Source organism: Oncorhynchus nerka, linkage group LG2 (assembly GCF_034236695.1).
Source record: "Oncorhynchus nerka isolate Pitt River linkage group LG2, Oner_Uvic_2.0, whole genome shotgun sequence".
NCBI classification, from domain to species: Eukaryota; Metazoa; Chordata; class Actinopteri; order Salmoniformes; family Salmonidae; genus Oncorhynchus; species Oncorhynchus nerka.
In genome coordinates, this window is record NC_088397.1 from 47,029,111 (window position 1) to 47,082,768 (window position 53,658).

At 43.8% G+C, this 53,658-nt stretch overlaps 1 protein-coding gene across 4 annotated transcripts; it reads left to right on the forward strand.

Annotated features, from left to right (window-relative positions):
* The first annotated feature begins 6,909 nt into the window (after nt 1-6,909).
* LOC115136172 (caM kinase-like vesicle-associated protein) lies at nt 6,910-49,915 on the forward strand. 4 transcript variants are annotated; one of them, XM_029671704.2, is made up of 11 exons: nt 6,910-7,132; nt 39,982-40,117; nt 40,272-40,403; nt 45,339-45,413; nt 45,715-45,853; nt 46,494-46,614; nt 46,960-47,035; nt 47,151-47,287; nt 47,460-47,538; nt 47,625-47,712; nt 47,903-49,915. In XM_029671704.2, the coding sequence occupies exons 2-11, from the start codon at nt 40,023-40,025 to the stop codon at nt 48,254-48,256; spliced, it is 1,296 nt and encodes a 431-aa protein (XP_029527564.1). In that variant the 5' UTR covers nt 6,910-7,132; nt 39,982-40,022; the 3' UTR covers nt 48,257-49,915. The 4 variants fall into 4 exon arrangements, with proteins under 4 accessions (XP_029527564.1, XP_029527570.1, XP_029527580.1 ...); XM_029671710.2 differs by lacking the exon at nt 6,910-7,132 and adding an exon at nt 12,033-12,147; XM_029671720.2 differs by lacking the exon at nt 6,910-7,132 and adding an exon at nt 37,824-37,990.
* Nucleotides 49,916-53,658: the final 3,743 nt, after the last annotated feature.

Below are 53,658 nucleotides of genomic sequence, written 5' to 3' on the forward strand. Positions count from 1 at the left end.
CGTCAATGAAAGAAAAACAAGAAAATTGTGCAGTTTGCTAAATATAAGGAATTTGAATGATATTTTAGCAATTCCATTTACTTTTGATACGTTAGTATTTTTTTAAACCAAATACTTCCAGAATTCTAGTCAAGTAGTACTTTACTGGGTGACTTTCATGTTTACCTAAGTCATTTTCTATTTAGGTATCTTTACTTTTACTCAAGTATGACAATTGAATACTGTTTCCACCACTGATATTAGGAAGGTGTTCCTAATGTTTTGCACACTCAGTGTATAATATATATTATTTAAATACAGTTTTTGCTCGTGTGTTGCTGTGCAATAGCCGACTATTTGTATAATATTCTACTGACATTATTTTTACTGTACTATGCCATGCTGGTCATTAATCTCTTGTTACTACATGGTTATTAGGTCATTATTAAATACAGTCCTTGTGGTTCTATCCCATATTCCATTCTATCATACTCAGCGTATATCTATTTAGGCCAGTGTATTTATCTCTTGTGTAGCATATTCATTATCTCTGTTTCTGTCCATTACAGAACTATCCCCATGTACATCTTCATCTTCTCCTGTGGGTGAACAACATTTCCTCTCTCTCTCTTTGTGTGTGTGTGTGTGTGTGTTAACTCTTCAGCTGCCTTACTCTCCTCTAAACGGGGGTGGTGTCAGTGGGTCACAGGTCAGTAAATACAGATTCACCTGACCCAGACATAGCCCTGGGTTCCATGTGGGCTGTCCAGGATTCCCCTGCCCGTGGTGCACCACCTGACCCAGACATAGCCCTGGGTTCCGTGTGGGCTGTCCAGGATTCCCCTGCCCGTGGTGCACCACCTGACCCAGACATAGCCCTGGGTTCCGTGTGGGCTGTCCAGGATTCCCCTGCCCGTGGTGCACCACCTGACCCAGACATAGCCCTGGGTTCCGTGTGGGCTGTCCAGGATTCCCCTGCCCGTGGTGCACCACCTGATGCAGCACTAGTCCTGGATCTGCTGCTGCTGGAATCAACCCACCGCCGTGATGGTGGGGGACACACCAGACCTCACCACCCAGGGAAACTCTCTATTCCTGCTCCTAGGGTTCGAGCTGATCTACCATCTGCCTTGGACCATTATTACCTCCTGATCTGGCCCTGATCTTGGGTCTACCGTTGGGGCCTGCTCCGGGTCCTGCCCTGGGCCCTCTTCTGGTTCCTGCACTGGGGCTTGAATGCCTCAGTTGGTGAATCGCCACCACCGCTGGAGAGCTTATGCACAGTTGGAGAGCTTATTCTGCCAGGCCTTCTCACCTCTGCTGGGGCACAGCCCGCCTCTGTGGGGGAACCACCACCACGCCTACTCTGAATATTTCTACTCAGCCCATTATATTTATCTCATATATAGCATATTCATTATCTCTGTTTCTGTCCATTACAGAACCGTCCCTAAGTACATATCCATGTTCATCTTCTCCTGTGTGTGAATGAAGTTCCCTGTGTGTATTAACTCTTGAGCTGCCTTACTCCCCTCTAAACTGGGGCGGTGTCAGTGGGTCACAGGTCAGAAAATAAGTAGAGCAGGGTTGCTCTCTTTCAAATGTGATAATGGATGGGGTCATTTATGCTGTTCTCCAAATAGTATTTTAGAGTTTTTTAATCCTATAGAAATGCTGTAAATTTGCTTTAACTTTCTTAAAATGTCTTGGGACCTCACTAAAACTCAGACCCTGGCTACAGCCCTGAGGTGAGTATCTGTGAGTAAGGTCCTGTCAATATACAGTGCATTCGGAAAGTATTCAGCCCCCTGGATTTTTTCCACAAATTGTTACGTTACAGCTTTTTTCTAAAATTGATACAAATGGTTTTCTTTTCTCATCCATTTACACACATTACCACATAATGACAAAGCAAAAACAGGTTTTTAGACATTTTTGCAGAGAAACCTTTTTAATACACCTGAAATATCACATTTACATAAGTATTCAGACCCTTTACAGCCTCGAGTCATCTTGGGTACGATGCTACAAGCTTAGCACACCTGTATTTGGGGAGTTTCTCCCATTGTTCTCTGCAGATCCTCTCAAGTTCTGTCAGGTTTGATGGGGAGTGTCGCTGCACAGCTATTTTCAGGTCTCTCCAGAGATGTTCGATTGGGTTCATGTCAGGGTTCTGGCTGGGCCACTCAAAGACATTCAGAGACCTGTCACAAAGTCACTCCTGCGTTGTCTTGGCTGTGTGCTTAGGGTCGTTGTTCTGTTGGAAGGTGAACCTTCACCCCTGTCTGAGGTCCTGAGTGCTCTGGAGCAGGTTTTCATCAAGGATCTTTCTGTACTTTTCTCCGTTCATCTTTCTTCAATCCTGACTAGCATCCCAGTCCCTGCCGCTGAAAAACATCCCCACAGCATGATGCTGCCACCATCATGTTTCACCGTAGGGATGGTGCCAGGTTTCCTCCAGACGTGATGCTTGGCATTCAGGCCACAGAGCGTTCAATCTTGGTTTCATCAGACCAGAGAATCTTGTTTAGGTGGCTTTTGGCAAACTCCAAGTGGGGCTGTCATGTGCCTTTTACTGTAGAGTGGCTTCCGCCTGGCTACTCTACCATAAAGGCCTGATTGGTGGAGTGCTGAAGAGATGGTTTTCCTTCTGGAAGGTTATCCCATCTCCAAAGAGGAACTCTGAAGCTCTGTCAGAGTGACCACTGTGTTCTTGGTCACCTCCCTGACCAATGCCCTTCTCCCCAAATTTTTCAGTTTGGCGGGGTGGCCAGCTCTAGGAAGAATCTTGATGGTTCCAAACTTGTTCCATTTAAGAAAGATGGAGACCACTGTGTTCTTGGTGCCCTTCCCAAGATCTGTGCCTCGACACAGTCCTGTCTCGGAGCTCTACGGACAATTCCTTCGAACTCATGGCTTGTTTTTTTCCCTGACATACACTGTCAACTGTGGGACCTTATTTAGACAAGTGTGTGCACCTTTCCAAATCATGTTCAATCAATTGAATTTACCACAAGTGGACTCCAAGTTGTAGAAACATCTCATGGACAAGTCAAGTGTGATTGTGTGTGTCTCTGCCTGCCTGACTGCATGTCAGTCAGTTGCTACTCAAAGCATCGTCTACCTCGGTCAGTAGAATGTTGCATGGCGATGAACTTGGCTCCTACTTCAGCTGGCAGCCTTCTTCCTGGCCTCAGGGATGGTCAGCAGACTGCACCAAGGGGTGAAGAACAGCAGGAGGATCTGATCGGTGCTGAACTCTTCGGCAGTAGAAGTGTTGCATGCAGAATAAAGCGTCTCTCGTGATGATTGGATGTCAAATAAATCCTTATCAATAGTTGGGAAGAGCTGCTGTTGATAGGCTAGTCCCCGATATGTATGTCCAATCACCCACATCTACTAATCATAGACCGTGGAGTTAATCTAGGGATTAAAAGCTGGTGAGGGCCCAAAAAGGTGACAAAAATGTTTTGCACAGAAACATGAGAAGATGCTGTGTTATGTTAACTGCAAGAATATGTGTTTTTCTGTTGGCTAAACGTATAGTGTTGTATTGAGAATTTTCATGTTGATTTCTTGTTCCCAGGGGACCCTTGTAAATGACACCCTGGTCTCAATGGGTTTCCCCTGGTTAAATAAAGGTTAAATAAATAACTAATAATTTAAAAAATGTATGTGCTCCAGTAAAGTTGCCCTGCAGTGGCCACCACCACTCCTCCAGCCACATCTGGAACTCCTAGACAGGTAGGAACTCCTGGCAGACAGGCTGGCAGACAGGTAGGCAGACAGGCTGGCAGACACCAGTGGCGTGTATTCCTGGATGGCAAGGGAAGCCAGGCTTCCCCCTGAAAATGTACAAAAATGAATTTAAAAAATAAAATAATAATGTGTCTTTCATCTCTAGGTTTTTCATAGTTTTCCTTCAATTCGCAAGAGGCTGAATGTATCTCACAGGAGGAAGCTTTCGAGCGAAACAGCATCTCTCTCTCTCTCTCTCTGATCCAAACAAGTATGACATTCTTTCCGCCCGTAGCATTGAAGGCAAGAGAAGTCAGCGAGCATCTGGCCTCCCTTGACAAAAAAGTATACAAAATGTGCCAATCAGCATTGAGCTAAACTGTGAATGGTCTTGGCGGACCAAAAAAAAGTGTCAACGGAAGCCAGCTTGGATTTGGTGTCTCTCCTATCAAATCCCATTGAGAGCATACATCATTGACAGATAAACATGAATTGTTGCATCTCGTTGTGGTATTGTCCTCCGGTGGCTGGCTAACCAGCTAGCTAAAATTGTCCCTTTCCTAAATTAGACATGGATGGAGATAGGGATTTGGACTTGTGGTTTTACCTAATTCTCCGTACTGGCCAATGATTATAATGGCGATTTTGATCCAACCATTAATTCATACATTGTTGTGCCCCTGGCTTGAGAGCATGGCAGTTCAATATGTAGCTAGTTGTAGAAGGCTAATGTTAACTAGCTAATGTTGCCCATGAATGGAAATTAGACTGGCGAGCAAGCATTTTAGCCAGGTAGCCTATGACAACAAAAAATAAAAGTGTGTACTGTATGACTGTTTCGTCAACATGAAAAAGAGCAGGATGGCATTTGCATTTCTCTACTTGTAGGGTGAGTCAACATGTTTTTCTACTTTTTTCTACACTTACACACACACACACAGTTGTTGAATGTTGAATGGACTAAATTGTTTTTGGGATCATTTAGTTGTCACTGTATTAGACTAAGCAGAGGTGATTTGATGATGATGAAATGTTGAAGTTGAAATGGTGCTGGAATAGTGGAGTCAGCTCTTGTTTTCTTTACGACTTGCAGGGAACTCTCTGTGGTTCGAAATCAATAGTTGTTAAGTGGTCCAAAAATGTTGGAAACATTAACCTGCTTGACCATGCTGTAGGTCATATAACTGTCTGTTGCTCTACATGCAATATGCTTTGTGGCTGTTATCTGGTTTAGTGATAAAACAAAGGTGTGGTTGAATTTATTCTGTGTCTTATTGTCTCGGCCTTTAGTCCTATATATCACGATCGCAAGACATATGAATTAACAGGTTAAGGAGCAAACAACGCAATTATCACAACACATCGGTTGTAATATGGCTTTTCTTGTGTGTGTGTGTGGCTAGGGGGGGGCTTACCCAGTGATTTTACCCACGCACCTCTACTGGCAGAAATACACAGTCAGAGATTTGGGCAAATTAGACAACTGCAAAGCAAATGTTGCCATTCATAGTTTGCACCTCCATTAACTGGTCGCGCCATACCATTGCTATGAACGGAAGGTTCTCAAACCTCCCTCTGTCGGAACAGGAACCAACTTTGCCATAGTGGCCCCAAAAAAATTGTGATAGATGGAGGCTAAAGACTGCTTAATCTAAATGAATCTATGGTGGCCTGGAAACACTATGGCATTGATAAAGTAGGCAATTGTTTCGAAGGAAACAACTTTGCCATCATTATCATTTTGTCAATGTACTTTAGACCGATAGCAATGTTGTCATTAGCTAGCAAAGGTCATCAAAAACAGCTGGCCTCCTTTTGAAATGTATTGCATTTCCAAGCCACTGTAATGCACTTCCGATGAATTCACCGCTCATTGACAATGCACTGAGTAGAATGCTCGATCAGTCATGCTTCTCAGATAGGGTCTTGCTTGTTCTTGATATGAGTATAGCCATAGCTAACAACTATTGTGATCCCCTCGACAGTAAATTCAGTGCATCATTCATATAGTTGGCAGTGCTACAAATTATATAATCATGCTAGCTAATTGTTTCAATTCACCTTCCAGATGTAAAATTACAAGGCTGTTCCTCAATGACCTCTTGGTTGTGAAGGTAAGGTAGCTAGCTAATCTCGTTCCCAGAGACTTCCATCAAAATGCACTGTGTGCAATAGCCTGGGGACGAGATTACCAGCTAGCTAACTTTTTGCGAGGGAATGCAAAATAATTTGCTTTTTCCGTTTCTATGTGTCCCTTCAGGGGTTCCATAACATAGGCTACCATTAGCCGTGATAAATGAATGCTTTCGAGCAGATCACTTTTGTCAAGTGTCACCGCTTTTCAAGGTGTGTTGCATTCTAGGGATACAAATAGTCAGACTTGCGCCAACATGTTGACTGCGTTAACTTTGCAAAAATCATGTGATCAAAGGTCATGAAGTTTTGACTTCAGTCAACTACAAGTTTCTGCAGGTGCTCTTCGCCAACTTCATCCTGCAGCCATGGCCTGCATTGTTGGTGGCTCTATTGTCAACCAATCATTTGGGTGTTTTTGTTTGACCCACACGAACGTGACCAAAGACTTGACTTGAAACAGGAACCAACTTTGACACGATTCTTACCATGGATACAATCAAATGTGATATTTAATAAGGCTCTCTCTCACTAATTCATTATACAATGTACACAAATATGATTTCAGTTTGTGATTGTGCGATATTGGGGTTGGGGACAAGTTTATTTCGACATTATAAAGAAAAACGTTTCTAAACAATGGCAACACCGCCAAGTTGATCTGATCCTTGCTGTTGGAAAACCACATTAGTATCCGACTTTTGGCTGTTGCAGATCCACCTCCCCCGACTTCACTCCTTGACTTTCATCTAGTCAGTTGTGATCGTCAGGGGTCCCATTGTGACAAAGCTACGCGGCTCTCCCCACAATGCCCAACCAACGCGGCTCCGCTACCCGTCCTCGATTCATTTGAATGTGTTGACAGAAAATGTCAAAAGTCTGAAAGCCAACAGTCCAATTTTCTATCACGCTGCTGTGCATACAGGTACACATTTTGGACTATGATAAACACTTTAGCCGGACCCACTCAAATGCGCTCCATATATTTGCACACTCATATGCGCACACTCCACACCTCCCTTGCCTGAATGTTGTTGATGGTATTTAGAGCAGCCTACTATCGATGCGCATCCTTCCTCCTCTGTGTTGCTCTCCTTTAAGAAGCTTTGACTGAGCAGATGAGCGAGGATCTATCTCTTTTATCTCACAGGGAATACATCTCCACTGCTAACCAACCCAGGAAAACCAAGCTCTTACCACGTTCTTTCGATGACAAAGCACGCATAGGCTAAAGAAAGACCTGGAAAAAGAACGGACTCAATTTTTACAGAGCTAATTTAAGGTGAGTGAGCAGCATGCAATTTGCAAATTGGACTTATTAAAACGTGAGATGTAACCTAAGATGTCCCACACATTTTCTGGGGGCCTTCTGTTTTGGAAAATATATAAGACAGATATATAAGATCACTAAATGCAATGGTTGAAAATAAAATGTACTGTAATGTATTGTTATACTTGAGTAAAAGTAAAGATACATTAATAGAAAATGACTCAAGTAAAAGTGTAAGTCAGCCAGTAAAAAGGACATTATTTTCTTTAGGAATGTAGTGAAGTAAAAGTAAAAGTTGTCAAAAATACAAATAGTAAAGTAAAGTACAGTTTCCCCCAAAAACAACTTAAGTAGTACTTGAAAGTATTTTTAATTAAGTACTTTACACCACTGACTATATGTGACTACCTTTCTTAATGGGCAATCTTCACGTTGCAGGTTTCGGAAACTGTGTGCCTGTTGTACCCACCTCGAAGGTTAACTGGCTTTACATTACAAAAATTGTGAATTTCAGAAAGTATTGTAACAATTCCATTTACTGTAAACACCTGATGGCAAACTTTTTTTCATATGGCTTTGCCCAAAATTGTCTGAGATGTTTCCAATCATTGTATAATATAATAAAATAGAATTTTAAAATTAGTCAGGAATTGGTGGGAAATGTACATAATTTCATTAAAATATCGTAAGATTTGATTGCAGATTTACAATTGAAAAATACATGTGATGCTAAATCCCTTAACAATGTATGACAATTAGAAATTACATTGTTTATCATGTTACCATGTTATTTGCATTGTGCACACATTCCTTCCCCGGAGTCAGAGTAGGATGGCAGCTACTACAACCCTCTCACCTTAACTTATGGTGCAGCTCATTACATTGTTCCACTCTCAAGTGATTTTACTGTCTAAAAGGAGTCAGATTGCGTTTGTTATAGCGATACCGCACGTTTGGGTATCAGGCAGCACCCACAGACCCAGGAGGAATAATGATTATTCTGGTAAGTGATATGGGTATCAGGGTAGATTTACACGAGTAAAATATGTATGTTAGTCTGGGTCTTAGCCCAGCGATCATGCCCTGCTCCCTCTGTGTGAAGTTGGGCACGGCCTGCATTCTTTAGGGCTGATAATGGGCCCTGATATGCCTGACAGGCTGTGACAGCTCATGGCCTTGGCAGAGCCTCTCTTGGAGTAACACTCGCACTTTCTAACTAGCACTGAGTAGGCTGATTGTTTGCTGACTGTGGCGTGGATTGGACCATTGCTTATCACTAACCCTGTTTAAAAGAGTTTCTAATATTGCTGCGGCTGTATGCAAAGACCGAAGTGCAGAAACACCTGGCATGTAGGGGAATGGTCTTTTTTTAAATCCAGGTTTACAGACTTCATAACACTGTTTTCTCTGGCCTGTCAGTGGATGATATTTCATGTTTATGTGGCATGTTTTGCGTTGGTTTCCATGACACCTGTGTCGGGGTCGTGGTGTGTTTTTATTTAGCATCCAACCGACATTATGAAACATTACATTTTTAACTGAAGTCTGGAAAGCGTCACGTATCAGACACGAGAGGAGGAGAGAGGCTGTTGTTTTTTCCTAATAAAAATCCAATGTAAAAGCTATATCTCGGAATGTTAACGTACCACCAAAATCTCCAGTAGCAGCCTATAGAGGACATAGGTGTGAATTACCACTGCTCTATCTAATGATGTCGAAACCCCACCTCCGCAATTACCCAGTTGAAAGCAGTGTATGCGTTGTGTGTGTATGCCTTTGATTCGCAAGTTCCAAGGATGGACTCTCGCATCAGCTGTTCACTCTCTTTACATATGTCAGTTATATTTTCAACCTCAAAACATCTACATTTTACACGACACATTCTCTCTCTGCTCAACTGAGTGGAGCCCTGTGTTTGTAAATCATCTTGGGATAACACAATGTCCTAAATTAGGATTAAGGAGAGAAGTAATTTAGGATGCTGTTGGTGGTCCTGCAAGGACACCTGCCTCTCTACTTGAATTGATGGCTGTCAAAGGGTGTAAATATTGTCTGAAACCGAGGACACCGACCGGACAAACGGCCTTCGTGTTGGCTCCCATTCAAATTGACCGTATAGAATGACTGGATGTGGGTTGGCACGTCCTTCTTTGTGACATACGATGGGCAACAGTCTTTGTTCTGAGAGAGGTGGAGCCACATAGGTCTGTCTTATCGGGTAGAGTTAAGGAATGCGTTACCTCAGGTTAAGCGCTCTAGGGGATGCAGATATTTTCAAGAGGGACAGAAATCACAAAATACAGAAGAATTGGTAAACATGTACAGTCTGGACATGTCTTTACAGTCATATAAGCCATTGCTTTTATTTATGAAAGTATTACCAGAAATAAACTGATTTGTATATCCCCGTTAAGATCTGGCCTCCTTCTACGTATTTTTTCTGTTGCATCTCCCATGAGATGGTAGATTAAGTGAATAATTACTTCAGCAGAAAAGCTGCACTTGATGGGGTCAAAGGTGAAGGAAATAGCCCAGCAAATCAGACCATACTAACTATGTCTCCGTTAACTTGCCCAGTGATTTTTATTTTGTCGACATGTAGAAAGTTCACATTGAAAATGGATGTGCCAGTTGCCTGCTATGGTCCGCTTCTACCGAAATGTCTTGTGTCGATAACAACTGCTGGCCATATTGCATATTGCATACTGCAATATGAGGACGACGTGCACGCTGATGAGCTTCCCTGAGATGGTTTCTGACAGTTTGTGCAGAAATGATTTTGTTGTACAAGACCACAGTTTCATCAACTGTCCGAGTGGCTGGTCTCAGATGATACTGCAGGTGAAGAACCCAGATATGGACGTCCTGGGCTGGCATGGTTACACGTGGTCTGCGGTTGTGAGGCTGGTTGAAAGGAATTCTCTATAACAACATTGGAGGCGGCTTATGGTAGAGAAATTAACATGCATTTATCTAACAACAACTCTGGTGGACATTCCTGCAGTCAGCATTCCAATTATACGCTCCCTCAAAACTTGAGACATCTGTGGAATTGTGTTGTGTGACAAAACTGCACATTTTAAAGTGACCTTTTTTATTGTCCCCAGCACAAGGTGTACCTGTGTAATGATCATGCTGTTTAATCAGCTTCTTGATAGGCCACACCTGTCAGGTTGATGGATTATCCTGGCTCAGGAGAAATGCTCACTAACAGGGATGTAAACAAATTTGTTAAAACATTTTAGAGAATAAGCTTTCTGTGCGTATGGAAAATGTCTGGGATATTTTATTTCAGCTTATGAAACATGGGACCAACACTTTACATGTTGTATTTATATTTTTGTTCAATGTAAATAGTTTGTGATTACTGGCTAATGGCCACTGTGATATTTACGGTCAATTTGAGCTGCGGACCAGGAATGTAGCATTGCCAGCCACAACGAAGGGAAAAGCAAGGATGTAGCCTAATGTGAATTACAAAGTAGAAATCTCTTTCGCCCCTCCACTGCTCAGACTTTCCATCTTTCACCGTGGGAATATGGCTTAATTAACAAATAGACAGTCCTCTGACGAAAACCAAGAGAGTGAGGGAAAATATGGTTTCATTTGGGTTTAGTCAGTCTACTAATGCAGCATCTACATACAGCATGTCGCATAGACTCAAGCAGAGAAAATGAAGCAATCCATTTGCTGAATGGCTGTGAGGGAAATTCACATCTCCCCACTGAGTATAATGAAACCACTGCAAAGGTCAGTAAGAACCATATTCCCATGGGTGACAATTACTAAAGCCATGGAAATCATAATGTATTATTTAAGTAATGTAGCCAAACGCTTGTAATAACAACTTCTTCTGGGAAGCATATTTTGGGTTGTGTGTGTGTGTGTGTGTGTGTGTGTGTGTGTGTGTGTGTGTGTGTGTGTGTGTGTGAAAATAATATTTGCTTAGAGGAGATGTCAGTACATTCAAATGTCAGTACATTGTTTTACCCGAGGGAAAATTCGGAGAAACAAGGGATCCGCATGAGGCAATTGGATTAGTTTATAGAAGTCCCATTCACACAGTGAAGAGGCCGGAGAGCACTCAAATACCATTTTGAGAAAATAGGTCATTCGCCAATCAAAGAACACAAGTGTAAAGCCCATTTTTACAAGCAAAAAAAATGTGAGTGAGCACCGCTGTCAAAGAAAATCCTCACATCCTACTGAAAGTGTGGCAGAGATCCGAGTACATGACTGCATCTACAAAAAGCTAAAATTGAAGGAGATCTTTAAATTATAGCATTAATTAATGTTTCACCCCCGCTTGATCCATGATGTAATTTTGCTAGATGCTGTATGTCAATCTTCAACTAGTCATTGATTGGATGACTACAGAGAGATGTGACAGATTATTACAGAAACCTATCAGTTTGCCTTCCATAGAACCTGGTCTGATAAGGTTAAACCACACTAACGAATTGTTGTCCTTGTTGTATACATTGTGCGGTTATTGCGCGTTTACAGTAATGTGAGAGAGAAAAAACAGTCAACAAGAAAAGTGTGAAGTGAGTGAAGAAAGTGGTCACGTCATGCTTCATGTGCATGCAGATGAAAATAATGGGTCGTATACTGGGTTGTAGGCCAACGGGTACTGTTCTTATTACAAACACAGTCTATTTGAAGGTATTAAGATCATTCCGTGAAGCATCTTCTATGTTGATCTTTTGATGCAAGACGAATCATCCGTTTGTTTTGCGTCAAAAACCCCAGTGAGGTGAGCATGACCCTAGCCAACCACTAAATTTAGCTCTGTTCCTGTACAACACCGTGTGGATGGGGAATACGCAGCACTGTACCAATGACGCTCATGTAGGACTTGGTATCCAAGGCAACAAACAACAGAACAGAATGGTCAGATTAGGCAGTGAAGCGTGAAGAAGAAGAAGAATAGGAACAAATGTGTCCGACTCATAACCAATAAAGTCAGAAGCTGGAACACAAGGGACCTACGTCCTTCCTCTTCAGTCAACAGCCAGATCAAACAGGTAAGAAGAGCCCAGCTATCTCAGCTGTTCTCACCAGTGATTTCATGTAGTTTTCCCATTCCCTTGCAGTTCTGTTGTGGAATCTGTTGTCCTAGGTGCTGATGGTAACGATCAGTGTTGGCTGGGAACTGGACCTCACGATATGATATTATCACGATACTTCAGATATTTATTGCGATTCCCACGGTTCTATATGTATTGCGATTCAATACTGGGATTTAATTGCAATTTGATGTTCCAAACATATTACTCACCATATGTCTGCTGCAGAGGGACAAGAGAGAGCTGTGAGAAAATGAGTTTGGATCAGTCATGGAAATAAAAGATCTGGAAACAAATTGGCTCCTTATTTAAAAAGAAGATGGAGAAAAATATGTAAAGGAAAAATACTGGAGTTTTGGTGCAGGTACAGCCAACTACAGGGAAAATAAGATTGCAATATATATCATCAAAAAGAATATCCCGATATTTAACTGTATCGACCCCCCCATTACTAACATTCAGGGGTGAAAGTAAATGTAATTTCTTACCGGTATGGGACTCCCTATGTGTCACATAGATAAAAACAATTATAGAGTGTAGATGTAATCATTGAATTACATGTAGAATCCCTATTCATTTCATATGATCTCTGTGTGCCTAGTAGACCTAGTTAAGATGTGTCATATGACTTCTGGCATGTGTTATCTTTTAATGTGGCATTAACACAACCAGTCGTGATGTTTTCATCTGATTGTCAATCATTTTTAAAAAAGCGCTCCTGTAGGCTACCTGCGCACGTTCGTCCGCTCATCAAATAAATCCAGCATCCAAACAGTGTACTGTGCACCCACAATTTGATGAACGGAAAGAGACGTCTGTTACAAAACACCTAAACGTGTATTGTAATGATACTTGTAGCATGAATTGATGAGTCCACTGCTGTCCGCACGCATTTCGGTATCGGCCACTAATCTCCACGTTGGCAAAATGTAATTGTTCTCATAGAAGCACACTGCAATTTCGCTCATTTTTTTTATGCGGCTGACATGCAGTAAAGTTAGTTTCCTTTCACCCCTGGCAACGATATATGTTTGTGTTTTATACAATATCTAGTCTGTATTGAGGTTGATTTAATCAAATTCCTCAAAGCGGGGATAATACACAGCGATGGTCTTACCGTTCCAAAAGGCAACATCTGTTTCCTAGCCTGAACATCTCCTCCGTCACTAGTGCTCCATAAGCCTTAACCTTCGTGGGCTCCAGGCTCGTGCCAGGGATCAGACATCAGGGCCATGCCTGCGTCAGACGGCAGGTAAACCTAGTGGTTAGAGCGTTGGCCCAGTAACCGAAAGGTTGCAAGTTCGAATCCCCGAGCTGTTGTTCTGCCCCTGAACAAGGCAGTTGACTGGCTGTTCCTTGGCTGTCATTGAAACTAAGAATTTGTTAACTGACTTACCTAGTTAAATAAAATAAAAAAATTTAAAGACCTGGGAGACTGGGGAGAATAATTAACCTGGTTATTGTATGGTACTTACATTATTACGAGAGAGAATGAAATGAGCTACTGACAGCCAGATCACCCAATTGTACAGTTCACGATGCCGTATTACTCCATAACGATATTTGAAGTCTCTGTAGCTCCCAAGCCATTACTCTATGATAAATACTGGTTGTGTCCAAATACCCATACAAACTTAAACTGCGTACTCATCGTCACATATTCTTTAGCACTAACCGTTTAGTAAAAAGTATGCAGTATGCTACGGCCACAACGCAGTAGCAGCTCAGCTCTTGACTGGCTGAGTAGATGGGGCGGGGCCGAGTGCAGGTGGATAATTCCAAATTCAACAGACAAACATCGCATTAACCAGCCTGATAATAGCTCATTTCCAATTCGATGGATTTCTCTGAACTCTGAATTGAATAGGAATGGTGTTATAGGCCTACATAGGCTGTTTAAAGCCAGACTACCACATTCTACCTGTACTGTAGGCCGTGTAATCTACCTATCCTATTACAAAAGTAATAGGTAAGAAATAAACAGATTATTTAGTTTAATTTCAACATATTTAGTGAAACCAAAGTTCTGTAACATGTATAAATGGAATCAAATAGCCAGAAGTGTTCAAATGTTCAAATCAAAAGGCTACAAATCAGAAACGCTGGACAGCAACATAATAAACTAAAGCACTGAAATCCTGGTATCCTGGTATCCTGGTATCCTAGCCTACAAAAGTAAAACAATCCATGTGTTCAAATCAAAAAGCCTGATTAGCATGACATCAATAAAGCAGCCACATTTCGAGTCCCCGGTGCCGACACAATTAGAAATCAAAAGATGGTTTAGTATTTAATTTAAAAGCTCTGACAAAGGGCAAGAGAACAAGAAATACTTGTCAATGAGAAGAAAAAAATATATATATATTTTTAAGACTTCTTCTGCGATGTAGAAGAAAAACGATTTGGCCTACATTTGAATACCACCGCAGAAGCTTAGGCATCTTCCTAATTCAGTAGCCACGTTTTATTGTTTGGCTACCTGAAGAGAACTAGGTTCTATCACTCACAGCCCACCCCTTCCAATCTACTCAAGGAAGAGCCAAAATGAGTATAACATCCTGGCATTTAACCCATACTTGATTTTTTGAAAATGTAAATCCTATAAAACATTGTATTTTCGCATGCGTCATGTCGCAATTGATTTCTATCCCGCTATTCCTATCCCCATATCTAATTGATCAGCTGTTGTCAAAGCCGAAATTAGTGACACATCAGGGCATTTAAAGTATACTCAAAATAATTTGAATCGGATAAAGGAGATTGCATGTAAACCCATGCAAAAAAAAATGATGTGTATGCGTATTGCAAGTTACGTTGATTATTTGAGCCTCGCCAGGGGAAGGAAATCCATGTAAGGCTCAGGGGTGGAGCCAGCGACCTGCAAGATATTACCCCTCAATTACCAATCCCCTCACCTCTCCCTGCTGTCTGCCATACACACACCCAGCTTTGTCCAGGAGGGAGGGCAGTCCAGCTCCCTAGAGCACCTCTCCTGGAGAGGGCATCGGCATTTCCATGGGCTGCACCTGATCTGCTTCTTGGTGAGGGGGCGGGCCAGTCCCGAATCGCCTCCACTGACTCTTTCTCCCATTGGGCCTCCTGCAGCGCCTCCTTCTGAAGGGAGATCTCCTGCTCCCTCTTAGCTAGCTGCTCCTGTAAGGGGGTGGCCTTCTCTGTCCGAGTGCTGAGCTGCAGGTCTTTTGCTGCTTGGAGGGTCTCCATTTTCAGAGTGGCCTCCTCTCTGCTCTTCTCCTCCTGATCCCTCAGAGCAGTCTACAGGCTCTGCTGTAGCTCTGCAGCTTTCTGCTGATTGAGGGTCACCTCCCCTCTCAGAGCGTCTACTGCCTCCTCCTGGAGGGCTGCAGCCTGGGCCTCCTGCAAGACCTTCTGTAGGGAGCTGTCCTCCTGCTGCTTGACAAGCTGCTCCTTCATCTCTCTAAGGCCCTCCTGTTTCTCCTCCTACTGCCTGGCTAAATCCTTCCTCATAGCAACCTAGGCTCTGCTGGAGCTCTGCAGATCTCTGGTGGAGGGACACCTCCCCTCTCAGTGCCTCCTTGGCCTCCATCTCCTGGAGGACTGTGGCCTGCACCTTCTGCAGCAGTCCCTTCTGTAGGTAGTTGTCCTCCTGCTGCTTGGCCAAACGGCGCAAGATTTCCTTTTTCAGCACCTCGTAATGCGTCACCTGGTCAACCGTCAGATCCTGATAGGTCTTCTGTGCCGTGCCTGATAGGAAGGGTGTTAGTAGGCTGGCCCATTGCTCATGGGGCCATTTCTCCCTAGCCGCTGTCCTCTCAAAGGCTTGTAGGTAAGCCTCGATGTCGTCAGCCTATGTCAGCTTCAGTAGAAACCTACTGGGTTTGAGACGAGAGACTGTTGCGCATGTCGTTATGCCGGCCTGGGCGGCTGTCAGCTGGTTGAGGTCAGCTCACATGAGAGTGGTCTGCTGACGCTGTTATTCCAGCAGCTCCCTCTGCATAGCCTGCTGTGCTTTGTTTGCCTCCACCAGCTGTCTCACCAATGCTTCCATTGTGCTCTGTGTTTCTTTAGTAATTGAGCTTGGTTTGTTTTGACTGCATTCTCCACCATATGTAGCAGGTTCAAGGGTGTGGGGTTTCCACGTCACCAAGTTCAGTAATAAAACTTGCACCAGTAGCACAACTAGAATGCACATGGGAAGTTAATTAGGGGTTTTTGTACACTGGGGAAGAAGGGGGAATTCACCAATTACTTCACAGTCCCGAAGCTGTTCTCGTTGTCCGTTCAGTTCTCCAGGGGTAAACCTCACGCTTGGGTCCTCAGCCAATCCGGTCCGATACACAAGGCCGACAGTCCAGGTCACAATGAGTAATCACACAGATATTGCTCTTGCTTCTCTCACTCTTCATCACTCTCTTGGTTCATTGCTCTGTCCTTTGTCCCCAAGCACTCCCTGGCTTAACGAGCTACAGCCTTGCCTCGTTGGGGCAGGAAGTCCGTATAAGGCTCGGGGGTGGAGCCAGCGGCCTGCAAGATTTCTCCCCTCAATAACCACTCCCCTCACATCTATCACAATACATATACATTTAGCATTTGTTTATGGTGTAGTTTACTGATTGTTGCACCCGGAATTATAGTCCTAAACAGACCCTGGATCAGACAGTTGATATTACTGTAACGCAGATTCTTTGAAGAACTAAGAAATAGGTTTCCATCCAATTGGCGACAGATTTTTATGCGCATATTCTAAAATCTTCATAAAAACAACATGGGCATTTTCCCACCAGAGATATGTTTCCATCAAATACGGAAACATAAAAAGCTGTGTGTGATGACGTAGTGCACATAAAAATATCTCGCATAGAGCCCCAAATTGATTATCCCTTTTATTCCAAGGCTATAATTTAAGTAATTGCCACTTGAAATGTGTTAATTTGCCAGTAGAAATGTGTTCAACATTCACTGAAGTAGCTAGCAAGTTTACTAGAAAGCTTCAGTAGTTACCTTGGTAACCAAACAATCAGACTTGCTAGTTTAGCTAACCAAACCATCAGTCCTAGCTTGCTTTTATGAAAATCGAATTCAACAATGTCAATAATGTTTTCAATTCGTCTTTTGCTTTCAAAAGAAGCTCGAACATAGAACTATAGTCATTGTTATTCTACTGTGCTGATATACCGTGCATTATAGGGAAATAATGCACATGCTAGAATGCCCTTCAAGCCAATCCGAAAAGAGTATTCGACAATGCCATAGTCCAATTGTATTTGTCAAGCGGCAGCCAAGCATCGACCATCATGTCACCAGAATAAGACCCTTGATATTTCTTGAAAAGGAGCATCAAACTCATCAGTGCACTTTCGCCACCATGTGAAGTTCATCTTAACTTATTTCATGTGTAGCCTTAATAAACTGCATGCTTTCCCAAGTCGTAGTGGGAGGACCACACAACAAATCCTACTTCCTTATTTTCTCTATTATTGGACCATGAAGGTGTTTCCACCGCCATTTCTCGCATAATACATTTTACAGACACAAAAAAAGATCCCACCTTTGTATAGCGTATTTTCTTTTGTCTTCATTTGGAAAGTTTACCGATAAAATTGGCTGCTTCCATCAAGCCTGTCATGACATTTTTTATCCAACATGTACTTTACTCGCATAAAAAAGGTGGGATGGAAACCTGGTTAGTGCGTAACAGTGTTGTGACGAGGCTTTTTGCATATTCATGATTAGCACAGAGGCTCAGACAATACAGCGAAGAATGATGAATGTTTATGCATTATGCTAAGCAGTATTTCTATTAGCTATATCAGTATCACCACTGATTGATGCTGCCTCACACTTGTTATGTTTGCTGAAACTGAATTGGATGAATGCTTTGCTTAGAAAACAAAATAATAGAATAAAAAGTGAACAAGGGTTATTGTTGCTGTCCTCTTATTCAGACATGAAACCATTTTTAAAAGTGACCCCTGAGCCAACACTTCACTATTGGAACAAGAGCTGCATAGCAAAACCATAATGGGATTGTAGAACAAGGGGGAATGTCATTATGAAGCCGTTATATAAGCCAATTTGGCATGTGTGTGTGTGTGTGTGTGTTTTATAAGAGTGTGCTTGTGTTACACCCCCAGCGTCCACCCTGCAGGCGCTCCCCACAGTTTAGGAACCACTGGGTTAGAGACAGCCAGGCAGGCAGCCTTTGTGGTGGTCGTTCCCCTAGGATCCATGCTTGAGAACATCTCTGTTTTAGCATACAGTACCAGGGAGTGATGCTGAGCTCAGCAGCTTTCAGACGGAAGAGAAAGGAGGTGTGCATACTGTATACAGGCTATACTGTTGGCTGTTTATGCACAGAACATGTTTAGCTACGAAATACATATGTTTCAAATGTATATCTGCATTATTCCATATTGTTCAGAGTGCATATGTGAGCATGTGTCTTTAGCTATATTCTCTTATGCCTGACTGTCTCGTCCCTTGATTTCTAGAAGTCTTCAAAAATGGCTCCTCAGATAGTGGATTGTCAACATGAACATTCTCCTTTCCCCCTTATGTTCCCCGTATAGTGTCCTATAAAGGCTTAATAATGCAGTTAATGAAGTTAATGAAATATTCATTCGGTTAGACACTACACATATCGACAGATAATCCTACACTGGAAGGTGATGAAATCCAACCTTTCTACGGGAGTAAAGTACATGTCGGATGAAAAATGTCATGACAGGCCTGATGGATACAGATAATTTGTCGGTAAACTTTCCAAATCAAAAGGTGGGATATTTGTGTCTGTAAAAATGAATTATGCGAGCAATGACAGTGGAAACATCTTTATGCGCAAATATTGATACAATAACCATCATATCGAAGTAAACTTGGAGTCACGCGATTATTTGTTGTGTGGTCCTCCCACTACGACTCGGGAAAGCACGCAGTTTATTAGGCTACAGATGAAATAAGTTATGATAAACATCACAGGGTGGTAAAAGTGCACGGTGATGAGCTTGATGCTCCTTTCCAATAAGTATTGAGGGTCTTATTCTGGTGACATGCTTATTAACTGCCGTTTGACAAACCGAAATAATCTTGCTCTTTTTGTTCATAATAATCTCATCATGTAAACTATACCCACACTGTATCTGCGAGCTGTAGGCTGGAACGCACATGTCAAGATCAGAGTGGGCACATTCACTATATAACACAAACATTTTTAGTGACAAAACCATCAGTAGAGTTAAATGCGATGAAAAGCTATTTCACTTTTTTATTCGGTATATGGGAATTTAACCGCGAAAGGTTATTTTTTATGTGCACAATGTCATCACACACTGCCTTTTATCTGCAATAATGGGAAAACATCTGTGGTGGGAAAATGCGAATACTGGAATATTCATATGAAAATCTGTTGCCTATTGGATGAAAACGTAGCTACTGATACACACTACATAGGCTACTGTTTAAGGCTAGGCTACATTTGCATTCTCCATATGCCAGTGCCAATACATCCAATGTAGCCTACAGTTGACAATACTGGCCTCCTTCCCTCATCATTCATATGACGGAGCAAACAGAAACACATTTGCAGAGGCTTATTTTAGGGCATGTATGGAAGGTCAAAACAAAAAGGAATGTATTCACACACAAGCAGCTTATGAAAATGTGCTGGCAAACCTGCTGGCAAACCTGCTGGCTCCGCTCTTTCATTATCTCCTTACAGCCACGTAGAATATCGAATATGAATGCTGGGATCAATGTGCTGCTAGGTGACAGCAGATTACAGGTCTCGTGTGGCTTAGTTCGTAAAGCAATGTGCTTGCAATGCCAGGGTTGTAGGTTTGATTCCAATGGGGGGAAAATTATGCACTCACTACTGTAAGTCGCTCTGCATAAGAGTGTCTGCTGAATGACTAAGATATTTAACAGTCACAAACATAGCCCTGCATGTGTTGCTACTAAGGGATTGCCAGAGAGTGCAAAGCTATTATGTCTAAAACAAACATTTGGGGAGTGATGTTGTCGATCTAATCTCAAACTGAGAAAGGTCTTGACTACCTTAAAGAGCTTGTGTCCCCCATGTCAGAACTGACTTGCTGTCAAATTTACAGCTAAAATCAAGACAGATATGACAACCCTTGTATGTCATTGTCCCTTTGTTTTTGACTTCTGAACTCTTTTGTTGTACATTTTACAGTAGATACATTTATTCCAGGTACTGTAGAAGCAGTGTTATGTAGAAGTCTGTGGCAACTGTGATGGAAGTCTAACTGTAAAGGTACATTTAGACTGATGTGTGTGAGGTTATCAGGAAGGCGGGGTAAGGTAAGGGCGAATGCCTGTATGGATATTACTACACATCATTGAAACTGCTAATCTTGAGGGGAGAAAATACAACAGGCGGTGCGGTATTCACTGTAAGGAAAGCTGTCAAATGTCACAGCAATATGCGACAGCCTATATTTCATGTATAGCCTAGCTGAGGCTTCCCAACCCCTAAAGGTCGATTAGCTTGACGGAGCGTGAAATTTCTTAATGAAGGGACAGGCCAATGTAGCATGTCCATTCTTCTGTCGTGGAATGGGTTTGTGTCTCTTGTGGAGTGGGTCTGGATTAGCATACACAATGGACTAGTACCACTATACTTATGAATGGAAAATAGTTACAGTATATCAAAATATTAATTATATTAGTAAAGTTGCAGAACATATGACAACACAGAACAAATGGTCCATGTACTAAAGATTAAGATCGAATCCAACTACGCCGGCTCTGATGCTCATCAGATTTGGCAGGGCTTGCAAACTATCCTGGATTTAAAAGGGAAACCCAGCCGCGAGATGTCCAATGACACGAGCCTACCAGACGAGCTAAATGCCCTCTATGCTCTCAACACTATGCAAGCAACACTGAACCATGCATGAGTGCACCAGTTGTTCCGAACAGTCGATGTGAGTAAGACCAGGACTACCAGGACACAGAAGGATTACCAGGACGCGTACTAGGAGCATTTGCTAACCAGCTACCAAGTGTCTTGACTGAAATGTTCAACCTCTCCCTGATCCAGTCTGTAATACCTTCATGTTTCAAGCAAACCACCATAGTCCCTGTGACAAGAATGCCAGGTAACCTGTCTAAATTACTATTGCCTCGTAGCACAAAACATGAAATGCCGGTTAGGGTTCACATCAACACCATCATCCCAGACACCCTGGACCCACACCAATTCGCATCACACCAATTTGCATCGCCTCCAAGCTCATCACTAAACTAAGGACCCTTGGACTGAACACCTCCCTCTGCAACTGGATCCTGGACTTCTTGATGGGCCACCCCCCCATCCTTAAGTTTAATGACAACACAACGGGGGTAGCCTTGATCTCCGCGGCCGACGAGACCGCCTATAGGGAGGAGGTCAGAGATCTGGCACTACACTGCCAACAATCTCTCCTTGAACATCAGCAAGAAAAAATAACTAATCGTGGACTACATGCCACATTTACATTGACGGAGTTATAGGGGAGCTTTGAGAGGTTTGAGAGCTTTCTCGGGTTCCACAGCACTAAGGATCTATCATGGTCCACACACACCAACACAGTCATGAAGAGGCATGACAGCTCCTCATCCCCCTCAGGAGGCTGAAAAGATTTGGCATGGGCCCTCAGATCTTGAAAAAGTTCTACAGCTGTACCATTGAGAGCATCTTGACTAGCTGCATCACCGCTTGGTATGGCAACTGCTTGGCATCAGACCGCAAGGTGCTACAGAGTGTAGTGAGTACGGCCCAGTACATCATTGGGTGTGAGCTCCCTGCCATCCAGGACATCTATACCAGGCGGTGTCAGAGGAGGTCATAAGAATTGGCAAAGACTCCAACCACCCACGTCTCATAGACTGTTTTTTCTGCTACGGCATGACAAGCGGTAACGATGCATCAAGTCTGGAACCAACAAGACCCTGAACAGCTTCTAGCCCCAAGCCATAAGACTGCTAAATAGTTCGTCCGGGTAGCTATTTGGTTAACTATTTAACTATCTGCTTTGACCCTTTTTGCATGACCTTTTTTGACTTTGATATTAGATATTCTTCAAAGTAGCCACCCTTTGCCTTGATGACAGCTTTGCACTCTTAGCATTCTCTCAACCAGCTTCATGAGGTAGTCCCCTGGACTGCATTTCAATTAACAGGTGTGCCTTGTTAAAAGTTCATTTGTGGAATTTCGTTCCTTCTTAATTTGTTTTAGCCAATCAGTTGTGTTGTGACAAGGTAGGGGTGGTATACATAAGATAGCTCTATTTGGTAAAAGACCAAGTCCATATGGCAAGAACAGCTCAAATAAGCAAAGAGAAAGACATGAAGTTCAGTCAATCCATAAAGTGCAGTCGCAAAAAACATCTGGTTTCCTTTTAGTGCGACTATTATTTGTTTTTCAACAGGACAATGACCCAACACGCTTCCAGGATGTGTAAGGGCTATTTTGCCAAGAAGGAGAGTGATGGAGTGCTGCATCAGATGACCTGGCTATTACTATCACCCAACCTCAACCCAATTGAGATGGTTTGGGATGAGTTGGACCGCAGAGTGAAGAAAAAGCAGCCATCAATCAATCAATCAATCAATAAAATGTATTCATAAAGCCCTTCTTACATCAGCTGATGTCACAAAGTGCTGTACAGAAACCCAGCCTTATACCCTAGAGAGAGAGAGAGAGAGAGAGAGAGAGAGAGAGCCCCGAGCCCCCTGACACATACACTATAGCAGCATAAATACTGGAGGCTGAGACAGGAGGGGTTGGGAGACACTGTGGCCCCATCCGACAAAACCCCCGGACAGGTCAAAACTACTTTGCCAAAGCATAGCCCCCACACCACTAGAGGGATATCTTCAACCACTAACTTACTATCCTGAAACAAGCCCGAGTATAGCCCACAAAGATCTCCCCCACGGCACGATTCCAAGGGGGGGGCGCCAACCCGGACGGGAAGATCACGTAAGTGTCTCAACCCACTCAAGTGGCGCACCCCTCCTAGGGACGGCATGGAGGAGCACCAGTAAGCCAGTGACTCAGCCCCTGTAATAGGGTTTGAGGCAGAGAATCCCAGTGGAAAGAGGGGAACCGGCCAGGCAGACACGCACTGCGGGTCGTTGCTCCAGTGCCTTTCTGTTCAACTTCACACTCCTGGGCCAGACTACACTCAATCATATGACCTACTGAAGAGATGAGTCTTAAATAAAAATGTAAAGGTCGAGACCAAGTCTGCATCTCTCACATGGATAGGCAGACCATTCCATAAAAATTGAACTCTATAGGAGAAAGCCCTGCCTCTAGCTGTTTGCTTAGAAATTCTAGGGACAGTAAGGAGACCTGCGTCTTGTGACTGTCGCGTACATGCAGGTATGTACGGCAGGACCAAATCGGAAAGATATGCAGGAGCAAGCACATCTACTGCTTTGTAGGTTAGCAGTAAAATCTTATAATCAGCCCTAGCCTTAACAGGAAGCCAGTGTAGAGAGGCTAGCACTGGAGTAATATGATCACATTTTTTGGTTCTAGTCAAGATTCTAGCAGCCTTGTTTAGCACTAACTGAAGTTCGTTTAGTGATTTATCCGGGTAGCTGGAAAGTAAGAGCATTGCAGTAGTCTAACCTAGATGTGACAAAAGCATGGATACATTTTTCAGCATAATTTTTGGACAGAAAGTTTCAGATTTTTGCAATGTTACATAGATGGAAAAAAGATGTCCTTGAAACGGTCTTGATATGTTCGTCGAAAGAGAAATCAGGGCCAGAGTAACGCAGAGGTCCTTCACAGATTTATTTGAGATGACTGTACAACCATCAAGATTAATTGTCAGATTCAACAGAAGATCTCTTTGTTTCTTGGGACCTAGAACTAGCTGTTTTGTCCGAGAATTAAAAGTAGAACATTTGCCTCCATCCACTTCCTTATGTCTGAAACACAGGCTTCCAGGGAGGGCAATTTTGGGGCTTCACCATGTTTCATTGAAATGTACAGCTGTGTGTCGTCCACATAGCAGTGAAAGTTAACATTATGTTTCCAAATTACATTTACATTTAAGTCATTTAGCAGACGCTCTTATCCAGAGCGACTTACAAATTGGTGCATTCACCTTATGACATCCAGTGGAACAGTAGTGCATCTAAATCTTTTAAGGGGGGGGGGGGTGAGAGGGATTACTTTATCCTATCCTAGGTATTCCTTAAAGAGGTGGGGTTTCAGGTGTCTGACTGAAGGTGGTGATTGACTCCGCTGTCCTGGCGTCGTGAGGGAGTTTGTTCCACCATTGGGGGGCCAGAGCAGTGAACAGTTTTGACTGGGCTGAGCGGGAACTGTACTTCCTCAGTGGTAGGGAGGCGAGCAGGCCAGAGGTGGATGAACGCAGTGCCCTTGTTTGGGTGTAGGGCCTGATCAGAGCCTGGAGGTACTGAGGTGCCGTTCCCCTCACAGCTCCGTAGGCAAGCACCATGGTCTTGTAGCGGATGCGAGCTTCAACTGGAAGCCAGTGGAGAGAGCGGAGGAGCGGGGTGACGTGAGAGAACTTGGGAAGGTTGAACACCAGACGGGCTGCGGCGTTCTGGATGAGTTGTAGGGGTTTAATGGCACAGGCAGGGAGCCCAGCCAACAGCGAGTTGCAGTAATCCAGACGGGAGATGACAAGTGCCTGGATTAGGACCTGCGCCGCTTCCTGTGTGAGGCAGGGTCGTACTCTGCGGATGTTGTAGAGCATGAACCTACAGGAACGGGCCACCGCCTTGATGTTAGTTGAGAACGACAGGGTGTTGTCCAGGATCACGCCAAGGTTCTTAGCGCTCTGGGAGGAGGACACAATGGAGTTGTCAACCGTGATGGCGAGATCATGGAACGGGCAGTCCTTCCCGGGAGGAAGAGCAGCTCCGTCTTGCCGGGGTTCAGCTTGAGGTGGTGATCCGTCATCCACACTGATATGTCTGCCAGACATGCAGAGATGCGATTCGCCACCTGGTCATCAGAAGGGGGAAAGCAGAAGATTAATTGTGTGTCGTCTGCATAGCAATGATAGGAGAGACCATGTGAGGTTATGACAGAGCCAAGTGACTTGGTGTATAGCGAGAATAGGAGAGGGCCTAGAACAGAGCCCTGGGGACACCAGTGGTGAGAGCACGTGGTGTGGAGACGTATTCTCGCCACGCCACCTGGTAGGAGCGACCTGTCAGGTAGGACGCAATCAAGCGTGGGCCGCGCCGGAGATGCCCAACTCGGAGAGGGTGGAGAGGAGGATCTGATGGTTCACAGTATCGAAGGCAGCCGATAGGTCTAGAAGGATGAGAGCAGAGGAGAGAGAGTTAGCTTTAGCAGTGCGGAGCGCCTCCGTGATACAGAGAAGAGCAGTCTCAGTTGAATGACTAGTCTTGAAACCTGACTGATTTGGATCAAGAAGGTCATTCTGAGAGAGATAGCGGGAGAGCTGGCCAAGGACGGCACGTTCAAGAGTTTTGGAGAGAAAAGAAAGAAGGGATACTGGTCTGTAGTTGTTGACATCGGAGGGATCGAGTGTAGGTTTTTTCAGAAGGGGTGCAACTCTCGCTCTCTTGAAGACGGAAGGGACGTAGCCAGCGGTCAGGGATGAGTTGATGAGCGAGGTGAGGTAAGGGAGAAGGTCTCCGGAAATGGTCTGGAGAAGAGAGGAGGGGATAGGGTCAAGCGGGCAGGTTGTTGGGCGGCCGGCCGTCACAAGACGCGAGATTTCATCTGGAGAGAGAGGGGAGAAAGAGGTCAGAGCACAGGGTAGGGCAGTGTGAGCAGAACCAGCGGTGTCGTTTGACTTAGCAAACGAGGATCGGATGTCGTCGACCTTCTTTTCAAAATGGTTGACGAAGTCATCTGCAGAGAGGGAGGAGGGGGGATTCAGGTGGGAGGAGAAGGTTGCAAAGAGCTTCCTAGGGTTAGAGGCAGATGCTTGGAATTTAGAGTGGTAGAAAGTGGCTTTAGCAGCAGAGAGAAAGAGGAAAATGTAGAGAGGAGGGAGTGAAAGGATGTCAGGTCCGCAGGGAGGCGAGTTTTCCTCCATTTCCGCTCGGCTGCCCGGAGCCCTGTTCTGTGAGCTCGCAATGAGTCGTCGAGCCACGGAGCGGAAGGGGAGGACCGAGCCGGCCTGGAGGATAGGGGACATAGAGAGTCAAAGGATGCAGAAAGGGAGGAGAGGAGGGTTGAGGAGGCAGAATCAGGAGATAGGTTGGAGAAGGTTTGAGCAGAGGGAAGAGATGATAGGATGGAAGAGGAGAGAGTAGCGGGGGAGAGAGAGCGAAGGTTGGGACGGCGCGATATCATCCGAGTAGGGGCAGTGTGGGAAGTGTTGGATGAGAGCGAGAGGGAAAAGGATACAAGGTAGTGGTCCGAGACTTGGAGGGGAGTTGCAATGAGGTTAGTGGAAGAACAGCATCTAGTAAAGATGAGGTCGAGCGTATTTCCTGCCTTGTGAGTAGGGGGGGAAGGTGAGAGGGTGAGGTCAAAAGAGGAGAGGAGTGGAAAGAAGGAGGCAGAGAGGAATGAGTCAAAGGTAGACGTGGGGAGGTTAAAGTCGCCCAGAACTGTGAGAGGTGAGCCGTCCTCAGGAAAGGAGCTTATCAAGGCATCAAGCTCATTGATGAACTCTCCGAGGGAACCTGGAGGGCGATAAATGATAAGGATGTTAAGCTTGAAAGGGCTGGTAACTGTGATAGCATGGAATTCAAAGGAGGCGATAGACAGATGGGTAAGGGGAGAAAGAGAGAATGACCACTTGGGAGAGATGAGGATCCCGGTGCCACCACCCCGCTGACCAGAAGCTCTCGGGGTGTGCGAGAACACGTGGGCAGACGAAGAGAGAGCAGTAGGAGTAGCAGTGTTGTCTGTGGTGATCCATGTTTCCGTCAGTGCCAAGAAGTCGAGGGACTGGAGGGAGGCATAGGCTGAGATGAACTCTGCCTTGTTGGCCGCAGATCGGCAGTTCCAGAGGCTACCGGAGACCTGGAACTCCACGTGGGTCGTGCGCTGGGACCACCAGATTAGGGTGGCCGCGGCCACGCGGTGTGGAGCGTTTGTATGGTCTGTGCAGAGAGGAGAGAACAGGGATAGACATACACATAGTTGACAGGCTACACAAGAGGCTACGCTAATGCAAAGGAGATTGGAATGACAAGTGGACTACACGTCTCGAGTGTTCGGAAAGTTAAGCTTACGTAGCAAGACTCTTATTGACTAAAATGATTAAAATGATACAGTACTGCTGAAGTAGGCTAGCTGGCAGAGGCTGCGTTGTTGACTATGTAGGCTAGCTGGCAGTGTCTGCGTTGTTGACACTACACTAATCAAGTCGTTCCGTTGAGTGTAATAGTTTCTACTGTGCTACTGTGCTGCTATTCGGGGCTAGCTGGCTAGCTAGCAGTGTTGATTACGTTACGTTGCGTTAAAAGAACGACAATAGCTGGCTAGCTAACCTAGGAAATCGCTCAAGACTACACAATTATCTTTGATACAAAGACGGCTATGTAGCTAGCTATGTAGCTAGCTACGATCAAACAAATCAAGCCGTTGTACTGTAATGAAATGAAATGAAAAATGTGATACTACCTGTGAAGCGAAATGCGACCGGGTTGTTGAGTGAGGAAGTTCAATTCGGTTGCAGTGTCTCCTACGTTAAGGACGACAAATAGCTGGCTAGCTAACCTCGGTAAATTAAGATAATCACTCTAAAACTACACACTCTAAACTACACAATTATCTTGGATACGAAGACAGCAAAGACAACTATGTCGCTAGCTAACACTACACTAATCAAGTCGTTCAGTTGAGTGTAATAGTTGTGCTGCTAATCGGTAGACGGTGGACTAGCTAACGGTGGACGTTAGCTAGCTGGCTAGCTGCGGGGCAGTGTAGACTGCGTTAGAACGACGAAATACGATAATTACGCAATTATCTATGATACAAAGACGGCTATGTAGCTAGCTAAGAAGAAATTGCTAAGATTAGACAAATCAAACCGTTGTACTATAATGAGATGTAATGAAATGTAATACTACCTGTAATACTACCTGCGGACCGAGTGCAGATGCGACCGCTCGCTCCAACCCGGAACTCCTTGACATCACCAAGAGGTAAAATATATAGTGAAAACAATAGTGGTCCTAAAACGGATCCATGAGGAACACCGAAATTTACAGTTGAGTTGTCAGAGGACAAACCATCCACAGAGACAAACTGATATCTTTCCGACAGATAAGATCTAAACCAGGCCAGAACTTGTCCGTGTAGACCAATTTGGGTTTCCAATCTCTCCAAAAGAATGCGATGATCGATGGTATCAAAAGCAGTACTAAGGTCTAGAAGCACGAGGACAGATGCAGAGACTCAGTCTGGTGGCATCAAAAGGTCATTTACCACCTTTACAAGTGCAGTCTCAGTGCTATGATGGGGTCTAAAACCAGACTGAAGCGTTTCGTATACATTGTTTGACTTCAGGAAGACAGTGAGTTGCTGCTTTTTCAAAAATGTTTGAGAGGAATGGGAGATTTGATAATGGCATGTTTGGCTTTTTCAAGAGAGGCTTGATTACTGCCACTTTTAGTAAGTTTGGTATACATTCGCTGGATGGAGAGCCGTTTATTTTGTTCAACATAGGAGGGCCAAGCATAGGAAGCAGCTCTTTCAGTAGTTTAGTTGGAATAGGGTCCAGTATGCAGTTTGAAGGTTTAGAGGCCATTAATATTTTCAGCAATGTGTAAAGAAATATAATATAAAAAAACTAGAGTGTCTCCCTTGATCCTGGGTCCTGGCAGAGTTGTGCAGACTCAGGAGAACTGAGCTTTGGAGGAATATGCAGATTTAAAGAGGAGTCTGTAATTTGCTTTATAATGATCATGATCTTTTCATCAAAGAAGTTCATGAATTTATCACTGATCAAGTGAAAGCCATCCTCTCTTGGGGAATGCTGTTTTTAGTTAGGTTTGCAACAGTATCAAATATAATTTTGGAATTGTTCTTATTTTTCTCAATTAAATTGGAAAAATATTGAGCAGCAGTGAGGGCTCTTCGATACTGCACGGTACTGTCTTTCTAAGCTAGTCTGAAGACTTCCAGTTTGGTGTAGCGCCATTTCCGTTCCAATTTTCTGGACGCTTGCTTCAGAGCTCGGGTATTTTCTGTATACCAGGGAGCTAGTTTCTTATGACAAATGTTATTACGCAAGGTTAAATTAAGTTCCTCAGTTAGGTGGTTAACTGATTGTTGTTCTCTGATGTCCTTGGGTGGGTGGAGGGAGTCTGGAAGGGTATCTAGGAATCTTTGGGTTGTCCGAGAATTTATAGCACGGCTTTTGAGGATCCTTGGTTGGGGTCTGAGCAGATTATTTGTTGCAATTGCAAACGTAATAAAATGGTGGTCTGATAGTCCAGGATTATGAGGAAAAATATTAAGATCCACAACATTTATTCCACAGGACAAAACTAGGTCCAGAGTATGACTGTGGCAGTGAGTAGGTTCAGAGGCATGTTGGACAAAACCCACTGAGTCGATGATGGCTCCGAAAGCCTTTTGGAGTGGGTCTGTGGACTTTTCCATATGACTATTAAAGTCACCAAAATGTTTAATATTATCTGCCATGACTACAAGGTCCGATAGGAATTCAGGGAACTCAGTGAGGAATGCTGTATATGGCCCAGGAGGTGTGTAAACAGTAGCTATAAAAAGTGATTGAGTAGGCTGCATAGATTTCATGACTAGAAGCTCAAAAGACGTAAATGTATTTTTTTGTCAATTGAAATTTGCTATCATAAATGTTAGCAACACCTCTGCCTTTGCGGGATTAGCGGGGGATATGGTCACTAGTGTAACCAGGACGTGAGGCCTCATTTAACACAGTAATATCATCAGGCTTAAGCCATGTTTCAGTCAGGCCAATCACATCAAGATTATGATCAGTGATTAGTTCATTGACTATAACTGCCTTGGAAGTGAGGGATCTAACATTAAGTAGCCCTATTTTGAGATGTGAAATATCACAATCTCTTTCAATAATGGCAGGAATGGAGGAGGTCTTTATTACAGTGAGATTGCTAAGGCGAACACCGCCATGTTTAGTTTTGCCCAACCTAGATCGAGGCACAGACACGGTCTCAATGGGGATAGCTGAGCTGACTACACTGAATTTGCTAGTGGCAGACTCCACTAAGCTGGCAGGCTGGCTAACAGCCTGCTGCCTGGCCTGCACCCTGCTGCCTGGCCTGCACCCTATTTCATTGTGGAGCTAGGGGAGTTAGAGCCCTGTCTATGTTCGTAGATAAAATGAGAGCACCCCTCCAGCTAGGATGGAGTCCGTCACTCCTCAGCAGGTCAGGCTTGGTCCTGTTTGTGAGTGAGTCCCAGAAAGAGGGCCAATTATCTACAAGGGGCAGAAAACAGTTTTCAACCAGCGATTGAGTTGTGAGACTGCTGTAGAGCTCCTCACTCTCCCTAACTGGGAGAGGGCCAGAGACAATTACTCGATGCCGACACATCTTTCTAGCTGATTTACACGCTGAAGCTATGTTGCGCTTGGTGACATCTGACTGTTTCATCCTAACATCGTTGGTGCCGACGTGGATAACAATATCCCTATACTCTCTACACCAGTTTTAGCGTTAGCCAGCACCATCTTCAGATTAGCCTGGATGTCGGTAGCCCTGCCCCCTGGTAAACATTGTATGATCGCTGGATGATTCGTTTTTAGTCTAATTATGCGGGTAATGGAGTCGCCGATGACTAGGGCTTTCAATTTGTCAGAGCTAATGGTGGGAGGCTTCGGCGTCTCAGACCCCGTAATGGGAGGAGGAGAGACCAGAGAAAGCACGGCCTCTGACTCAGACGCATTGCTTAATGGGGAGAACCGGTTGAAAGTTACTGTCGGCTGAATGAGCGACACCGGTTGAGCAATCCTACAGCATTTCCCTCCAGAAGCCATGAGAAAATTGTCCGGCTGCGGGGTCTGTGCGAGGCGATTTATATTACTATCTGTACTTATTGGTGGCACAGACACTATTTCATCCGTTCCTACACTTGCCTAACGATTGCTCTGAAGCTGGGCTTGCAGCACAGCTATCCTCGCCATAAGGAGATCGTTCTCCTGTATATTATGAGTACAGCGACTGCAATTAGATGGCATAATGTTAATGTTACTACATAGCTCCGAATGGTGGAGGTCCTGATGAACCACATCCAGATAAAGCGCCTCGGGTGAAAAAGTTGAATGAAAAAAGTCGAAAGAGGTCAAAAATGTAAATATAAAACAGTAATTAAAAAGTAAAAACTGTCAAGTTGGCAGGTAGCAAAGTAAGGTTAGCTACAAACCACACAGCAGCACATAAACATGTCTACAAATTCTGACCGGAAATTACGTCAAATCAATCCTTGTAAAAACCCAACAAGTTCTCAGCATATGTTGGCACTCTTTCAAGACTTTTGGGAAAGCATTCCAGGTGATGCTGGTTGAGAGAATGCCAAGCATGTGCAAAGCTGTCATCAAGGCAAAGGGTGGCTACTTTGAAGACTCTAAAATCTCAAATATATTATGATTTGTTTAACACTTTTTTGGTTACTACATGATTTCATATGTGTTATGTCAGAGTTTTGATCTCTTCACTATTATTCTATGATGTAGAAAATAGTAAAAATAAAGAAAAACCCTTGAAGGTGTCCAAACTTTTGACTGGTACTGTACGTATCTACCTCAATTAGCTTGTACCCTTGCACATCAACTTGGTACTGGTACCCTGTGTATATAGCCAAGTTATTGTTACTTATTGTGTATTTATTATTACTTAGATGTTTTATGTGTTATTACTTCTGTATTATTTCTCTATTTAATTTCTCTGCATTTTTGGGAAGGGCCCGTGAGTAAGCACTTCCCTGTTAACGAAGCATGTGACGAATACCATTTGATATGATTTGATGTATGTTTATCAGTTGCAGTAATATAGTTGCTTGAGGGGAGGCTGATTATATCAGGGCCACTGTGCTATTCAGCCAGCGAGTCAGGCAATGCGTATCTCTGGAGCCCTGATCCTGGAGTTATATAGTAGTGAGTCCCACTGTGGCCCGCACTACACTCAACCGCCTCTTCTCTTCTCCTCTCCTCTGAGGCTTCATCCCAGAGACTCTCTCCTTCCCGTGCTGATGATTGATTCACAACCTGAAACAGAACTATTCACTCTTCTTCTCCTCTCTCGCTGCACAGGGTTCATTATTTCCCTCTCCTGGCTCATTACTAGAAGTCTACGTGTCGGTTGGAGATATTGCCCACTCCGCACCGAACCAATGCAGGAAGGACTGCTGCTGCTGCTGTAAACAGCACTGTTGAAACACTAGGAAAAGGGAATTTAATCAACGCTTTGAAAGTTTTTGCCATGAAGAAGACAAAAATAACACCCTCCTCTGCCAGAGTGTAGACTGAGTAGCTAACGGCTTTTGTGTGTTTATTAGAAGAAGAAGAAAAAATCTGGATGCAATCATTCTGGCTCTGAAATTATACTTCAGTCTGCTCTCCTGGCCCAAAGAGCTATTCTGGGAGATGGAGTGTGTTCTTTACATGGTCTAGTCAGTGGAAAAGCAGGCTTTACTGTAACAGCAAAGAAGTTGCCCTTTAATTCAGTGGTGTAGGGCTTTCAAAACAAATGGCCACTGGATTGCAAAAAATGTGGCCTATTAATTACCATTTGAAGAATAATTCTTGGGACAAAACGGCCCCTACCCCTGTGTCAGACGTGTCTCTCTGGCCTAGGAGGTTTTTTGAGAAGTCCGGATTGACGAGTACCGGGTGCGAACATAGCGTATCCTTCAGGGCCTGGAACGCCGCCTCCGTGTCCTCCGTCCATCGCACCGTCTGGAGTAATCGTGCCTTCGTTAAGTCTGTGAGGGGAGAAGCTATTGCAGCAAAGTTGGGTACAAATCTAATGTAGTACCCTGCTAACCCCAGGAATGACTTCACCTGCCTCTTGGTTCGGGGGACCAGCCATCCCCTAATGGCAGTGATTATTTTTCTTGTGGTTTCACATTTCCTCTCCCGATCTGATATCCCAGGTACTCCACCTCAGCATAGCCCGGCTTGCACTTGTGGGGGTTCGCGGTCAGACCTGCAGACCTGCATCCCTTTTGCGCATCAACCACGGCCTGTAACCTACAAAGATGTGACTCCCAACTGTCACGTACTCATTGTGTGGCCGCAGGACGTGGTCCATGAGTCACTGAAAGGTCGCTGGTGCCCCATGGAGCCCGAAAGGCAGAACCCTGTAGTGGTATAGCCCCCCTCCCGGGGGGGAGAAGGCAGTCTTCTCCCGGGAGGCAGCTACTAGTGGCACCTGCCAGTACCCCTTTGTCAGGTCCAAGGTGCTGACGTATCTCGCCATCCCCAAGCGGTCAGATCATCGATCAGATCGTCCACCCGGGGCATGGGGTAAGCATCAAACTTACTGACCTTGTCCAGAACTATGGGGTTAGACTCCTCACTGTGTGACTCCTCCAGTACCCCCATTTCTAGCATTGTCGTCACTTCCCGCTGGACCACCACCCTCCGGGCTCCTGGTATGGCCGTTTGCGCACTTTTTCTCCGGGACGTGTGTGGATATGATGTTCCACGAGATCCTTGCACCCCGACACCTCGGAGAACACGGACGTATTCCGCAGGACCAACTATCTGAGCTCTTGTCTTGGGCCGAGGTCTTCCCCCATTGCAACTTAGACAGAGGGCGGGCCCTGCTGTGGCCGGGTCCACGTTACGCACAGTGCCTCACGTGTGTGCCACTGGAGTAAAGTTCACATGGTAAAGCTGGAGGGGTCTTCTCCGCCCCGGTTGGCGGAACTTATAGTTCACGTCACCTACTCGCTCAACAATGTTGTAGGGCCCATGCCTCGTAGCCAGGAATTTAGTCTCTGTTGTAGGGATCAGCACCAAGACCTTCTCACCTGGTTGGAACTCTCGTGGTTGGGCCCCCCTGGTTGTAGGCTCGGGGTGCCCAGCTCCCGTATTTCCAGTAGAGGGCGCCAACGCCACTTCACGTACCTCCCCTCTATTACCATCCCCCGGGTAGACCTCCTGGGATACCACAATGTTTTACAAATTAATGAAAAATAAAAAGCTGAAATGTCCTGAGTCAGTAAGTATTCAAGCCCTTTATTATGGCAAGCCTAAATAAGTTCAGGAGTGAAAATGTGCTGAACAAGTAAAATTATAAGTTGCATGGACTCACTCTGTCTGCAATAGTAAAATGTAACACTATTTTTTAATGACGACCTCATTTCTGTACCCCACACACAATTATCTGTAAGGTCCCTCAGTCAAGCAGTAAGTTTCAAACACAGATTCAACCACAAAGACCAATGCTTCGCAAAGATTGGCACTTATAGATGGTTAAAAAAAAGCAGACATTGAATATCTCTTTCAGCATGGTGAAGTTATTAATTACACTTTGGATGGTGTATAAAAACACCCAGTCACTACAAAGATAAAGGCATCCCTCCTAACTCAGTTGCCGGAGAGGAAGGGAACCACTTAGAGGTTTCACCATGATGACTTTAATGGTGACTTTAAAACAGTTACAGAGTTTAATGGCTGTGATAGGAGAAAACTGAGGATGGATCAACAAAATTGTAGTTACTCCACAATATTAACCTAACTGACAGAGTGAAAAGAAGGAAGCTTGTACAGAATACAAATATTCCAAAACATGCCTCCTGTTTGCAAAAAGGCAGGTAATACTACACATAATGTGGCAAAGCAATTAACCTTTTGCCCTGAATACAAAGTATTATGTTTGGGGCAAATCCAATACTACACATTACTGAGTACCACTCTCCATATTTTAAAGCATAATGGTGGCTGCATCATGTTATGCAGCCACCATTATGCACAGGCAAAATCCTAGAGGAAAACCTGTTTTTAGTCTGCTTTCCACCAGAAACTGGGAGATTAATTCACCTTTCAGCAGGACAATAACCTAAAACCTAATGCCAAATCTACAATGGCGTTGCTTACCAAGAAGAGTGATACTGTTCCTGAGTACTCAAACAGGAAACTGATTACCTAAAAAAAAAAAAAAAAAAAAAGAAATTTAAAGAGCCGAAGTAAGCAGTACTACCTTCATATGAGTAATACAAATGCAGCTTTTTTTGTAAGGTATACTTAAATGTAACGCCCCCACTAAGCCACACCTCCAATCAGTGCGGCTTGCCTTTTCGATTGAATTGTAGAGTTACCACCCATGACTGTATTTCTTAGTGACAGCGACATGGTGAGTTCCTGGGCAAATATAAAAAGTTATATATCAACTATTACATATATCATAAGACCTTATACTGTTGCCTGAAACTCAGTTTACAGGTCACACCAGGCCTGCAAGTAGGGTTTCAAAATTCCACAAACATCCCCCAAAGATTGTTTAGAGATCTTCCAACCAGGATTTCTGGAAAACCTGAGAAATGTACCAGAATGTTGCAACCCTAACTGTAAATCACATTATACTGGCTTGTAAAAGTATGTGTAATTCCTATTGGAATCTAGCCAGCATTAGGCTATCCAACAGTTGAAATGTGTATTAATCCGCAACTAGCACTCGTAATCTCTGCCAGGGTTAAGCACCGTGGATAAAACTACCTAAGCCTGTTAAACTGGAACAACCATTTCAGTAACGGGTGCAAGAATTAAATTATTGGCTTAATTTACACTGAAAAAAAATCCAAACACATCAAAACATGCAACAATTTCATAGATTTTTGTGAGTTACAGTTCATATAAGTTCATATTTATTTATTTAAATAAATAAATCTAATCCATGGTTTTCACGTGACTGGGAATACAGATATGTATTTGTTAGTCACAGATACTTAAAAAAAAGGGTAGTCGTGTGGATCAGAAAAACAGTCAGTGTGTGGTGTGACTACCATTTACCTCATGCAGTGCGACACATCTCCTTTGCATAAGGTTGATCAGGATGTTTATTATGGCCAGCGGAATGCTGTTCCACTCCTTTTCAATGACTGTGTGATGTTGCTGGATATTGGCGGGAACTAAAAGACGCTGTTGTACACGTCAATCCCGAGCATCCCAAACATGCTCAATGGGTGACATGTCTGGTGAGTATGCAGGCCATGGAAGAACTGGGACATTTTCAGCTTCCAGGAATTGTATACAGAGCCTTGTGACATGGGGCCGTGCATTATCATGCTGAAACATGGGGTGATGGTGGCGGATGAATGGCACGACAATGGGCCTCGGGATCTCGTCATGGTATCTCTGTGCATTCAAATTGCCCTTGATAAAAAAGCAATTGTGTTCGTTGTCCGTAGCTTATGCCTTCCCATAGCATAACACCGCCGCCACCATGGGTCACTCTGTTCAAAACGTTGACATCAGCAAACCTCTCGCCCACATGATGCCATACACGCTGTCTGCCACCTGCCCGGTACAGTTCAAACTGGGAAACTTCCATAAAGAGCACACTTCTCCAGCCTGCCAGTGGCCATCGATGGGGAGTATTTGCCCACTGAAGTTGGTTACGACTCCGAACTGCAGTCAGGTCACGACTCCGAACTGCAGTCAGGTCACGACTCCGAACTGCAGTCAGGTCAAGACCCTGGTGAGGACGAGCACACAGATGAGCTTCCCTGAGGCGGTTTCTGAAAGTTTGAGCATAAATTCAATTGTACAAATCCACAGTTTCATCACCTGTCCGGGTGGCTGGTCTCAGACGATCCCGCAGGTGAAGAAGCCGGATGTGGAGGTCCTGGGCTGTTATGGTTACACATGGTCTGCGGTTGTTAGGCTGGCTGGATGTACTGCCAAATTCTCTAAAACAACATTAGAGGTGGCTTATGGGAGAGGAATTAACATTCAATTCTATGGCAACAGCTCTGGTGGACATTCCAGCATTCACCATGCCAATTGCACACTCTGTCAAAACTTGAGACATCTGTGGAATTTACTGTCCCCAGCACAAGGGGGACAGTAAATAAACCTGTATAATGATCATCTTGTTTAATCAGCTTCTTGATATGCCACACCTGTCAGGTGGATGGATTATCTTGGATATGTAGAAATGCTCACAAACAGAGATGTAAACACATTTGTTCATAAAAGTTATTTTAGCTCATGAAACATGCAACCAACACTTTACATTTTCATTTATGTTTTTGTTCACTACTGTATATATGGCAAGACTGGAAATGGTTGTCTAGCATTGATCAACAACCAATTTGACAGAGCTTGAAGATTTTTGAAAATAATAATGGGCAAATGTTGCACAATCCAGGTGTCATGGACGTCGTCTTGGAAATGACTGGACCAAAGCGCAGCGTGATGAGCGTACATTTATTTTGATTTGAAATTAATGTCGCCAACAAAACAAGGACACGACCGTGAGACTTAACTTGGTCAACAGTGCCACTAACAAAGATAACTACCCACACCTGCGAAAGGAAAAGGCTGCCTATGTATGATTCCCAATCAGAGACAACGATAGACAGCTGCCTCTGATTGAGAACCACACCCGGCCAAACACAAAGAAATAGAACACATAGAAATAAAGAAACTAGAATGCCCACCCTAGTCACACCCTGGCCTAACCATTATCTTTGGTCAATTGCACATTACTGTTTGAATAAATCAGGATGATAAGAAAAAGCTCATTTTGAACCAAAAACTAACGTGACAAGGTCAAAAAAAATTGCTGTCACTCTTGCGACCAGTTAATTAAGAATGTGTCTCACTGCGAAGTCAAACCGACTGTTTTGGTCGCGATAATGAACCCTGTCGGTGAAAAATAGCAGGTGAGCATACGACTAGAAAACATGTAGCAATATTCACGGGATAGTGTTTTACCACAAAGTCGACAGACACCACATACCAATTTTTTTATGTCAAGTTTGGTCGGAGAATCCTTTATTGCTAAATAATGCAGGCTAGTATCTGGCTAGCAGCTAGCTATGGCACATTTGCTACAGTAGCTTGCGATCTGAAGTTGTTTCTATCAGCAATTTTAACACGTTGACACTCCGTCTTCACCCCTCCTCCACATTTACTGGATTGGTTGAACAGTGCAAAAGAGAACCGACCGCAACAGCTTCTCCGTCATATGCGGCATTTCGTTTCAGGTGTTTCTTTAACACCTACTTACATGAAGTTAGTCCTGCTGTAACCTTGACCTTCTACTAGCCATTAGGAAGGCTTGCAACGAGCATAGCAGATGCCTCATACGTCATGAATGATTGGTGTTGTCAAAAGAAAATAAGTGAACCTTTACAAGATTGTTTCCCAATAAATTTACTCACCTAGAAATGTGCATTTCTTACATAAAATGTAGTTGTACATAACTATTTGTTACTCCTAATACTACTAAAAGATTAGAACTGTTTTGAAATCATGTGCATCTACACTAGCTATTACTGCAGGAATGGCAATGGCTCATTTACAAAGGCTAAATGCCTTATTCCCTGTATCATTTATTTTTGTTGTTTCCTCATACATTCATGATCCTTCCATAAGGACGTGTTATTTTCCTCTACCACAGTGAAACCTCGCATTGATTTTCCACCAGAGATGAGGAATCCATTTTTTCTTCTCATAATAGGGACATGATTGATGGCTCCACTGAGATGGCACCTCGGTCAAATTGACTCGCCTCCTCCTCCTCCCACTGTATTTCACTCTGCTTCCTCTGCTGCCAAATCAACAGGATTGTTCAGCAGCCAGAAACCCATCCAGAGAGGATCATATTCGTATTGCATGTATTCAGGGAACTGTGTGCTTTGTTCAGAAAGAACAATAGTTACTGCTGCTCCTGGTGGTATTATTCGTCCCAAGGCTGAATACTGAGTATGTGTTGCTGCTGTGGGCCAGATTCATGGAAACCTATTCAGTTCTATAAAGTGACATCAGCAATGCAAGTACAGGGCTGGCTGGCTCACTGTTGAGTAAAAAAGAAACACGCCTTCCAGGCTACTGGAGACTTAAGTCTTTGTATAGTAGAGTTATGTGATGGATGAATATGAATGAATCCGGTTATTTTCAAGGTCCCATGGCATACAATGTTCTCTAAAGATTTGAATCGAAGTCAGTATCATGTTGAGTTCAAAGTGCGTTATGATCTCAATGACCGGCATATTCCATAAACCCATTTTGAAAATGATAAGTGCATGCCGGCTAATGTGTGCATTGATTGAAAGAATACATGTTTTGGTCTGCACCTTAATTGTTAGCAATGACAGGCTACCTCTAGACTGGATACCTCTAACACAATGCCAGGCCTGGTCTTATGTAACCTCACTCAGATAGAGTATTGTTACACTTATGTTCAGCAAAGTGGACTGCTACAGTAGGTAGGTGAGGGATTTAACATCCAGCAGGAGCCAATTACAATTGTGCCATTTAACGCTAATAGTGACATGCTTCCTTATGGGCCCTTCGCAACAACGCAGAGAGGAAAATGTAGAAGTAACAGAAAAATAATAACACAAGGAATAAATACACAATGAGTAACGATAACTATATACACAGGGTAAGTACTGCGTCGATGTGCAGGGGTGTGATGTAATTGACGTAGACGTGTACCTACAGGTACAGTGACTAGGAGAAGGGATAGATCATAAACTTTAGCAACAGCGTTTGTCACGGTGCTCTTATTCAGATGTTTAGTAGTGAGATGGAACTCATACCTATGACCGCAGCACAGCCACGTGAAAGAAGTTGTTTTAACGTGCCTTCTCATGTACAATTGCTTTCATGTGTATTGTAGCAACAATGTGCTCGGTCTTGTTAACAGGTGGTGCTGGTGTGAATTCCCTGTGAAGGGCAGGAGCTGCCATGCCATTTGGCTGTTTGACACTCGGGGAGAAGAAGGATTACAACAATCCCTCAGAGGTGACTGATAAATATGACCTTGGACAAATTGTCAAATCGTGAGTATTCCTTCACGACGTCTAAACGACTGTTGCATTCTGTATTCTGGGACTGTGGCTTAATAGGAACACACATGCCTCTTCCTTTCAGTAGAAGATTTGACCGTTTTAAAATGTTTCTCTTGTTTGTTCTTGTGTGTGGTCCTGATTTAAGGGAGGAGTTCTGTGAGATCTTCAGAGCGAAGGATAAGAACACACTCAAAATGTTCACCTGTAAAAAGTTTTTGAAAAAGGACGGGAGGAAAGTGAGGAAAGCTGCCAAGAATGAAATTGTGATCTTGAATATGTGAGTGAAATTAAGTTTTTGACTTATTCATTAATGCAAAGCTTTATCCTTGGCGTCTGAAATGCCACAGGAAAGCATGAATCATTCTGTTACGATTATCTCTAGTTTTACAATTCACATGTATGCAATTGAAATGGGGGGGCGCAGTAGAGATAGTTAACAGAAATGAGTTAATAATGGTTACTAAATACTAACGTTCTTGTTTCCATAGCATCCCCATAATGTTTCCATAACATCTCTATAACATTCCCATAAACACCAGTCCTGTTCAGCTTGAATGATCCATTTCCCTGTAACAAATAGTTACAATGTCTTGAATTTGAAGTAGAAAGAGTCACAGACACATCAGTAATTTAAAAACAAATATTAAAATGCAATTGAAAGTATTGGGATTACATTAATTAAAACATGATTTAACTTAAAACTGTGAATAAAATATGCCAATCAAGATTCCTTTAAATACCTAATTAACCGAAAGGTTGCAAGACCAAATCCCCAAGCTGACAAGGTAAAAATCATTCTACCCCTGAACAAGGCAGTTAACCTGCTGTTCTTATGCTGTCGTTGAAAATAAGAATTTGTTCTTAATTGACTTGCCTAGTTAAACAAAGGTTTAAAAAATTAACTTTGGTAGTGAGACCAATCTCAAGTTTGAATTCATTAACCAGAATTTCACTGAAATTGGAAATGGTCCACTCTCCATACATAACAAAATATAATCATTAATCCACCCCTACAATATCACAAATAATGTCTGTTTTTAATGCCTATTTGTACCTTTTTGCCTATATGGAGAGTGGTCCAAGTTGAGCCATTTTTTACTTTCAGCATCCCTCTGTCAAGGGAAATATAGTATTCTTTCGAGCAAAGATATCTACATACAGTATATTTCAGGATGTTGTGTATCCCCCCCGAAATCCGAATTCATGTAAACATTACAGTTTTGAAAACATAGCTTGTCCCAAAAAAGTGGTCTCTTGACACAATTTACCCCGGGTATGGATTAAGTTAACCGCCTTCAACTGTATGTACTGAGTGAAATGTTACCACTACCTTTTTAAAACCATGTCTATCTTTATTTCCCAATAGTCTTTCAATCATTTTAAGCATCTTTTAACAGAGGCTTAACACCTAACACTTTGTACTTTAAAAAAAGCACTTTTGACATAGGCCATGCACTGTTGTTACCTCATATCCCAGTTATAATACCTTTCATTACGCCTGGGAAGAAAACACTTAAATATGCTCAACTTGCCTTTGGCTCAACTTACCCCAAGGCAAACATTTTGACTATATTAACCCACACAGCTACAATGATTCACTTTCATGCTAGGTTTAGAACCTCATATTGAACCTTATAGAGACCACAACTGATGTATGGAAACATCTTAAAAGTATCAACTTTGGTTTAGATACTAGCGTCATGAAACCTATACCACAATAAATTAAAGGTCTTCACGGATCCACCTGTACCCGAAGACCCAATCCAGGACCCGAGCAGGCCCGGATCCAGAATTCTAAATAATGTCACGGGTCTGGGTCAGATCTGAAATAATTGTCACGGGTCTCAGGTATGTGTAATTTTAGACTTGTCCGGAAGGACCCACAAGAGCATTAGTGAGGTCGAGCACTGATGTTGGGCGATTAGGCCTGGGTCACAGTCAGGGTTCCAATTCATCCCAAAGGTGTTCGATGGAGTTGAGGTCAGGGCTCTTTGCAGGCCAGCCAAGTTCTTCCACGCCGATCTCGACAAACCATTTCTGTATGGACCTCGCTTCGTGCATGGGGGCATTGTAATGCTGAAAGAAGAAAGGGCCTTTGCCAAAATGTTGCAACAAAGATAGAAGCACAGAATCGTCTAGAATGTTATCGTATGCTGCAGCGTTAAGATTTGCCTTCACTGAAACTAAGGGGGCTAGCCTATAACCATAATCATAAAAAACAGCCCCTGACCAGTACCACAATTGGTACTACGCGTTTCGGCAGGTAGCATTCTCCTGGCACCCGCCAAACCCAGATTCGTCCGTCGGACTGCCAGATGGCCGACCATGTAAATCCATTTCATGAAGCTCCCAATGAACGTTGTTTCCAGAGGCAGTTTGGAACTCGGTAAGTGTTGCAAATGAGGACAGACTATTTTTACGCACTACGCATTTCAACGGCCCCGTTCTGTGATCTTTTGTGGTCTACCAATTCGCGGCTGAGCCCGTTGTTGCTCCTGCAGGTTCCCACTTCACAATAACAACACTTACAATTGTCCGGGGCAGCTCTAGCAGTGCAGGAATTTGACAAACTCACTTGTTGGAAAGGTGCCATCCTATGACGGTGCGACGATGAAAGTCACTGAGCTCTTCAGTAAGACCATTCTATTGCCAATGTTTGTCTATGGAAATTGCATGGCAGTGTGCTCGATTTTATACACCTGTCATCAACAGTGTGGTTGAGATAGCCAAATCCAGTAATTTAAAAGGGTGTCCACATACTTTTGTACATATAATGTATCTAGTCAATGGAATATGGAATTACAATTACGGAATTAAAAGTGAAAGGATAGGCTACATCGACCAAGAGCCAACAGGTATGCGGCTACTTAATATTCTGAATGGAGTTGTTGTTATTTTAACTGTAAGAAGAGAAAGTGCAGCCTCAATTAGCCTAGCTTTCTAGCTAGTTTATCTACACTGAACAAAAATATAAATGCAACATGCAAAGTGTTGGTCCCATGTTTCATGAGCTGAAATAAAATATACCAGAAATGTTCCATTCGCACAAAAAGCTTACTTCTCTCAAATGTTATGCGCACATTTGTTTACTTCCCTGTTAGTGAGAATTTATCTTTTGCCAAGATAATCCATCCACCTGACAAGTGCGGCATGTCAAGAAGCTGATTAAACAAGATGGTCATTACACAGGTGCACCTTGTGCTGGGGACAATAAAAGGCCACTCTAAAAATGTGCAGTTTTGTCACACAACACAATGCCACAGATGTCTCAAGTCTTGTGGGAGCCTGCATTTGACATGCTGACGGCAGGAATGTCCACCAGAGCTGTTGCCAGATAATTGAATGTTAATTTCTCTACCATATGTCGCATCCAACGTTGTTTTAGAGAATTTTGCAGTACATCCAACCGGCCTCATAACCGCAGACCACGTGCAATCACGACAGCCCAAGACCTCCGCATCCGGCTTCTTCACCTGCGGCATCGTCTGAGACAAGCCACCCGGACAGCTGATGAAATTGTGGGTTTGCACAACTGAGGAATTTCTGCACACACTGTCTCAGGAAAGCTCATGTGCATGCTCGTCGTCCCCACCAGGGTCTTCACCTGACTGTAGTTTGGCGTCGTAACCAACTTCAGTGGGCAAATTCTCACCTTCGACGGCCACTGGCATGCTGGAGAAGGGTGCTCTTCACGGATGAATCCCGGTTTCAACTCTACTGGGCAGATGTGTGGGCGAGTGGTTTGCTGATTTTGAACAAAATGGACAATGAACACAGTTGCCTTTCATTCACGGCTATTTTAATACACAGACATACTGTGACGAGATCCTGAGGCCCATCGTCGTGCCATTCATCCGCTGCCATCACCTCATGTTTCAGCATGATAATGCACGGCCCCATGTCGCCAGGATCTGTACACAATTCCTGGAAGCTAAAAATGTCCCAGTTCTTTCATGGACGGCATATTCACCAGACATGTCACCCATTGAACATGTTTGGGATCCTCGGGATCGACTTGAACAACGGCGTGTTCCAGTTCCCACCGTTATCCAGCAACCTCACACAAGAATTGAAGAGGACTGGGACAACAATCTACAGGCCACATCAACTCTGTGCGAAGGAGAAGTGTCGAACTGCATGAGGCAAATGGTGGTCATACCAGATACTGACTGGTTTTCTGATCCACGCTCCTCTGTTTTTATTTAAGGTATCTGTAACTAACAGATGCATATCTGTATTCCCAATCATGTGAAATCCTTAGATTAGGGCCTAATGATTTTATTTTGTTAGACTGATTTCCTTATATGAACTGTAACTGAGTAAAATCTTTGGAATTGTTGCATGGTGCGTTGATATTTTTGTTCAGAGTATCTTCTCGGTTTGATGTAGTCAAGACTGGTACTATGTAATCATATTGGATGATAAATAACCTATCTATGGCAGTTATTATTCTACTATAGCACGAGTCGGCTTGGTTGGTTGCTGTCTCTCATCTCTCTCTCCCTCCTCCCCGCTCCCCATTTCACTCGCTCACAGTATCACTCCCCCATCTCCTCGTCTGCTAGAGCAGCAGCTCTCTCTCCCTCATGTACCTCGCGCTTTATCAGCTCCTGTTGATAAAGTAGCTTAAAAACTTTACTTTTCTGCTGCTTCCTTCACTCAGACCAGGTCTATAGGGTACAGGTCTAGTTGTCCTCAGGTCCGTTCGGAACAGGTCTCTATATTAAAAATATGTTTTTATGCATATCGGGTCCGGGTGGGAAAGGTCAGGTCCATTTTGGAACGGGTCCAACTTCACAATAAATGTATTTGTACTTGTCGAAAATGTGTTTTTTGGACCTAACTTCCTTACCCCTTCTTCCATGTGGTTTCTTCCTTTGCAGACTCCATGAAATATTAAATATTTGGTCAAGTTATACATTGTGTGTATGGTTTCCTAGAAACACGGGTGGCTCAACTTACCCCTTTGGCTCAATTTGCCCCACTCTCCCCTACTGATTTTATTTAGTGCACGAGTAGGCATTTCATAATATGAATTTCACTTAAATTGTAAATGGTCCAATTCTCTAATGGCTATTAAGTCATTAAACCACTGATACAAATAATTAAATGTCATATATTTTGATGATTGCTAGTTAATCTTATAATTGCTTGATATATAATATTATCTTATGTCTTTCTCTGTTTCCTTCTGTGTCTCCCTTTTTAACAGGGTAAAACATCATAACATCCTCCAGCTGGTTGATGTCTTTGAAACTAGAAAGGAGTACTTCCTCTTCCTGGAGCTGTGAGTGTTATTGGATATTATTGAATGATGTTGCTTTTTTTTTTTTCCATTTATGGTTCCCTCCCAGTTTACACCATTTTAAGGAGTGTACAAAAAGATAGCCCACATCCTGCAGACTTTTCAATGTATGCTTCCCTTTCTGAACCCCTGCGTGAAATGTCTATTTCCCATATTCTGCAGGAGAATCTCATCTTAGTCGTCTCATCTGAGAGTTGATTTGACTTATTGAGTGTTGCAAGAGGCCTACAGTACATTTGAATGATACAGAGAAAACCACTGTCATATTATATGTTCTCTGCAGAGCTACAGGCAGAGAGGTCTTTGACTGGATCTTAGACCAAGGCTACTACTCAGAGAAGGACACCAGCAACGTTGTCAGACAGGTGTTGGAAGCCGTGGCCTATTTGCACTCCCAGAGAATTGTCCACAGGAACCTCAAGGTATACTGCACACTCAGCACACTGCTGCCATCTAGTGTTGCATAGTTGCTATTACATCACAGGCCACTTGGGTGCCAGCATTAGAAATTAAGCTACTTTGCCCTCTGCCTGTGTCACGACTTCTGCCGAAGTCGTTGCCTCTCCTTGTTCGGGGGTGCTCGGCGTTCGACGTCACCGGTCTTCTAGCCATCATTGATCCTTTTTTCATTTTCCATTGGTTTTGTCTTGTCTTCCCACACACCTGTTTTCAATCCCATTCATTACCTGTTGTGTATTTAACCCTCTGTTTCCCCTCATGTCTTTGTCAGAGATTGTTTTATTGTCAGTGTAGTGTGATTGTTGTATAGGTGCGCGTCGGGGTCCTCGTACCCCTGTTTGTTTGTTTATGTACATTTAGTGTTATGGAGCATACTCCATGGACTTTATTAAAAGACTCCATTTTACACTCCATTTGACTCTCCTGCGCCTGACTTCCCTGCCACCTATTACACCTATGCATGACAGCCTGCAATAAAAATGTATTGAATGGCACCCTGAGTAATTCTATAACCTGGCAATTATCTATATTTTGTCATGCTTTCTACATAACAAAAATTAATGATGATGTATTCAAATGTACACGTTGTTTTGTCTCACACAGCTGGAGAACTTGGTGTACTTCAACCGCCTGAAGCACTCCAAAATAGTGATCAGTGACTTCCACCTGGCCAAGCTGGAGAACGGACTCATCAAGGACCCCTGTGGAACCCCAGAGTACCTTGGTGAGGGGGTAGGGAGGAGGGCAGATCATAGACTTATGGGGGCAGATGGGTTTGGCATGAATGTTGGACTAGTAACCAGAAGGTTGCAAGTTCAAACCCCCGAGCTGACAAGGTACAAATCTGTCCTTCTGCCCCTGAACAGGCAGTTAACCCACTGTTCCTAGGCCGTCATTGAAAATAAGAATTTGTTCTTAACTGACTTGCCTGGTTAAATAAAGGATTAAAAAAATATATAATAATAATAATAATGTTTGGCCAACTTCAGAGCCCGGACACCATCTTGCTACCTCTGGGCATTCCATTTTCCTATTAATAAAATATTGGATTCTGTGTGTCTTCCTGCAGCTCCTGAGGTGGTGGGACGTCAGAGGTACGGAAGGCCAGTGGATTGCTGGGCCATCGGGGTCATCATGTATATTCTGTGAGTGTTCTTTACCACCTAAGTTCACTAAAGTTTACAGTGTCTTGCCCATACAGTATTAATGTCATTGCCCATCTCCGGTGACGATCAAACGTCTCGTTTTCCCTTCCTCCAGCCTGTCAGGAAACCCCCCTTTCTATGACGAAACGGAAGATGAAGACTATGATAATCACGACAAAAACCTTTTCCGCAAGATTCTGTCGGGAGACTATGAGTTTGACTCACCGTACTGGGATGACATATCTGACTCAGGTATAAAGAGTCATGTTATTTCAAATCAGAATGCAGTACTACATATCACATTTTTAAACCAGTAAAGCAGCTAGATGGAAAAACTATGGTTTTTAGGCATGTCCACTTTGTTGCACCAGAGGCGAGAAAGAGCAGATGTGTACTGTATCGTTCTTGTCGATTTCATCCACAGCGAAAAGCCTGGTGTCATGTCTGATGGAAGTGGAGCAGGATCAAAGACTGACTGCACAGGAGGCCATCAACCATGAATGGTATGGATCCAAGATTGAAATGCATACCCATTTCTGTCTTCTCAGGTGTTTTGGTGGGTTTTCCGTTGACCTGTCCCTTGTTTCAGGATTTCTGGGAATGCAGCCTCCAACAAGAACATCAGGGATGGAGTGTGTGGGCAAATTGAAAAGAACTTTGCCAAAGCCAAGTGGAAGGTACTCTTCCTTTCTGTCAAACTAATGTTAAAAAAATACATTTAAAAAAACATTTCTGAACTGGGCTACACCGTAGAATGCAAAATGCATGAATGTTGTACATATGAAGTTCTATTCATTCACTGGACAGTCTGTTCAGTTAGATGATGGTGTTCTAAAAACATCCTTCTATGGTCTTGCTCTTCCACAGAAAGCTGTAAGGGTCACAACCCTGATGAAGAGGCTTCGAGCTCCAGAACAGAGTGACTCCGGTGCCTCCAGTCCAGTTCCAGGGGCCACCGCTGGCCCTGTGACCCCGAGCAACACTCCAGTACCCCCAGCTGATGGTTCTGAGGGCACCCCTGCCAGCACAGAGGCCTCACTCACCCTCCAAGTTCCCTATTCACAGAATGCACCCACCATCATCACTCCTGGTTCCCCCTCCCAGCTCCAGCCCAGCCCAGCTCCTGAGGAGCCAGAGGCCGAGCCCCTGGAACGGTGTAACGGGGACTCAGCAGCACCACTCCAAACACCCCCACAAACACAGGAGGATCAGAATGGCTAGACAAAGCGGGACCAGTGTCCCCCACCACACACACCCTGTAAATAAGGCGCCGGCATGATTATCCAGAATCTGCTTAACATCCCGCCCCACTCACCCTCTTGCAGCATTAGTGCAGCAGCATCTCACAGTCTGTTCTATCTATCTGCACCCTGTGATTGGTTGAGTGGTCTGTGTATATTTTCCTCTTACTCTTTTCCCCTCTAGTTTTGTTGATACTCATCCTTTTGGGAAAAAAAGAGTGTGAGGAATACATACCTCTAACATTTGTTTTGAGCAGGTCTAGCAAATTTCTGTCTCACACTTTCTCTTCACTTAATTACTTTTTATTTGATCGAATTCTCAATTCTGAATCACACCTTTAGTGAAATTCCTAGACGCCTACATGTTTGTGATGGCCAGCCTCTTTGGTTCCTTAAAGGTCAACTTAGAGAGCAATCTCAAAATCTGTTTTCTGCTGTACCGTACCCAATGTGACTGAGAAATGGTCTGATAACTGCTTATATTCTCTCTGTATACTCCCTTTTCTTTGGAAAGAAGATGGAAACCTGGTGAGAAAATGTGTATGCTTGATTATTGATCCCAATAAAATAGTGTTTTGGGCTTTATGAACATTTTGCAAATAGTAGCTCATGTTGTGTGTACGTTTAAGATCGCGTCAAGCCTGTTAAAGTGTGTTATTTACGTCTTAAGCATCTTTTAGCTGAGCTGAAGTGCTGCCGAAGTATTATGTACATCTATGAACTGAGCAATATTCGTATTGCTGTATAAAACTGTGACACTTTTCAGAATCTGATTTAATTGTGACTGATCAGTATGATTTATTTTTCATATGCCATGACCAGCCGGTTCCACTAGATTGCTTTTCAAATGACACATTCCTCGTTGATTAAAACAAACGTGTCCCTATATAGGTGTGGGACAGTAGAACATATTTTAAAACAGATCATAACTTTTTGACATGATTGTTTTTGTTTTTTTGCCATTTCATTTTGCCCATGAATACCTGTGAAACATTTTCTTAATTCACTTTGACTGATTCATATCATGGGAGCCACCACAAAACAAAGAGTAACAAATCAAAGCAATGATTTAATCAATCCTCACACGTTTAAAAAGTATTCTATAAGGTTAATGTATGGTGAATTATTTAACAATATGCTTGTATTATGCATTTATTTAGCGAATGTACTTTTTCTTGTATTTTGAGTCATGTCCCATTTGTAGTCTGTATTTCTTCACTGTAAATCTAAAATAAAATGTATTGTGATTCACAAGTTATAATATATATTTTTGATGCACAATGTACTGTATGGGTTCTGCAGCTGTGCTAAAACGGTGAGTTGGAATACTATGTGTAGGTTTATGGTCCAGTAGCTATCAAAGGAGAAATAAACGTATCATCATCATTTCCAGAAAATACATTCTCTGTCATCACATCCTGCATTAGGGGAGGCTGAAATTTACACAGACAAAAAAAAATACATTTTATTGTCTATGTAGCTACTGTAGCAAGAAAGCAAGTAATGTGATTATACTTGTGTTACTTATATTTATTTGTGGTGTTGGTTTGTGTTACTTATATTTATTTGTGGTGTTGGCTTGTGTTACTTGTGTTACTTTGTGTATTATTAAAAGTTGCAGGTTGAGGTTTGTCACAAACGGTGGCTCACACTGCTTTTCCAACTTGCTCAAGACCAACTGAGCATATGTCGTTCGATCACCACTACCCGACAAGTTTATTAAAAGTTTTTAAAAAGTAGTGTATCTAGCTGAAAGTTTTCTGAGTAAACTCGATTTAAGCCGTTTTCCAGCTCAGTATTTTTTTTTGTGCATCAATTCTACCGTGTTAACCCATTACAGTCTACTCCCTGTAGAGGGGAGGCCTTACTGCTATTATCCCATAAAAATGCATTTAATAACAGATTCACTACATGGAACAGATAGTCCCCCCCCAAAAAAACAAATGAAAAGGAAGTGTGTCCTATATCTGAGAGATATAAGAAAGATGTGTTTACTTCAATACATTTTTTCCACTGGTACTTGGGGACCTTCAGAAGAGTCTTGTGAGGCCTGTGGGCCTCAAAACAACTGACATAAATAATTCAGACCTCTTGACTTTTCCCACATTTGGGACTTCTTGGGTATGACGCTACAAGCTTTGCACACCTGTATTTGGGGAGTTTCTCCCATTCTTCTCTGTAGATCCACTCAAGCGCTGTCAGGTTGGATGGGGAGCGTCACTACACAATATTTTCAGGTCTCTCCAGAGATGTTAGATCGGGTTCAAGTCTGGGCTCTGGCTGGGCCCCTCAAAGATATTCCGAGATTTGTCCCGAAGCCACTTCTGCATTGTCTTGGCTGTGTGCTTAGGGTCGTTGTTCTGTTGGAAGGTGAACCTTTGCCCCAGTCTGAGGTCCTGAGCGCTCCGTTTATCTTTCCGTCGATCCTTGCTAGTCTCCCAGTCCCTGCCGCTGAAAAACATCCCCACAGCACGATGCTGCACCACCATGTTTCACCGATAGGATGGTGCAAGGTTTCCTCCAGGAGTAATGTTTTTGTCATTCAGGCCAAAGAGTTCAATCTTGGTTTCATCAGACCAGAGAATCTTGTTTCTCATGGTCTGAGAGTCCTCTATGTGTCTTTGGATAAACTCCAAGCGGGCTGTCATGTGCCTTTTACTGAGGAGTGGATTCCGTCTTGCCACTCTACCATACCACTCTTCTATATTGCAGAATAATACTGGAGACATCAAAACTATGAAATAACACATATTGGATCATGTAGCAATCGAAAAAAGTGTTCATCAAATCTAAATATATTTTATATTTGATATTAATCAAAATAGCCACCCTTTGCCTTGATGACAGCTTTGCACACTCTTGGTATTCTCTCAACCAGCTTCATGAGGTAGTCACCTGGAATGCGATTTCGATTAACAGGTGGTACGTGTTAAAAGTTAATTTGTGGAATTTCTTTCTTTCTTAATGAGTTTGATCCAATCAGCTGTGTTGTGACAAGGTAGGGGTGGTATACAAAACATAGCCCTATTTGGTAAAAGACCAAGTCCATATCATGGCAAGAACAGCGCAAATAAGCAAAGAGTAAAGGACACTATTAATATGAAGAGACCTGCTTGGGCCAAGAAACACAAGCAATGGATATTTGACCGGGGGAAATCTGTCCTTTGATCTGATGAGTCCAAATTTGAGATTCTCCCCCACATATATAGCACTATATTCTAAACGCATCAGAGTTTGTGTGGAGACGACCAGCCCGGTACTGCATCTGGTAGTCGTACTCGTGTAGCTTTTCTATCCAGCGAGCCACCTGGCCCTGTGGTTCTCAAAAGTTGAGGAGCCAGGTGAGTGAGGCATGGTCAGTAAGGAGGAGGCCTTAGGTCCCGTAGAGGTAGGATCAGAAATGATGGAGTTCGTCGACCACAGCTAAAGTAGTTGCACTCTGCAAGGTTGAGGCTCCGACTGTAGAAGGCCACCACCCGTTCACCATCTGGCCCCTCCTGCGACAGAACAGCCCCAATGCCCACATTGCTGGCATCTGTATCCATGATGAATGGGTGCTGAGGGTTAGGGTACGCAAGGACCGGAGCCTTGATAAGGGCCTCCCACAGTTAAGTGAATTGCGGCCGCGCAGTCCTCATCCCAGTCAAACCGCTGGTCCTTGTTTGTAGAGGGCTGTCTACTGTTGCAAAGTCCTTGATGAACTTCCGGTAGTAAGAAGCTAGGCCAACAAAGCTTCTCAACTCGGTGAGGTCCTTTGGGACTGACCAGTGCTTAACCGCCACTACTTTGGCTTGATCACCTGCGACTCCATCTGCCCCTGACAACATGGCCCAGGAACCTGATCTGCCGCTGCAGTAGGTTACACTTCTTGGGATTTAGCTTGAGTCCTGCCTAACAGAAGGCGCGTATGACATCACATAGGTTCGCCAGAGCTCCCTGGAAGTCTGCGGTAGGCACAAGGAGGTCATCCAGGTAGACCACACACTTGTTGCAGGATTGCACACATCACTTGCTCCATAAGAAGCTCAAAGGTTGGTGGAGTGTTGCAGAGCCTGAAGGGCACCATGGTGAACTGCCACAGTCCCTGTCCAATCGAGAAGGTGGTCTTCGGCCTGGCTTCTGGGGCAAACTCCACTTGCCAATAACTGCTGCCAGAGGTCAAGGGAACTGCACCACAGTGGCCCTGTGATTTCATCTATGTGTGGGGGGAGATGGGAATCCTTCCCAGTCACATAGTTCAGCTGCCTGTAGTCTGCACAGAAACGCCACAAGCTGTCCATCTTCTTGACAAGGACTACAGTGGCCGCCCGAGGGCTGTTGAATGGCTTGATGAAACTTGTATCCGCCATCTCTTCGATCGTCTGCTCTGTTTCCTCTCTTCGCCAGTGGCAAGCGATGGGGCCACAAACGGATAGGTTCTGCGTTGCCAGTATCAATAGAGTGCTGGACCAGACAGATTCTCCAGTAGTCTTCATCTCATGCTGCAGAGACATCCACTAACTGCAAGCAGTGTTTCCAACTTCTCCCATTGATCAGGCTCCAGACCTTCCGAACACCTCTTCCCTAGTAACCGCACAGCTTGCTGGGTAGCTTCTGAATGTACGTCCACTCTGCCACTTCTCATCTGCTGGGGCACACTCACCTGTTCAGGGGGCATCAACTGCTGCTTCTCATCTGGAGGAAGGATCTTTCTGGGGCTGTCTGTCCACAATTCCCTTGCCTTATTCCACTGCTTTGAAGTTCCATCACAGAGACTTTCATCTGGAGTTTCCATGTTCCAACATCTAGGCATGCCCCTGATTGACTGAGGAAATCAACCCTAGGATGTAGTCACCTTGGATATCGGCCAACCAGAACTTGTGCTCCAACGAGACATTGCTGACTGTCACAGATAAGGACCTCCGACCCTTCACGACCGCAAGCTCCCGTCACTGTGCGAAGACATACAGAGGTAGAGGCCTGGAACAACACCAGGCTGAACAAGGGCTATCGTGGAATCTGTGTCAATCAACGCCTTCCAGGGCTCCCCGCTGATGCTGCATGGAAGGTAGATGCCCTGCATCTGGCCTAAACAACAAACTCCATATTCCAGCTCAACAAGGGGTCAGGGGACTGGGATGAAGTTCCCATCGTCATTATCCCAATGGCAATTCTTGTCAACTCAGGTGTGGGCAAGGGCTGAACCAAATCTCTGCCTTAAGGTGGTAGTTAGGGCAGTGTAGTCCCACCACTGGTCAGAGCTGAGGTCTAGTACAGCCCCTACAGGGGCAAGCTGCACAGCCATTTCCTCTTCAGCCCATCCATTTTACCATATGGCTAGCTGAAACTGGGCTAGGTAGGGTTCATAGGACTCCACTTCCTATAGCAGGCAACCTTCACTGT

Excerpts from the sequence above, each read along its gene's own strand:
- LOC115136172 (XM_029671704.2), top strand. The coding sequence starts at position 40,023 with ATGCCATTTGGCTGTTTGACACTCGGGGAGAAGAAGGATTACAACAAT. Across the intron at positions 40,404-45,338 it reads GAAATTGTGATCTTGAATAT|GGTAAAACATCATAACATCC; the intron begins GTGAGTGAAATT and ends CCTTTTTAACAG. Across the intron at positions 47,713-47,902 it reads TTGCCAAAGCCAAGTGGAAG|AAAGCTGTAAGGGTCACAAC; the intron begins GTACTCTTCCTT and ends GCTCTTCCACAG.